This window comes from Cucumis sativus, chromosome 7 (assembly GCF_000004075.3).
Source record: "Cucumis sativus cultivar 9930 chromosome 7, Cucumber_9930_V3, whole genome shotgun sequence".
In the NCBI taxonomy this organism is placed as follows: Eukaryota; Viridiplantae; Streptophyta; class Magnoliopsida; order Cucurbitales; family Cucurbitaceae; genus Cucumis; species Cucumis sativus.
The window spans coordinates 6887-78975 of NC_026661.2; the positions used below are offsets into that span (position 1 = coordinate 6887).

The window sequence follows — 72089 nt, forward strand, 5'->3', positions numbered from 1 at the left end:
TGGGATGTGTACCTTGTAGGTGTCCACGGGATCACCAATTTATTTTGCACCTTCGGGAGCATTAGACTGATATGTGTTTCTGCAGAAGCACTAGACTTATATGTACGTCCCTCGGGGCGTTAGACTGAGATGTGTATCCTACGGGATCACAAGACTGTGACTGTACAGGGTGTCCCAATAGATCGTTAATAATTTATTTTCTCCTGACGGGACCAGTAGAGGGTCTCTTATTGAGTATTTAAAATACTCACCCTTCTTATGTTTAATTTTCAGGCAAAGGTAATAAAGGCGGCAAACAGACGAGGGCAGGAAGGAAGCATGATGCCATAGGAACGTGTTTTGCTCCGCTTATGGGTTTTGTGAGGTTTAAAATGAATTAAAATTTAGTTTACAAACGTTTGTTGTAAATAGTACTATTTTAATGTTTTCTTGAATGTTTAAAATCAGGCCTGACTTGAAGATGTTTTTTTTTTTTAATTGTTTACGTTTTGTTTTATATTAATCAAAGTCTTTATTTGTTAAAATTAACGATCTCGACTTACTTAGAAAAGTTGGGTCGTTACATATATATTCATTAATAATTAATATTTAAAATATATATTTATATAGTAAATACTACTAAAACAGTAAAATACAATTCTTAGTGTATATATAATATGCAGTGAGAATATCATACATACATATTCTCACTTCGTATAATTATATACTTCTATTTGTCATATATTTTTTAAATGAACAATATATACTATAATATACTCGTAAATTATAATATGTTTATGATGTGATTTAATATATAGATACACCTTATTTACACAACATAATATTTAGTGACATATAATTCTACATAATTTATAGTTGAATTTCAATATATATCACTACATAGACAGGTGATGTTATCAATACAACTTGTCATTTACGTTTGATTATGTCATTCTTCTCCTTTATAATTAATATTATTTCAAACATAATGTATTATTTACTACGTAAGATATGAATATTTAAATAAAATAAATAAATAAATTGATATAAGAACATTTCACTAATAAAATATACATTATATTATTCAATATATACTATAATTATATAAAATATATGAAAAATAATGCAAAAAAAAAAGGACAATTTTTTAGAAAAATCATAAAAAGCAAACTAAGGACAATTTTTATTATTAATATTACTTTAATAGAATTTAATCCATATTTTCATAGAATATTTAATAAATGAAAATCTTAAACGTGGTTCTCTTTTCTTTTTATTTTTAATATATTATTAAATAATAAAAAGAGTAAATTGGTCATTTTTACTCTATATTTGTATAAAATATTAGTCAATTTATAATATTTTTGAAAATTTTAAAAATTTATTGCAATTTTGTAACATGGTATACAATTTGAGTACACTTAGATAAAAATTCAAAGAAAAAAAAAATAATTTCACATTATATAAGATCAAGTCTGAACGGTATAAATTGAACCGCTTGTTAAAACCGAATCAAACCACACCATTTATGTACAAAACAAAAAACACAGTTTGTTGCTGTCTCAAATAGTCAAACCGAATTTAAAATGGTTCGGTCTATTTCAGCTTCAGTCTTCTGGAATTCAAGGAAATTTTGATCTTCCAAGTCTTCAATATTTCAGAAGATGATGATCTCGAAGTTGATAAGAACTTGCACGTCTTGAGAGCTCTATAGAAGTTTGAATCTTCAATTCTTCAAAGCTTCAGTACTTCAGAGCTTCATTTCTTCCTTCAACAAAAGATCTCTCGAATGAATGACAAAGGTCTCTACTTATAGAGAAAATTTGTGGACTTTATGTGGGCTTGGACCATTTGCTTGTTGAGTTGTTGAGCTTGGACTTGGGCTTGGGCCCATTTTCTTAGTGGCCTAGGCCCCTTTGTTTGCCTGATTTTTTATCAGGGGCTTGAATTGGGTTGGAAAACTTGACTACGCCAAATCCAATCAAATTATATCATCACAACTTGGGTGCGACGACGTGGTGTAATTTCATTGGTTGAAATTTCTTGCTCAACAATTACATTTATACTACTCCATAATACATATATATTATGTGATTTGTTACATATATACCTCATTATGTAATATTGCTTAGAGATATATACAATCAGACATATATAGTGACATACAATGATCGAAAATATTTTTCAATTCAATCTGTTCTTTATTTTTTTGTTTATCTTATAGTAATATTATGTTGTTAGTCATATAAACATTTATATCTTAAGTATGTTGTAACAACATGTAGTAAACTATATATTCATTAATAATTAATATTTAAAATATATATTTATATAGTAAATACTATTAAAACAGTAAAATACACATTCTTAGTGTATATATAATATGTAGTGAGAATATCATACATACATATTCTCACTTCGTATAATTATATACCTTCTATTTGTCATATATTTTTAAATAAACAATATATACTATAATATACTCGTAAATTATAATATGTTTATGATGTGATTTAATATATAGATACACCTTATTTACAACATAAATATTTAGTGACATATAGTTCTACATAATTTATAGTTGAATTTCAATATATATCTGTAACGACCCAACTTTTATAGGTAAGTCGAGGTCATTAATTTTTAACAAAAGACTTTGGTTGATACAAAATGAAACGTAAGTCAATTTAAAAACAATTTATGTCAGGCCTGATTTTCAAATATTCAAGAAAACTTAAAAATAACACTATTTACAAATAAAAGTTTGTAAACTAAGTTTTAGTACATCTTAAACCTCAAAAGAAACCATAAGCGGAAGCAAAATGACACATTTCCTATGGCAATCACGCTTCCTTCCTGCCCCTCGCCGTTTGCCACCTTTATATATATTTTACCTTTGGGACTTTACATTCTTCCCCTTAAGAAACTTTCGTCCTCGAAAGTTCTAATCCTGAAATAACTCTGAATAACGAGTCTCATCTCTTCTTCTCGCTCCCATGTCGCCTCTTCAATTCGATGATCCACAAAACCTTTACTAATGGAATGCTTCTATTACGAAGCATCTTTACCTCTCTAGCCAGAATCTCCACAGGTTGTTCTACATAGCTCAAATGCTCATCAATCTCCAAGGGTTCATAGTCTACTACATGAGATGTATCGGCCACATACTTCCTCACATCGAAACATGGAAAACATTATGAACTGCAGAGAGAGATGGTGGTAATGCCAAGCGATACGCCACAACACCAACCCTCTCTAAGATCTCAAATGGTCCAACAAACGAGGACTTAACTTTCCTTTCTTCTCAAAACGCATAACACCCTTCATAGGTGCTACCTTCAAGAATACCTTTTCTCCCACATCGAACTTAAGGTCTTTGCGCCGTACATCCGCATAAAACTCTTCTGTCTACTCTGCGCTGTTTGCATAAGTGCTCTAATCTTTTGAATAGCCTCATTAGTAGACCGAACTAATTCAGGTCCCATCAATCTATGTTCACCAACCTCACTCCAACAAAACAGGGGTTCTACAACATTTGCCATACAAAGCCTCAAATGGTGCTATACCGATGGTAGCCTGAAAACTGTTGTTATAAGCAAACTCCATCAAATGTAGATGAGAGTCCCAACTACCTGGAAACTCTATAACACAAGCTCGTAGCATATCCTCTAAAACTTGGTTCAAACGTTCAGTTTGACCATCAGTCTGTGGATGAAAAGCTGTACTGAAATCCAACCTCGTACCCATAGCAGTCTGAAGTCCCTTCCAAAACTTGGAAGTAAACCGTGCATCCCTATCAGAAACAATCGATACAGGCACTCCATGAAGTCTCACAATCTCAGTTAAATACAACTCTGCCACTTACTAGCAGTATAAGTGGATTTCCCTGGTACAAAATGTGCGATTTCGTAAGCCTGTCTATGACAACCAAAATCACTGTGAAACCCTTCAGGGTCTTAGGCAGCCCTGAAATAAAATTCATCGACACATTCTCCCACTTCCACTCTGGCACACTTAAGGGTTGTAAGAACCTGCTGGTTTCTGTCTAGGTGCCTTAACTTGCTGACATACTAGACACTTACTAACAAATTCCGCCACTTCCCTTTTCATATTCCGCCACCAATAAAATCGTTTTAGATCCTGATACATTTTCGTGCTACCAGAATGCATTGAAAATGGGGAATTATGGGCTTCATCTAGTAAGTCAATCTTAACTGTACTGTTCGCTGGCACACACAAACGTCTTTCAAACATCAACCCACCATCAGAGGATATGGAGAACTCATCAGTCTGCCCTGTTTCAACAAGGCGACGTCTCTCCATCAAATAAGGATCACTACTCTGAGCATCAACAATCTTCTGCCTCAGAGTCGGTTGCACTGTTAATTGAGCCAGCTGTGAGGTGACTCTCCCCACAGACACTGCAATCTCAGCTCTCTCCAAGTCTCGATGCAATGGTACCTGTCTAGTAATGAGTGCTGCCGAATGTGATACTTTTCTACTAAGAGCATCAGCCACCACATTCGCCTTACCAGGATGGTACAATATCTCACAGTCATAATCTTTACCAACTCGAGCCACCTTCGCTGTCTCATATTCAACTCCTTCTGAGTGAGGAAGTACTTTAGGCTCTTATGGTCAGTAAAGATTTGTATCTTTTCACCGTACAAGTAATGTCTCCATATCTTCAATGCAAAAACCACTGCTGCCAACTCCAAATCATGTGTGGGGTAGTTCTGCTCGTGACTCTTCAACTGACGAGAGGCATAAGCAACCACCTTACCTTTCTGCATCAAAACACAACCCAGTCCTTTCTTGGAAGCATCACTGTAAATCACAAAACTTCCAGATCCATCTGGTACAGTAAGGACCGGTGCAGTAACTAACCTTTGCTTTAAGTTCTGAAAATTGTCCTCGCAAGCTGGACTCCAAACAAAGAGTTCCCTTCCTTGTCAACTGAGCCAAGGAGTAGCCAAACATGAAAAATCCTCCACAAACCTCCGGTAGTACCCTGCTAAACCAGAAAACTACGAACTCACCAACTGTAGAGGGTCGAGACCAACTGGTAACCGCTTCTATCTTTGCAGGGTCTACTGAAACTCCCTCACTGGAAACCACATGACCAAGAAAGCCACCTGCTTCAACCAAAATTTGCACTTAGAGAACTTAGCATACAGTTTATTGACTCGAAGAGTCTCTAACACCTTATGTAGTGTTCCTCATGTTCGCTTCAGTCTTGGAATAAACCAAAATATCATCAATGAAGACTATCACAAAAGTATCCAAGAAATCCTTAAACACTATGTTCATCAAATCCATAAATACAGCAGGTGCATTAGTCAAACCAAAAGACATTACTATGAATTCATAATGTCCATACCTCGAACGAAAAGAAGTCTTAGGAATATCACGGTCTCTAATCCTCAACTGGTGATAACCTGACCGTAAGTCAATCTTAGAGAACACCGTGGCTCCCTGTAACTGATCGAACAAATCATCGATTCTGGGTAAAGGATATCTGTTCTTGACTGTTGCTTTATTCAACTCTCTATAGTCAATGCAAAGACGCATCAACCCATCCTTCTTCTTCACAAACAATACTGGTGCACCCCAAGGTGACACACTAGGTCGAATAAAGCCTTTGTCAAGCAATTCCTGTAACTGTACCTTCAGTTCTTTCAACTCAGCAGGAGCCATCCTATAAGGGGCTCTAGAAATAGGAGTAGTGTTTGGCTCCAACTCAATGGCAAAATCAACCTCTCTATGTGGCGGTAGTCCTGGAAGATCTTTTGGAAACACATCTGGGTATTCTCTGTTTGGCTTTTTGGCCCTTAATCTCAAATTAATTTATTTTAATTATTCAATTAATTTATGTTTTGATGATAACAAATCTGATTTTTTTATTGACAATTTTATTAATTTGAATAGACCATATCGTAGAGCTTGGAAAAATGATTCTAACGCCTCTTGAATCACCCAAATCGAAGTTCAAATGAAGAAAATATTGCTAAAAGAAGCTTAACGAAAAAATACCCGAGATGGTGACGTGGCGACCAAGCATTCAATTTGAACCAATTAGAGAAAGCCACTTGGAGCAATGAAGGAGTAACAAATGTGGCTTTTTGTTATGTTTTATTGGCTTTTATAAAGAAAATGAATTTAAAAGAAAATGATTTTAATATTATTATTTTTTCTTGTGTCTAACGGCTAGTTTTTTTAAAAGAGGGTGAAGTTGCTTTATTGATTTCTTTTTAAACAAAATATTTTGAAAAGACATATTATTATATTATTATTTGTATTGTGTCTAACGGCTAATTAAGTTTAAATCTCAACCATTCATTTTTCTTTTACTTATATCTAATGACCCAAATGATTTTGAATTTATCTTTCCTCTCTTTTTAAATACTTCACATTTACACAAGATCACAAATCTTTACAATCCTCAAGCAAAAAGCCAACATTGTTATTCTCTCTAAAGCTTCCAATTTTTATTCTTTTCATCTTATTCTTGAGAGCTTCTTATTGTATTGTGAGGATTAAATTTGTGAGCTTCAAATTGTATACTCACTCTTTTAGAGAGTTTTCTTTTGTGTGATTTAAAAATTTCAACATATTGTAACGGTTGGATCCTAACCCGTGGAAAGGATCGGGTTTGCTCTTGAACCCGAAAAAGGAGCAAGAATCGGTTCGGCTCAAATCCGTGGAAAGAGTCCAAAGAAGATTTTCAATCAAAATCCCAAGGGTGCTTGGGAAAGTGGATGTAGGTTGAGTTTAACCGAACCACTATAAAATTACGGTGTCTTCTTCTCTAACTCTTTTCTAATTATTTTTTAATTTAATTTTAGTTACATATTCTTATTGGTTGAGTTTGATTGCATACTTCCATTCATATCTTTTTATCAATCTTGTTATTTAACAAAGTTTACAAAGTTCTTTATTTAAATTTAGAAAATATCTAATTAGTTGATTTTACTTTTTATTTGTCAAAAAGTTTATTTAAACCCTATTCACCCCCCTCTAGGGTTGCCATACCGATCCAACAATTGGTATCAGAGCAGGTTGCTCATCTTGAAATTTTAATTTCTTGATAAACTTTATTGTTAGAGCATTATGGCAAACCTATTGGCAAATGGTATTGTTGAAGGTCAATCTACTTCTAGACCTCCTTATTTTGATGGTTCAAATTATGCATATTGGAAAGCTAGAATGAAAATTTATTTGCAATCTATTGACTATAATTTGTGGTTAATTGTTGCTAAAGGTCCTTATGTACCCATGAAAAATGTTGATAATGTTGATACGCCTAAATTAGAAGAAGAGTATGATGAAAATGAAATGAAAAAGTGTTCATTTAATGCTAAGGCTATTAATGTTTGTATTGTGCCTTGAGTAAAGATGAATTTAATAGAATATCCATGTGTTCTTCCGCTCAAGAAATTTGGAATACTCTTGAAATTACTCATGAAGGAACAAATCAAGTTAAAGAGTCTAAAATTAGCATGTTTGTTCATAATTATGAATTGTTTAAGATGGATGCTAATGAGACTATCACCGATATGTTTACTAGATTTACTAACATCATAAATGCTTTGAAGGGTCTTGGTAAAGTTTATACAACTTCCGAAAATGTTAGAAAAATTCTAAGGTCTCTACCTAAGACTTGGGAAGCTAAGGTAACGGCGATTCAAGAAGCAAAGGATCTCACCAAACTTCCACTAGAGGAGCTTATTGGCTCACTCATGACTCATGAGATCATCATGAAGGAGCACTTGGAGGATGAGTCCAAAAAGAAGAAGAGCATTGCATTAAAGACTATCTCCTTGGAAGTTGATCCCGAAGATGAGGATGGCCTTGATGAAGATGACATTGCTTATTTCTCACGTAAGTACAAAAATTTCATAAAAAGAAAGAAATATTTCAAGAAACACCTATCAACCCAAAAAGAGTCAAAAGGTGAGAAAAGCAAAAAGGATGAGGTGATTTGTTATGAATGCAAAAGATCGGGTCATATAAGAACGGATTGTCCTCTCCTCAAATCATCTAAGAAATCCAAGAAGAAGGCAATGAAGGCTACATGGGATGATAGTAGTGAAAGTGAAAGTGAAGTTGAAGAAATGGCAAATCTTGGTCTCATGGCTCATAGTGACAAAGATGATGAACATGATGATAAGGTAACTCTAGAACCTCTTTCTATTGATGAATTATTTGAAAATTTTGAAAGCATGCAAAATGACCTAGAAAAACTTAGTTCTAAGTATGTTGTGCTTAAGAAGAAATACAATGTTTTAATTAGTGAAAATAAGTCTTTACTTGATACAATTGCTTGCTTTAAAGAGAATGAAAATTTTGAGCAAATTGAAGAATTGAATGTCTCTAGTGATAAGCATGTTTGTATTGAGAAAGATGCTTTGCTTGATAAAGTTAGATTTCTTGAGCATGATAGTTGTGAAAAAGATAACTTGATTAAAGTGCTTAAAGAAAATGAACTAAGTGTTTTACAAGAACTTGATAAAGCTAAAGAAACTATTAAAAAGTTGACAATAGGTGCTCAAAGATTGGACAAAATTATTGAAGTAGGAAAATCTTATGGTGATAAGAGAGGTTTAGGCTATATTGATGAATCATCTACTCCTTCAAGTTCTAAAACTACATTCGTTAAAGCATCACCTATTGTGCCTAAGTTTAACATGTCTAATCATGTGTCTAATCATGTTAAATCTAGTTTTGTACCCATATGTCATAATTGTGGTGTTGAAGGTCACATTAGACCTAAATGCTTTAAATTGAAGTATGCTCAAAATACTTATTCAAGAAGAAATTTTTCGCAAAGAGCAAAGTTTTACATTGCTCCAAGGAAGAATTTCTCCAATAAAAGTAGAGTACATAAATTTGTTATGAAAAATAAATCTTTGCATAATGTTGTTTGTTTTTCTTGTGGCAAGTATGGACATAAAGCTTATTCTTGTTACCTATCTAGATCTAGTGCTTGTAATGTCTATGAAAAAATGAAATGGATCCCTAAATATGTAAATGCTAACATTCTAGGACCCAAACAAGTATGGGTACCAAAGGATCAAACTTGAAATTAGTTGTTTTTAGGTTTGTTTGAAAGCCTCCAAGAAAAACAAATGGTACTTGGATAGTGGTTGCTCAAGACACATGACGGGAGACCGATCCAAGCTTATCTCTTTCTCCAAAAAGAATGGAGGCATGGTAACCTTTGGTGACAACAAGAAAGGTAAAATAATTGGTAAGGGTAATATAGGAAATGATTCATCTACTTTGATTGAAAATGTTCATTTGGTTGATGGTTTAAAGCATGATTTGCTTAGTATTAGTCAATTGTGTGATAAAGGATTTAGAGTAATATTTGATAAAAAAATTGCATAATTGAAAATGTTAGTGATAGAAAAGTTTTGTTTGTTGGAAATAGGGATGAAAATGTGTACACTCTTGATTTGAATGATTATCCTATTATTGATAAATGTCTTTCGGTTTTGCATAATGATTCTTGGTTATGGCATAGAAGACTAGGACATGCTAGCATGCACTTAATTTCAAATATTTCTAAAAATTGTTTGGTTAGAGGTCTTCCTAGTTTTAAATTTGAAAAAGACAAAGTTTGTGATGCTTGTCAAATGGGTAAGCAAACTAAGTCCTCTTTCAAATCTAAAAATGTGATCTCTACTACTAGACCCTTACAACTATTACACATGGACTTATTTGGCCCTTCTAGAATTGCTAGCTATGGAGGAAATTATTATGCTTTTGTGATAGTTGATGATTTTTCTAGATTTACTTGGGTTTTGATGATAAAACATAAGGATGATGCTTTGAAAAGTTTTATTAGTTTTGCAAAAAGAGTACAAAATGAAAAAGGATTTTTTATTTCCAAAATTAGGAGTGATCACGGAGGAGAATTTGATAATGATGCTTTTAAAGCTTTTTGTGAAGAAAATGGTTTTTCCCATAATTTTTCCTCTCCAAGAACTCCTCAACAAAATGGTGTAGTTGAAAGGAAAAATCGTACTTTGCAAGAATTTGCTAGATCAATGTTGAATGAGTATGGTTTACCTAAATATTTTTGGGCGGAAGCCGTTAACACCGCTTGCTATGTTTCAAATAGAGTTTTAGTTAGACCATCTTTAGATAAAACTCCTTATGAACTTTGGCATGGAAAAATTCCAAATATTGGGTATTTCAAAGTTTTCGGTTGTAAATGTTTTATTTTGAATAACAAAGAAAAACTTGGAAAATTTGATTCTAAGACGGATGTTGGTATTTTTCTAGGATATTCCTCTACTAGTAAAGCTTATAGAGTTTTCAATAAGAAAACTTTAGTTATTGAGGAATCTATTCATGTTGTATTTGATGAATCTTGGAATAATGTTTCTAATGAGTCTATTTGTAGTGATGATTTAGAAAAAGATTTTGGAGATTTACTTGTTAATGACAAAGGCAAAGAAATTGTTCCAAGTATGCAAGATGTGAACATCATAGAGAAGAAAGAAGAGGGTTCTTCATCCTTGCCTAAAGAGTGGAGATATGCTCTATCCCATCCCAAGGATCTAATTCTTGGCAATCCCGAACAAGGTGTCAAAACTCGTTCTTCTCTTAATTTATTTAGTAATCTTGCTTTTGTGTCTCAAATTGAACCTAGAAGTTTTAAAGATGCCGAATGTGATGAGTTTTGGATTTTAGCTATGCAAGAAGAATTAAATCAATTTGAAAGAAACAAAGTTTGGAAATTAGTCCCTAGGCCTTCTAATGCATCTATAATCGGAACTAAATGGGTTTTTAGAAATAAGATGGATGAAAATGGAAATATCATTAGAAATAAAGCTAGACTTGTAGCTCAAGGTTATTGTCAAGAAGAAGGTATAGATTATGAAGAACTTTTGCACCGGTTGCTAGATTAGAAGCTATTAGAATGTTGCTTGCTTTTGCTTCTTATAAAAATTTCATTTTGTATCAAATGGATGTAAAAAGTGCTTTTTTAAACGGTTATATTGTGGAGGAAGTTTACGTAGAACAACCTCCGGGCTTTGAAAGTTTTGATTTACCTAATCATGTTTATAAGTTGAAAAAGGCTCTTTATGGCTTAAAACAAGCTCCAAGAGCTTGGTATGATAGACTTAGCAAGTTTTTACTTGAGAATGACTTTAAGATGGGAAAAATTGATAATACTCTATTTATTAAAGTTAAAAATAATGACATGCTTATAGTACAAATTTATGTGGATGATATTATATTTGGTTCTACTAATTCATCTTTGTGTGAAGAATTTTCCAAGTGTATGCATAATGAGTTTGAGATGAGTATGATGGGAGAACTTAGTTTCTTCCTTGGTCTTCAAATCAAACAACTCAAGGATGGCATCTTCATAAGTCAAGAAAAATACACAAGGGATTTGCTCAAGAAATTCAAATTAAATGAAGGTAAAGTTGCAAAAACTCCTATGAGCACTACCACTAAGCTTGACAAAGATGAAAAAGGTAAGTGTGTGGATATAAAGACTTATCGAGGTATGATTGGATCTTTACTTTATTTGACCGCTAGTAGACCCGATATCATGTTTAGTGTATGTCTTTGTGCTAGATTTCAATCTTGTCCTAAAGAATCACATTTCCATGCTGTTAAAAGGATACTTAAATATTTGCTTGGAACTATTGATGTTGGATTATGGTATCCTAGAAATGTTGAGTTTAATTTGGTAGGATATTCCGATGCGGACTTTGCCGGTAGTTTACTTGACCGTAAAAGTACTAGTGGGACTTGTCAATTTCTTGGTAGTTCCTTAGTATCTTGGTTTAGTAAAAAGCAAAATTCGGTTGCCTTATCCACTACCGAAGCGGAATATATTGCGGTTGCTAGTTGTTGTGCACAAATTCTTTGGATGAAACAAACTCTTTGTGATTTTGGATTAAAATTTGATAATGTGCCTATATTTTGTGATAATACTAGTGCCATAAATTTGACTAAGAATCCTATTCATCATTCTAGAACTAAGCATATAGATATTAGGCATCACTTTATTAGAGAGCATGTACAAAATGGTCATATTACTCTTGAGTTTGTAAGTTCCAATAATCAATTAGCGGATATATTTACCAAACCTTTGAGTGAAGAAAGCTTTTGTAAAAATAGGCTTGAGCTTGGAATTATTCGTTGTGGCATCTTGATTTTATATCTTACTTGATATTGTTACCGTAATGCATATTGATAGGGGGAGAATTAGACATTTTGTATGTGTTCATGTTTTTTTGGGAGCTAACTTCATTGGTATTGTTTTTGATGATTCCAAAGGGGGAGAAGTATAAGAAAAATATGTTTTTATCAATTTGTTGCATAATTGTTTCTATTGAATAATGCATATTTTTTTAGAGAAAAAAATTAATTAAGGACAAAAAGGTTCTCTTATCAATTGTTTTCAAGTATGTTCTTTGTGGTGAAATATATACATGAGCTTTATGGTTATACATCTTGATAATAGAATTACTTGTTGATCATGTGTGTTTCAAGTTATTTTTCTTCAAATGATTTGTCATCATCAAAAAGGGGGAGATTGTTGGCTTTTTGGCCCTTAATCTCAAATTAATTTATTTTTAATTATTCAATTAATTTATGTTTTGATGATAACAAATCTGACTTTTTTTATTGACAATTTTATTAATTTGAATAGACCATATCGTAGAGCTTGGAAAAATGATTCTAACGCCTCTTCAATCACCCAAATCGAAGTTCAAATGAAGAAAATATTGCTAAAAGAAGGTTAACGGAAAAATACCCGAGATGGTGACGTGGCGACCAAGCATTCAATTTGAACCAATTAGAGAAAGTCACTTGGAGCAATGAAGGAGTAACAAATGTGGCTTTTTGTTATGTTTTATTGGCTTTTATAAAGAAAATGAATTTAAAAGAAAAATGATTTTAATATTATTATTTTTTCTTGTGTCTAACGGCTAGTTTTTTTAAAAGAGGGTGAAGTTGCTTAATTGATTTCATTTTAAACAAATATTTTGAAAAGACATATTATTATATTATTATTTGTATTGTGTCTAACGGCTAATTAAGTTTAAATCTCAACCATTCATTTTTCTTTTACTTATATCTAATGACCCAAATGATTTTGAATTTATCTTTCCTCTCTTTTTAAATACTTCACATTTACACAAGATCACAACATCTTTACAATCCTCAAGCAAAAAGCCAACATTGTTATTCTCTCTAAAGCTTCCAATTTTTATTCTTTTCATCTTATTCTTGAGAGCTTCTTATTGTATTGTGAGGATTAAATTTGTGAGCTTCAAATTGTATACTCACTCTTTTATAGAGTTTTCTTTTGTGTGATTTAAAAATTTCATCATATTGTAACGGTTGATCCTAACCCGTGGAAAGGATCGGGTTTGCTCTTGAACCCGAAAAAGGAGCAAGAATCGGTTCGGCTCAAATCCGTGGAAAGAGTCCAAAGAAGATTTTTAATCAAAATCCCAAGGGGTGCTTGGGAAAGTGGATGTAGGTTGAGTTTAACCGAACCACTATAAAATTACGGTGTCTTCTTCTCTAACTCTTTTCTAATTATTTTTTAATTTAATTTTAGTTACATATTATTATTGGTTGAGTTTGATTGCATACTTCCATTCATATCTTTTTATCAATCTTGTTATTTAACAAAGTTTACAAAGTTCTTTATTTAAATTTTAGAAAATATCTAATTAGTTGATTTTACTTTTTATTTGTCAAAAAGTTTATTTAAACCCTATTCACCCCCTCTAGGGTTGCCATACCGATCCAACATTCTCTTACCACAGGTTCTGAAGTTAAAGAAGTCTCACCTTCCCTAGTATCCACCACACTTGCCAAAATACTCCAAGTACCTGGTTGAGTAGTTTACTAGCTTTCATAGCTGAGATTACTTTAGGCAGTACTACTGTTCCTACCCCCTTGAATTTAAAGCTAGATGCAGTAGGGGGACTGAACACAACTTCCTTACGAGAACAATCAATACTAGCATGATTAGTAGCTAGCCAATCCATACCTAAAATTACATCAAAGTCACGCATATCTAATACCAACAAGGTTACGTCCAGCACACGACCAGCTATCTCAATTTCACATGCTTTAATCTTTTCCTTAGACAACATAATTTCTCCAGACGGTGTAGACACTGACAAAACATAGTCTAAGGGTTCCACCTCTAAGCATGCATGCGTCACAAAAAGCGATGAAATAAATGAATGAGAAGATCCCGAGTCAAACAAGGTCAAGGCAAAATGCCCTAACACTGGTAATGTACCTGTCACTACTGTGCCGGCCTTCTCTGCCTCTGATCTATTAGTGGCAAAGATTGTACCCCGCTGTGGAGGTCTCTCTCCCTGACTGCTCGATCCAGCCCAGTAGATCTCAAGGGACACCTATCAGCCATGTGTCCCTCTTGCTTGCACTTATAACAGACTCTCGTTCCCATCAAACAACGACCCAGGTGGCGTTTCCCACACGTATTACATACTGGCCTCTCTCGAGTAGTGTCTCCTGCACCGCCAGAACTCTGCTGGAAACTGCGAAAAGGATCGCCTGGTCTCAAGTTCCTCTGAGGAACTCCTACAGTTCTCTGCTCTACTTTTCTCTTTTGACCCGACGACGATCCCTTATCAAGCTCCTTGGCTGTCTTCATCCTTCCCAATGCTCATATCCACTGCCAGACGCAGTGCTTCAGCTTGGGTAGTGGGCTTTAGTGCTCGCACAAAGCCCCTAATTTCATCTCTCAATCCCTTGACGAACCTATCAGCTCTAGCCTGCTCATTACTAACAAGCTCAGGGGCAAAACGTGACAGCATATCAAACTCCTGGTCGTACTCCTCGACTGTCATATATCCTTGCTTCAACTCCAAGAATTCCTGGCTTTTGGCGTCTCTAAGGTTAGCCGAGAAAAACTTGGTATAGAAGCAGTTCTTAAACTGATCCCAGGTAATCTGCCTCACATCTCCACCTAGCATGCGCATTGTAGTCCTCCACCAGATAATGCCTCTGTCCCTCAGTAGAAAAGCAGCACACTGAACTCTGTGCTCCTCGGGACATCTCATGTAATTAAATATGGTTTCCACAGAGGACAACCACATTTCAGCTTTAGTAGGATCCTCCAGTGACCCATCAAACGTCTGAGGGTCATACTTCCGAAAGTCCCTCAAATGTTTCGCCTCAGCAGAAAGTTGGTTAGGTAATTCTTGTGCAGGAGGGGCTGCTGGTGCAGGGGGAACTACAGGTGCAGGTGGAACCGCAGGTGCCTGCTGGTTTTGAGCTATACTGTCATAAGTTCTGTAAACCTCTGCTCCATGTGAGCAGACAGTGCATCAAACTCAACGTGAGTCACGGGTGCAGCAGGAATTGCTGTTCAGCTTGACCCTCAGTAGGCTGATTACGACCTGCTCCTCTACCTCGGCCTCCTGCTCTCTACCTCGGCCTCCTGCTCCTCTACCTACGACCTCCTCTACGTACTTCTTCCCTTGGCGGCATAATTCCTATTATCCACAACAACACTCTTTAACAAAATCTTAATCATAAACATAAGCAAGTCTTTATCGTCATGCAATCTAGTTTAATTTAGGCAAGGTCATGCAAATAAACCATACATATAAGCATCAAGCATACCTGACGAGAGACGAAGGGTCGCGTTAGCCATAGGAACACAAAAACATAGACTTACATCGTAAGTCAGTCTACAGAACCTAAAACTTAGGCTCTGATACCAACTGTAACGACCCAACTTTTCTAGGTAAGTCGAGGTCATTAATTTTTAACAAAAGACTTTGGTTGATACAAAATGAAACGTAAGTCAATTTAAAAACAATTTATGTCAGGCCTGATTTTCAAATATTCAAGAAAACTTAAAAATAACACTATTTAAAATAAAAGTTTGTAAACTAAGTTTTAGTACATCTTAAACCTCAAAAGAAACCATAAGCGGAAGCAAAATGACACATTTCCTATGCAATCACGCTTCCTTCCTGCCCCTCGCCGGTTTGCCACCTTTATTTCCTTTGCCTGAAAATTAAACATAAGAAGGGTGAGTATAACAATACTCAGTAAGAGACCCTCTACTGGTCTCGTCAGGGGAAAATAAATTGTTAAAGTTCTATTGGGACACCCTGTACAGTCGCAGTCTTGTGATCCCGTAGGATACACATCTCAGTCTAACGCCCCGAGGAACGTACATATCAGTCTAACGCCCCGAGGGACGTACATATCAGTCTAACGCCCCGAGGGACGTACATATCAGTCTAGTGTTCTGCAGAAACACATATCAGTCAAATGCTCCCGAAGGTGCAAAATAAATTGGTGATCCCGTGGGACACCTACAAGGTAAACATCCCAATACAATCTAACAATTTATCCCCTCATTCCATTCAATCCATCTTTCAGTTACTTCAAAACATAAAGTTCTTTCTCTCGACGTCCTAACAGTCAACTTATCTCACTTTAGTCATATGTCTGTCAATAATATACTAATACGTCAGTCAATCAAACTATACAGTCAATACACCCCTCAGTTCACCAGCACAAACCACAGTTCAGTATAATCCACATCCAACCGAAACAAATTCACTAGTTCACATCCAAATCTTTATACAGCACAATCTATTAATATCATCATGTACACATAAGCATAATTTCAGTCATTCACATGTATACTTTCGGCAATCCACATCAATTCACACATCAATGTATATATATATATGTTTCCAGTCAAATACAACATACACTAAACATTTAGTCTGCAACCAAACATGTACATCTTAATCATCATCCATACAGTCCAACACAACTCAAAAACTTTAGGTGAGTCCAGTAGAAAGTCCCTTACCTCAAAGTTGGGGAAGCTCCTTAATCAACTAACGTCCTCGAAACAATCCTAAGCACAACAACACAAAATTCAATTACTTTCACGATACATATCTCACTTACTTTCCTCAACGTAAGTTCCAACTCACCGATATATTGGCGAACTGAACCCTCAACAATTCACAAATTGGTTGTGAATTTAAGTGATCCAAAGTTACCTTTCACACCTTCAAGAATAATTTATCAAATTAGTCAATTAACCCATCCGTAACGTTTGAACACCTTGAAAACATAACAACCCATACTTAAATTGTTTTGGAAACGACTACAATTTCATGACTTCAATCTTACCAACAAAACTTCGACAGAGACAGAGACGATTAGGACGGGGCACGGCGACGCAGATCTGGGTAACGGCGCAGAGACAGAGGCTGCGCGGCGGTGCTGGGCAGAGGTCACGCAGCGGCTGACGCGTTGCAGCGGCAGTTTTTGGATCGAAGAAGAAAAGAAAGGGTGGCGGTTGGGTTCGGCTTCGGTGAACGGAGACAGAAATAGACGAAACCGGTGGACGGCTCGATCTAGCGGTGCAGAACTGGACAGAGGGTCACACGGCGGTGGGCGGAAGGTCACGCAGCGGCCTTGCTTCGCAACAAAGACGGCGGCCGACGGTTGCAGCTGCGGTTTGGCTTGGCCTGACCGTCGACGTCGAACGAAAGAGGAAGAAAAGAAAAGAAGGGGCGGCGGTTGGACTGCGGCTGCGCACGAACGAAAAGAGAATAGATGGGGCGGCGGTTGCTGCGAACGGGAAGGAGAACGCACGGGGAGGAAGGAGAAGAGAGAAAAAAAAGAAAAAGAAAATAAAAGAAAAAATATATATATATATATAAAAATTAAAAAAAATGTATATATATATATTTTTACCTTTGGACTTTACAATATCACTACATAGACAGGTGATGTTATCAATATATACATTTATATAAATATAATAACACGTATTTTGTGACACATATATAGTTCAGTTTTTTTCCTTCACGTTTTGTATCATTTTCTTTATATTTTTCTATATTCGATTAGTATTTTATTTGATTTGTTACATACATACTAATGCATATATTCAATGATACAGTAATTGAAGTTGACATCATCCCATTGAATGTAAAACGTTCAGTTGGTCAACAAAAAAATATTAGAATTCATTCTAAAATGAAGTTTTAAATGTGGTTGTCATAAACGAAAGAGATGCAAGCTTTCCTTATTGAACTAATTTTTCTTTCTTATTATTAAACTTTTAGTATGTTGATTTATACTTTTATTTGAAATATTCATATTTCAGTTTTTAATTTAGTTATTTTATTTCTATATTTTTTCATAAATTTTCATCTACGGTACCAATCAAAGTTTTTCAATTTATTATATTTAATATACTATCCTTCATACATAACCACTCTTGTTTCAATCACGAGTTATTATTTATTATGTATAGAACTTTTTTTAAAAAATAATGTAAATTTTGAAACATATGTCAAAAGTAGGTGAATGCAAAACTATTGACAAAAATAGGTGAGTTGAGGTGAAGTTTTGTACCCCTACACAATTTTCATGCAGTGGACCCTACATAGTTTATTTTTTACTTTATATATATATTACATTGGGCCAACATTTTTTATTTTCTCATTATTTATATACGTGGGTCCCACACACTCTTCTTTTTTTCATTAGGTGTGTATATATAAATAATGACGTATATACTAGTACATGATACATATATCTTATGTGATTTGTACATATATATACTACTTCATATTTTCAATAGTACATAAATGATGTCATCTTTGATGTACTCAATATATCATAGTATATTTCAAATACAAAATATAAAATTCTTACTAACCTTAAATGAACAATATATATTATGATATATCCTTATACTGCTGTTTCAAACATAACTTATTATTTATTACATATAAAATAAATATTTGAAATAAAATAAATAAACCAGTTTAACAAATTGATTGCATAACACTTCATTCAAAAATATATAATGTATTGTTTCATATACACTATTCATAAGTCAATTTAACATTCAACCATTTTTTTCGTAAATTTCCTGAATCTTCAATTCTTTCATCAAAGTCCCTACATTACAAACATATTCAGTTGATCTCAACATTACATATTAGTGGTGTTCGCGATTCGGTTTAAAGCTAAAACCGCATCGAACCGCAAAATGATAAAAAAAATCTTCATTGAAACCGAACCGAACCGCTCATCTATGCCAAACCGAATGAAAACCGAACACATATACATAAATAAAATCAAATCAAAAAAACCGAACGGCTTATACAAAGTTATAAACATAGAAATTTCAAAATTACAGACATAGATGTTTCAAACATTGAAATTTGAAAGTCCAACAACACATAGAATTTTAAAATCCACCTAAGATGAATAAAAGTCCTACAGTCATACAAACTTCGTCAAGACAACTTGTCATTTACGTTTTGATTATGTCATTCTTCTCCTTTTTGTTCCTCTCATTGATTTTTGCCTCTATACCCGTTTGAAGTCTAAAAAAGTCTTATTATTAACATATATATTTAGTTTTTAAAATAAAGCAATTCAGTTCGGTTTTAGAATCGGTTCTTAACATCTTAAACTGAACCGAACCAAATTTTATGTGGTTTTTTTGAAATAGAAATCGAATCGAACCGAACCATATGCATTCGATTTCGGTTCGATTAGTGATTCGATTCAGTTTTCAACTTCATTTTGAACACCCCTATTACATATACTAGAGAATAACAAATATTTTAATGACATATATTACATATACTCATCATAATTATTTCTCATTCATGTTCTTGTAAACATAAACAACTTTCATATATAATTAATATTATTTCAAACATAATGTATTATTTACTACGTAAGATATGAATATTTAAATAAAATAAATAAATAAATTGATATAAGAACATTTCACTAATAAAATATACATTATATTATTCAATATATACTATAATTATATAAAATATATGAAAAGAATGCAAAATAAAAAAGGACAATTTTTTAATAAAATCATAAAAAGCAAACTAAGGACAATTTTTATTATTAATATTACTTTAATAGAATTTAATCCATATTTTCATAGAATATTTAATAAATGAAAATCTTAAACGTGGTTCACTTTTCTTTTTATTTTTAATATATTATTAATAATAAAAAGAGTAAATTGGTCATTTTTACTCTATATTTGTATAAAATATTAGTCAATTTATGATATTTTTGAAAATTTTAAAAAATTTATTGCAATTTTGTAACATGGTATACAATTTGAGTACACTTAGATAAAAATTCAAAGAAAAAAAATAATTTCACATTATATAAGATCAAGTCTAAACGGTATAAATTGAACCGCTTGTTAAAACCGAATCAAACCACACCATTTATGTACAAAACAAAAAACACAGTTTGTTGCTGTCTCAAATAGTCCAAACGAATTTAAATGGTTCGGTCTATTTCAGCTTCAGTCTTCTGGAATTCAAGGAAATTTTGATCTTCCAAGTCTTCAATATTTCAGAAGACGATGATCTCGAAGTTGATAAGAACTTGCACGTCTTGAGAGCTCTATAGAAGTTTGAATCTTCAATTCTTCAAAGCTTCAGTACTTCAGAGCTTCATTTCTTCCTTCAACAAAAGATCTCTCGAATGAATGACAAAGGTCTCTACTTATAGAGAAAATTGTGGACTTTATGTGGGCTTGGACCCATTTGCTTGTTGAGTTGTTGAGCTTGGACTTGGGCTTGGGCCATTTTTTTAGTGGGCTTAGGCCCCTTTGTTTGGCCTGATTTTTTATCAGGGGCTTGAATTGGGTTGGAAAACTTGACTACCCAAATCCAATCAAATTATAATCATCACAACTTGGGTGCGACGACGTGGTGTAATTTCATTGGTTGAAATTTCTTGCTCAATAATTACATTTATACTACTCCATAATACATATATATTGTGATTTGTTACATATATACTACGTGTAATGCCCCAAAGGTATATATATTATATATATATATATATATATATATATATATATATATATATATATATATTTTGTAATTAATTTAAATAAAAAGAAAAGAAAAAGAAATATATATATTTTGTTTTTCTTTTCCTTTTTCTTTTCTTTCCCTATTTCTCTTCTCCTCCGTCGTGCGTCGTGCGACCCACCTTCCCCTTCTCTCCGTTCGCGCGCAACCGCCGCCGGCCATCTCCGTTCCTCTTCTCCTTCCGTTCGTGCCCAGTCCAGATCTGCGTCGCAGCCCAGCAACCGCCGCCCCTATTTCCTTCTCTCCGCCGTGCGCCGCGACTCCCACGATCCTTTCCCTTTCGTTTTCTTCCCGCCGCAGCCCAGCTGCAGCCCGCGCGCCGATCTGCCGTCTCCATCGTCGATTCTGTCTCCGTGGAAGCCGAACCCAACCGCCGTCTCTATCTCCGTCCGCGAGGCAAGTCGCACGCGCTCACGCCTCAGACGAACAGCCTCGCCGACGCAGGTCACGCCGCATCGCACGAGTTCGGCTACGTTGTCGGGCTACTCTCGTCCGCGCTAACTGATGTTGAACGTCCGAACCGTTCTGCCTTCGTCGATACCGCTGTCCCATTTACGAATCGCGGACCTGTTCACGTGCAGAAGTGTTTTGCACGATGTCTTTTGTGTAGATCCTGCGGCAACTTCTATTTAACGTCGATGGTCAAAGTCTTGTTACAAGATATTGGTAAGGATGAGATTGTTCGGTAAAAAGGTCTTACATTTGTAAATACATTAAGATGTGATGTTGTTTAATTGGTTGAATTGATCTTTGTTCTTGAAGGCGACATCGGTGATTTGGAGTTAGTGTCCTTGAGTTACGCCTTAAGCTTTGTTGGAGTTCGATTCTTTACTCTTGGGGTTTGTTTGTTGAAGTTAGTTCGACTAAGGAATTTTACATAAAGATCCAGGTAAGGGATTTTCTACTGGACTCAATTGTGATTGTGAACTGTGATTGTGAGCTGTATGTGTGTTGAATGTATACTGTGGGTTGACTGAAAATATATATGAATGTATATGAATTGAAGTAGACTTGACGTCGAATGTATGTCGTGATTGTCATGGAATCTATATATAAATGTGTGTATGTGGACAGGACGGAGATTGTAGATTGTGTTTGTATGAGATTCTCGTTTAGATTGGGTGTATGATTACGCTAAAGTATGACTGTGTGCTGGTGAACTGAGGGGTGCATTGACTGTATAGTGGATTGACTGATGTATTAGCATATTATTGACAGACATATGACTGTAGTAAAATAAGTTGACTGTTAGGATGTTGAAAGAAAGAACTTTGTGACTTGAAGTAACTGAAAGATGGGTTGAATGGAATGAGGGGAAAATTGTTAGATTGTATTGGATGTTTACCTTGTAGGTGTCCCACGGGATCACCAATTTATTGTGCACCTTCGGGAGCATTAGACTGATATGTGTTTCTGCAGAACACTAGACTGTATGTACGTCCCTCGGGGTGTTAGACTGATATGTACGTCCTCGGGGCGTTAGACTGAGATGTGTATCCTACGGGATCACAAGACTGCGACTGTACAAGGTGTCCCAATAGAACTTTAACAATTTATTTTCCCCTGACGAGACCAGTAGAGGGTCTCTTACTGAGTATTTAAATACTCACCCTCTTATGTTTAATTTTCAGGCAAAGGTAATAAAGGCGGCAAACAGGCGAGGGGCAGGAAGGAACGTGATGCCATAGGAAACGTGTTTTTTTCCGCTTAGGTTCTTGTGAGGTTTAAAATGAATTGAAATTTAGTTTACAAACGTTTGTTGTAAATAGTATTATTTTATGTTTTCTTGAATGTTTAAAAATCAGGCCTGACTTGAAATGTTTTTTTTAATTGTTTACGTTTTGTTTTATATTAATCAAAGTCTTTATTTGTTAAAATTTACGATCTCGACTTACTTAGAAAAGTTGGGTCGTTACACTACCTCATTATCTAATATTGCTTAGAGATATATACAATCAGACATATATAGTGACATACAATAATCGAAAATATTTTTCAATTCAATCTGTTCTTTATTTTTTTGTTTATCTTATAGTAATATTATGTTGTTAGTCATATAAACATTTATATCTTAAGTATGTTGTAACAACATGTAGTAAACTATATATTCTAATAATTAATATTTAAAATATATATTTATATAGTAAATACTACTAAAACAGTAAAATACACATTCTTAGTGTATATATAATATGCAGTGAGAATATCATACATACATATTCTCACTTCGTATAATTATATACCTTCTATTTGTCATATATTTTTAAATGAACAATATATACTATAATATACTCGTAAATTATAATATGTTTATGATGTGATTTAATATATAGATACACCTTATTTACAACATAAATATTTAGTGACATATAGTTCTACATAATTTATAGTTGAATTTCAATATATATCACTACATAGACAGGTGATGTTATCAATATATACATTTATATAAATATAATAACACGTATTTTGTGACACATATATAGTTCAGTTTTTTTCTTCACGTTTTGTATCATTTTCTTTATATTTTTCTATATTCGATTAGTATTTTATTTGATTTGTTACATACATACTAATGCATATATTCAATAATACAGTAGTTGAAGTTGACATCATCCCATTGAATGTCAAACGTTCAGTTGGTCAACAAAAAAATATTAGAATTCATTCTAAAATGAAGTTTTAAATGTGGTTGTCATAAACGAAAGAGATGCAAGCTTTCCTTATTGAACTAATTTTTCTTTCTTATTATTAAACTTTTAGTATGTTGATTTATACTTTTATTTGAAATATTCATATTTCAGTTTTAATTTAGTTATTTTATTTCTATATTTTTTCATAAATTTTCATCTACGGTACCAATCAAAGTTTTTCAATTTATTATATTTAATATACTATCCTTCATACATAACCACTCTTGTTTCAATCACGAGTTATTATTTATTATGTATAGAACTTTTTTTAAAAAATAATGTAAAGTTTGAAACATATGTCAAAAGTAGGTGAATGCAAAACTATTGACAAAAATAGATGAGTTGAGGTGAAGTTTTGTACCCCTACACAATTTTCATGCAGTGGACCCTACATAGTTTATTTTTTATTTATATATATATATTACATTGGGCCAACATTTTTTATTTTCTCATTATTTATATACGTGGGTCCCACACACTCTACTTTTTTTCATTAGGTGTGTATATATAAATAATGACGTATATACTAGTACATGATACATATATCTTATGTGATTTGTTACATATATATACTACTTCATATTTTCAATAGTACATAAATGATGTCATCTTTGATGTACTCAATATATCATATATATATTTCAAATACAAAATATAAAATTCTTACTAACCTTAAATGAACAATATATATTATGATATATCCTTATACTGCTGTTTCAAACATAACTTATTATTTATTACATATAAAATAAATATTTGAAATAAAATAAATAAACCAGTTTAACAAATTGATTGCATAACATTTCATTCATAAAATATATAATGTATTGTTTCATATACACTATTCATAAGTCAATTTAACATTCAACCATTTTTTTTCATACAATTTCCTGAATCTTCAATTCTTTCATCAAAGTCCCTACATTACAAACATATTCAGTTGTCTCAACATTACATATTAGTGGTGTTCGCGGTTCGGTTTGAAGCTAAAACCGCATCGAACCGCAAAATGATAAAAAAAATCTTCATTGAAACCGAACCGAACCGCTCATCTATGCCAAAGAAAATCGAACCACATATACATAAATAAAATCAAATCAAAACCGAACGGCTTATACAAAGTTACAGACATAGATGTTTCAAACATTGAAATTTGAAAGTCCAACAACACATAGAAGTTTTAAAATCCACCTAAGATGAATAAAAGTCCTACAGTCATGCAAACTTCGTCAAGACAACTTGTCATTTACGTTTTGATTATGTCATTCTTCTCCTTTTCGTTCCTCTCATTGATTTTTGCCTCTATACCCGCTTTGAAGTCTAAAAAAGTCTTATTATTAACACATATATATATATATATATATATATATATATATATTTAGTTTTTAAAATAAAGCAATTCAGTTCGGTTTGAGAATCGGTTCTTAACATCTTAAACTGAACCGAACCGAATTTTATGTGGTTTTTTTGAAATAGAAATCGAATCGAACCGAACCATATGCATTCGATTTCGGTTCGATTAGTGATTCGATTCAGTTTTCAACTTCATTTTGAACACCCCTATTACATATACTAGAGAATAACAAATATTTTAATGACATATATTACATATACTCATCATAATTATTTCTCATTCATGTTCTTGTAAACATAAACAACTTTCATATATAATTAATATTATTTCAAACATAATGTATTATTTACTACGTAAGATATGAATATTTAAATAAAATAAATAAATAAATTGATATAAGAACATTTCACTAATAAAATATACATTATATTATTCAATATATACTATAATTATATAAAATATATGAAAAAGAATGCAAAATAAAAAAGGACAATTTTTTAATAAAATCATAAAAGCAAACTAAGGACAATTTTTATTATTAATATTACTTTAATAAAATTTAATCCATATTTTCATAGAATATTTAATAAATGAAAATCTTAAACGTGGTTCACTTTTCTTTTTATTTTTAATATATTATTAATAATAAAAAGAGTAAATTGGTCATTTTTACTCTATATTTGTATAAAAATTAGTCAATTTATGATATTTTTGAAAATTTTAAAAAATTTATTGCAATTTTGTAACATGGTATACAATTTGAGTACACTTAGATAAAAATTCAAAGAAAAAAAAATAATTTCACATTATATAAGATCATGTCTAAACGGTATAAATTGAACCGCTTGTTAAAACCGAATCAAACCACACCATTTATGTACAAAACAAAAACACAGTTTGTTGCTGTCTCAAATAGTCCAAACCGAATTTAAATGGTTCGGTCTATTTCAGCTTCAGTCTTCTGGAATTCAAGGAAATTTTGATCTTCCAAGTCTTCAATATTTCAGAAGACGATGATCTCAAAGTTGATAATAACTTGCACGTCTTGAGAGCTCTATAGAAGTTTGAATCTTCAATTCTTCAAAGCTTCAGTACTTCAGAGCTTCATTTCTTCCTTAAACAAAAGATCTCTCGAATGAATGACAAAGGTCTCTACTTATAGAGAAAATTTGTTGACTTTATGTGGGCTTGGACCCATTTGCTTGTTGAGTTGTTGAGCTTGGACTTGGGCTTGGGCCCATTTTCTTAGTGGGCTTAGGCCCCTATGTTTGGCCTGATTTTTTATCAGGGGCTTGAATTGGGTTGGAAAACTTGACTACCCAAATCAATCAAATTATAATCATCACAACTTGGTGCGACGACGTGGTGTAATTTCATTGGTTGAAGTTTTTGCTCAACAATTACATTTATACTTCTCCATAATACATATATATTATGTGATTTGTTACATATATACTACCTCATTATGTAATATTTGTAACGACCCAACTTTTCTGGTAAGTCGAGGTCGTTAATTTTTAACAAAAGACTTTGGTTGATACAAAATGAAACGTAAGTCAATTTAAAAACAATTTATGTCAGGCCTGATTTTCAAATATTCAAGAAAACTTAAAATAACACTATTTACAAATAAAAGTTTGTAAAACTAAGTTTTAGTACATCTTAAACCTCAAAGAAACCATAAGCGGAAGCAAAATGACACATTTCCTATGGCAATCACGCTTCCTTCCTGCCCTCGCCGGTTTGCCACCTTTATTTCCTTTGCCTGAAAATTAAACATAAGAAGGGTGAGTATAACAATACTCAGTAAGAGACCCTCTACTGGTCTCGTCAGGGGAAAAAAATTGTTAAAGTTCTATTGGGACACCCTGTACAGTCGCAGTCTTGTGATCCCGTAGGATACACATTTCAGTCTAACGCCCCGAAGGACGTACATATCAGTCTAACGCCCGAGGGACGTGCATATCAGTCTAACGCCCGAGGGACGTACATATCAGTCTAGTGTTCTGCAGAAACACATATCAGTCAAATGCTCCTGAAGGTGCAAAATAAATTGGTGATCCGTGGGACACCTACAAGGTAAACATCCCAATACAATCTAACAATTTATCCCCTCATTCCATTCAATCCATCTTTCAGTTACTTCAAAACATAAAGTTCTTTCTCTCAACGTCCTAACAGTCAACTTATCTCACTTTAGTCATATGTCTGTCAATAATATACTAATATGTCAGTCAATCAACTATACAGTCAATACACCCCTCAGTTCACCAGCACAAACCACAGTTCAGTATAATCCACATCCAACCGAAATAAATTCACTAGTTTACATCCAAATCTTTATACAACACAATCTATTAATATCATCATGTACACATAAGCATAATTTCAGTCATTCACATGTATACTTTCGGCAATCCACATCAATTCACACATCAATGTATATATATATGTTTCCAGTCAAATACAACATACACTAAACATTTAGTCTGCAACCAAACATGTACATCTTAATCATCATCCATACAGTCCAACACAACTCAAAAACTTTAGGTGAGTCCAGTAGAAAGTCCCTTACCTCAAAGTTGGGGAAGCTTCTTAATCAACTAACGTCCTCGAAACAATCCTAAGCACAACAACACAAAACTTCAATTACTTTCACGATACATATCTCACTTACTTTCCTCAACGTAAGTTCCAACTCACCGAAATATTGGCGAACTGAACCCTCAACAATTCACAAACTGATTGTGAATGTAAGGGAGTCTAACGATACTCCCAACACCTCAACGCACGAATGTCGAACTCGCAGCAAAAATCCTAAATGTGGGTCGGTTAGCGGTCGCGCGACAGTGCTGAAAACAGAGGAGAAAGGAAAGGAATGGATGGCGGCTGGCTTGGCTTCGACGGAGACAGGTGTTGCGCGGCGGAACTGGGCAGAGGTCACGCGGCGGCCGACGGTTACAACGGCAGTTGTGGATCCGAGAAGAGAAGAAAACGACCGGAAAGAAAAATAGGGGCGGCGGCGGCGGTTGCTGGGCTGCGACGCAGATCTGGACCGGGCAGCGGCGGAAGAGCAACGGCGCGGTCCTGCTTTGCGAACGGAAATGGAGACGGCAGATCGGGCGTTCGGCTTCAGTAGGGAGACGCGACGGTGAGGCTGGGTCTGGAAGGAGCGGAGAGGAGAAGAAAAGATGGAGATGACCGGCGGCGGTTGCTGCGCTGCGAACGGGAGAAGGGGAAGGGCGCACGGGAGGAGAAGAGAAGAGAAAAGAAAAAAAGAAAAAGAAAAGAAAAAAAAGAAAAAAAATAATATATATACCTTTCCTTCTTTTCTCTTTTTTCTTCGCTCTCTTCTTGGGGCATTACAATATTGCTTAGAGATATATACAATCAGACATATATAGTGACATACAATAATCGAAAATATTTTTCAATTCAATCTGTTCTTTATTTTTTTGTTTATCTTATAGTAATATTATGTTGTTAGTCATATAAACATTTATATCTTAAGTATGTTGTAACAACATTAGTAAACTATATATTATTAATAATTAATATTTAAAATATATATTTATATGTAAATACTACTAAAACAGTAAAAACACATTCTTAGTGTATATATAATATGTAGTGAGAATATCATACATACATATTCTCACTTCGTATAATTATATACCTTCTATTTGTCATATATTTTTTAAATGAACAATATATACTATAATATACTCGTAAATTATAATATGTTATGATGTGATTTAATATATAAATACACCTTATTTACAACATAAATATTTAGTGACATATAGTTCTACATAATTTTATAGTTGAATTTCAATATATATCACTACATAGACAGGTTGATGTTATCAATATACATTTATATAAATATAATAACACGTATTTGTGACACATATATAGTTCAGTTTTTTTCCTCACGTTTTGTATCATTTTCTTTATATTTTTCTATATTCGATTAGTATTTTATTTGATTTGTTACATACATACTAATGCATATATTCAATAATACAGTAGTTGAAGTTGACATCATCCCATTGAATGTCAAACGTTCAGTTGGTCAACAAAAAATATTAGAATTCATTCTAAAATGAAGTTTTAAATGTGGTTGTCATAAACGAAAGAGATGCAAGCTTCCTTATTGAACTAATTTTTCTTTCTTATATTAAACTTTTAGTATGTTGATTTATACTTTATTTGAAATATTCATATTTCAGTTTTTAATTTAGTTATTTTATTTCTATATTTTTCATAAATTTTCATCTACGGTACCATACAATTTTTTTCAATTTATTATATTTAATATACTATTCATTCATACATAACCACTCTTGTTTCAATCACGAGTTATTATTTATTATGTATAGAATTTTTTAAAAAATAATGTAAATTTTGAAACATATGTCAAAAGTAGGTGAATGCAAAACTATTGACAAAAATAGGTGAGTTGAGGTGAAGTTTTGTACCCCTACACAATTTTCATGCAGTGGACCCTACATAGTTTATTTTTTACTTTATATATATATTACATTGGGCCAACATTTTTTATTTTCTCATTATTTATATACGTGGGTCCCACACACTCTACTTTTTTCATTAGGTGTGTATATATAATAATGACGTATATACTAGTACATGATACATATATCTTATGTGATTTGTTACATATATATACTACTTCATATTTTCAATAGTACATAAATGATGTCATCTTTGATGTACTCAATATATCATAGTATATTTCAAATACAAAATATAAAATTCTTACTAACCTTAAATGAACAATATATATTATGATATATCCTTATACTGCTGTTTCAAACATAACTTATTATTATTATTACATATAAAATAAATATTTGAAATAAAATAAATAAACCAGTTTAACAAATTGATTGCATAACATTTCATTCATAAAAATATATAATGTATTGTTTCATATACACTATTCATAAGTCAATTTAACATTCAACCATTTTTTTTCATACAATTTCCTGAATCTTCAATTCTTTCATCAAAGTCCTACATTACAAACATATTCAGTTGATCTCAACATTACATATTAGTGGTGTTCGCGTTCGGTTTGAAGCTAAAACCGCATCGAACGCAAAATGATAAAAAAAATCTTCATTGAAACCGAACCGAACCGCTCATCTATGCCAAACCGAATGAAACCGAACCACATATACATAAATAAAATCAAATCAAAACCGAACGGCTTATACAAAGTTATAAACATAGAAATTTCAAATTACAGACATAGATGTTTCAAACATTGAAATTTGAAAGTCCAACAACACATAGAAGTTTTAAAATCCCCCTAAGATGAATAAAAGTCCTACAGTCATGCAAACTTCGTCAAGACAACTTGTCATTTACGTTTTGATTATGTCATTCTTCTCCTTTTCGTTCCTCTCATTGATTTTTGCCTCTATACCCGCTTTGAAGTCTAAAAAAGTCTTATTATTAACACACACATATATATATATATATATATATATATATTTAGTTTTTAAAATAAAGCAATTCAGTTCGGTTTGAGAATCGGTTCTTAACATCTTAAACTGAACCGAACCGAATTTTATGTGGTTTTTTTGAAATAGAAATCGAATCGAACCGAACCATATGCATTCGATTTCGGTTCGATTAGTGATTCGATTCAGTTTTCAACTTCATTTTGAACACCCCTATTACATTACTAGAGAATAACAAATTTTTAATGACATATATTACATATACTCATCATAATTATTTCTCATTCATGTTCTTGTAAACATAAACAACTTTCATGTATAATTAATATTATTTCAAACATAATGTATTATTTACTATGTAAGATATGAATATTTAAATAAAATAAATAAATAAATTGATATAAGAACATTTCACTAATAAAATATACATTATATTATTCAATATATACTATAATTATATAAAATATATGAAAAAGAATGCAGAATAAAAAAGGACAATTTTTTAATAAAATCATAAAAAGCAAACTAAGGACAATTTTTATTATTAATATGTAACGACCCAACTTTTCTAAGTAAGTCGAGGTCGTTATTATTTTTACAAATAAAAGACTTTGATTAATATAAAAAAAACGTAAGCAATTTAAAAAAAAACATCTTCAAGTCAGGCCTGATTTTTAAACATTCAAGAAAACATAAAATAATACTATTTACAACAAACGTTTGTAAACTAAATTTCAATTCATTTTAAACCTCACAAGAACCCATAAGTGGAAGCAAAAACACGTTTCCTATGCATCACGCTTCCTTCCTGCCCTCGCCTGTTTGTCGCCTTTATTACCTTTGCCTGAAAATTAAACATATATAAGAAGGGTGGGTATTTAAATACTCAGTAAGAGACCCTCTACTGGTTTCGTCAGGGGAAAATAAATTGTTAAAGTTCTATTGGGACACCCTGTACAGTCGCAGTCTTGTGATCCGTAGGATACACATCTCAGTCTAATGCCCCGAGGGACGTACATATCAGTCTAACGCCCCAAGGACATACATATCTAGTCTAGTGTTCTGCAGAAACACATATCAGTCAAATGCTCCGAAGGTGCACAATAAATTGGTGATCCCGTGGGACACCTACAAGGTAAACATCCCAATACAATCTAACAATTTATCCCCTCATTCCATTCAACCCATCTTTCAGTTACTTCAAGTCACAAAGTTCTTTCTTTCAACATCCTAACAGTCAACTTATTTTACTACAGTCATATGTCTGTCAATAATATGCTAATACCGGCGAGGCTGTTCGTGACTAAGGCGTGCGATTTACCTCGCGAACGGAGATAAAGACGGCGGCTGGGTTGGCTTCGACGGAGACAGGTGTTGCGCGACAAAACTGGGCAGAGGCGGAAGAGCAATGGCAGTTACAGGTGGATGGGCGCGGCGGTTCGATCCGAAGGAGAAAGAAAACGACCGGAAAGAAAATAAGGGCGGCGGTTTCTGGGCTACGACGCAGATCTGGATCAGACAGTTACGCCGCGGCTGCTGCAAGGCTGCTTCGCGAACGGAGATGGAGAACGGAGAAGATGGATGGGGTCGGGTCGCAAGAAGATGGGAGAAAAGAAAAGAAAAAGAAAAAGAAGAAAAGAAGAAAAAAAAATAAAGAAATTTTTTAATATTAAAATAAAAATAATATATATATATATATATAAAAATATATATATATATTTACCTTTTGGGCATTACATTCTTCCCTCCTTAAGAAACTTTCGTCCTCGAAAGTTTAATCCTGAAATAACTCTGGATAACGAGTCCTCATTCTTCCTCTCGCTCCCATGTCGCCTCTTCAATTCGATGATTCCGCCACAAAACCTTTACTAATGGAATGCTTCTATTACGAAGCATCTTTACCTCTCTAGCCAGAATCTCCACAGGTTGTTCTACATAGCTCAAATGCTCATCAATCTCCAAGGGTTCATAGTCCACTACATGAGATGTATCGGCCACATACTTCCTCAACATCGAACATGGAAAACATTATGAACTGCAGAGAGTGATGGTGGTAATGCCAAGCGATACGCCACAACACCAACCCTCTCTAAGATCTCAAATGGTCCAACAAAACGAGGACTTAACTTCCCTTTCTTCTCAAAACGCATAACACCCTTCATAGGTGCTACCTTCAAGAATACCTTTTCTCCCACATCGAACTTAAGGTCTTTTCGCCGTACATCTGCATAACTCTTTGTCTACTCTGCGCTGTTTGCATACGCGTCTAATCTTTGAATAGCCTCATTAGTAGACCGAACTAATTCAGGTCCCATCAACCTATGTTCACCAACCTCACTCCAACAAACAGGGGTTCTACAACATTTGCATACAAAGCCTCAAATGGTGCCATACCGATGGTAGCCTGGAAACTGTTGTTATAAGCAAACTCCATCAAATGTAGATGAGAGTCCCAACTACCTGGAAACTCTATAACACAAGCTCGTAGCATATCCTCTAAAACTTGGTTCAAACGTTCAGTTTGACCATCAGTCTGTGGATGAAAGGCTGTACTGAAATCCAATCTCGTACCCATAGCAGTCTGAAGTCCCTTCCAAAACTTGGAAGTAAACCGTGCATCCCTATCAGAAACAATCGATACAGGCACTCCATGCAGTCTCACAATCTCAGTTAAATACAACTCTGCCCACTTACTAGCAGTATAAGTGGATTTTCCTGGTACAAAATGTGCCGATTTCGTAAGCCTGTCTATGACAACCAAAATCACTGTGAAACCCTTCAGGGTCTTAGGCAGCCCTGAAATAAAATCCATCGACACATTCTCCCACTTCCACTCTGGCACACTTAAGGTTGTAACAAACCTGCTGGTTTCTGTCTAGGTGCCTTAACTTGCTGACATACTAGACACTTACTAACAAATTCCGCCACTTCCCTTTTCATATTCCGCCACCAATAAAATCGTTTTAGATCCTGATACATTTTCGTGCTACCAGGATGCATGGAAAATGGGAATTATGGGCTTCATCTAGTAAGTCAATCTTAACTGTACTGTTCGCTGGCACACATAAACGTCTCTCAAACATCAACCCACCATCAGAGGATATGGAGAACTCATCAGTCTGCCCTGTTTCAACAAGGCGACGTCTCTCCATCAAATAAGGATCATTACTCTGAGCATCAACAATCTTCTGCCTCAGAGTCGGTTGCACCGTTAATTGAGCTAGCTGTGAGGTGACTCTCCCCACAGACACTGCAATCTCAGCTCTCTCCAAGTCTCGATGCAATGGTACCTGTCTAGTAATGAGTGCTGCCGAATGTGATACTTTTCTACTAAGAGCATCAGCCACCACATTCGCCTTACCAGGATGGTACAATATCTCACAGTCATAATCTTTTACCAACTCGAGCCACCTTCGCTGTCTCATATTCAACTCCTTCTGAGTGAAGAAGTACTTTAGGCTCTTATGGTCAGTAAAGATTTGTATCTTTTCACCGTACAAGTAATGTCTCCATATCTTCAATGCAAAAACCACTGCTGCCAACTCCAAATCATGTGTGGGGTAGTTCTGCTCGTGACTCTTCAACTGACGAGAGGCATAAGCAACCACCTTACCTTTCTGCATCAAAACACAACCCAGTCCTTTCTTGGAAGCATCACTGTAAATCACAAAACTTCCAGATCCATCTGGTACAGTAAGGACCGGTGCAGTAACTAACCTTTGCTTAAGGTTCTGAAAACTATCCTCACAAGCTGGACTCCAAACAAACGGAGTTCCCTTCCTTGTCAACTGAGTCAAGGAGTAGCCAAACGTGAAAAATCCTCCACAAACCTCCGGTAGTACCCTGCTAAACCCAGAAAACTACGAACCTCACTAACTGTAGAGGGTCGAGACCAACTGGTAACCGCTTCTATCTTTGCAGGGTCTACTGAAACTCCCTCACTGGAAACCACATGACCAAGAAAAGCCACCTGCTTCAACCAAAATTCGCACTTAGAGAACTTAGCATACAGTTTATTGACTCGAAGAGTCTCTAACACCTTATGTAAGTGTTCCTCATGTTCGGCTTCAGTCTTGGAATAAACCAAAATATCATCAATGAAGACTATCACAAAAGTGTCCAAGAAATCCTTAAACACCCTGTTCATCAAATCCATAAATACAGCAGGTGCATTAGTCAAACCAAAAGACATTACTATGAATTCATAATGTCCATACCTCGAACGAAAAGCAGTCTTAGGAATATCACGGTCTCTAATCCTCAACTGGTGATAACCTGACCGTAAGTCAATCTTAGAGAACACCGTGGCTCCCTGTAACTGATCGAACAAATCATCGATTCTGGGTAAAGGATATCTGTTCTTGACTGTTACTTTATTCAACTCTCTATAGTCAATGCAAAGACGCATCGACCCATCCTTCTTCTTCACAAACAATACTGGTGCACCCCAAGGTGACACACTAGGTCGAATAAAGCCTTTGTCAAGCAATTCCTGTAACTGTACCTTCAGTTCTTTCAACTCAGCAGGAGCCATCCTATAAGGGGCTCTAGAAATAGGAGTAGTGTTTGGCTCCAACTCAATGGCAAAATCAACCTCTCTATGTGGCGGTAGTCCTGGAAGATCTTTTGGAAATACATCTGGGTATTCTCTTACCACAGGTTCTGAAGTTAAAGAAGTCTCACCTTCCCTAGTATCCACCACACTTGCCAAAATACTCCAAGTACCCTGGTTGAGTAGTTTACTAGCTTTCATAGCTGAGATTACTTTAGGCAGTACTACTGTTCCTACCCCTTGAATTTAAAGCTAGATGCAGTAGGGGGACTGAACACAACTTCCTTACGAGAACAATCAATACTAGCATGATTAGTAGCTAGCCAATCCATACCTAAATTACATCAAAGTCACGCATATCTAATACCAACAAGGTTACGTCCAGCACACGACCAGCTATCTCAATTTCACATGCTTTAATCTTTTCCTTAGACAACATAATTTCTCCAGACGGTGTAGACACTGACAAAACATAGTCTAAGGGTTCCACCTCTAAGCATGCATGCGTCACAAAAAGCGATGAAATAAATGAATGAGAAGATCCCGAGTCAAACAAGGTCAAGGCAAAATGCCCTAACACTGGTAATGTACCTGTCACTACTGTGCCGGCCTTCTCTGCCTCTGATCTATTAGTGGCAAAGATTGTACCCCGCTGTGGAGGTCTCTCTCCCTGACTGCTCGATCCAGCCCCAGTAGATCTCAAGGGACACCTATCAGCCATGTGTCCCTCTTGCTTGCACTTATAACAGACTCTCGTTCCCATCAAACAACGACCCAGGTGGCGTTTCCCACACGTATTACATACTGGCCTCTCTGAGTAGTGTCTCCTGCACCGCCAGAACTCTGCTGGAAACTGCGAAAAGGAATCGCCTGGTCTCAAGTTCCTCTGAGGAACTCCTACAGTTCTCTGCTCTACTTTTCTCTTTTGACCCGACGACGATCCCTTATAAAGCTCCTTGGCTGTATTTCATCCTTCCCAACTCATATCCACTGCCAGACGCAGTGCTTCAGCTTGGGTAGTGGGCTTTAGTGCTCGCACAAACCCCTAATTTCATCTCTCAATCCCTTGACGAACCTATCAGCTCTAGCCTGCTCATTACTAACAAGCTCAGGGGCAAAACGTGACAGCATATCAAACTCCTGGTCGTACTCCTCGACTGTCATATATCCTTGCTTCAACTCCAAGAATTCCTGGCTTTTGGCGTCTCTAAGGTTAGCCGAGAAAAACTTGGTATAGAAGCAGTCCTTAAACTGATCCCAGGTAATTTGCCTCACATCTCCACCTAGCATGCGCATTGTAGTCCTCCACCAGATAATGCCTCTGTCCCTCAGTAGAAAAGCAGCACACTGAACTCTGTGCTCCTCGACATCTCATGTAATTAAATATGGTTTCCACAGAGGACAACCACATTTCAGCTTTAGTAGGATCCTCCAGTGACCCATCAAACGTCTGAGGGTCATACTTCCGAAAGTCCCTCAAATGTTTCGCCTCAGCAGAAAGTTGGTTGGTAATTCTTGTGCAGGAGGGGCTGCTGGTGCGGGAACTACAGGTGCAGTGGAACCGCAGGTGCCTGCTGGTTTTGAGCTATAGCTGTCATAAGTTCTGTAAACCTCTGCTCCATGTGAGCAGACAGTGCATCAAACTCAACGTGAGTCACGGGTGCAGCAGGAATTCGCTGTTCAGCTTGACCCTCAGTAGGCTGATTACGACCTGCTCCTCTACCTCGGCCTCCTACTCCTCTACCTCGGCCTCTACGACCTCCTCTACGTACCTTCCCTTGGCGGCATAATTCCTATTATCCACCAACAACACTCTTTAACAAAATCTTAATCATAACATAAGCAAGTCTTTATCGTCATGCAATCTAGTTTAATTTAGGCAAGGTCATGCAAATAAACCATACATATAAGCATCAAGCATACCTGACGAGAGACGAAGGGTCGCGTTAGCCATAGGAAACAAAAACATAGACTTACATCGTAAGTCAGTCTACAGAACCTAAAACTTAGGCTCTGATACCAACTGTAACGACCCAACTTTTCTAAGTAAGTCGAGGTCGTTATTAGTTTTTTACAAATAAAAGACTTTGATTAATATAAAACAAAACGTAAGCAATTTAAAAAAAACATCTTCAAGTCAGGCCTGATTTTTAAACATTCAAGAAAACATAAAATAATACTATTTACAACAAACGTTTGTAAACTAAATTTCAATTCATTTTAAACCTCACAAGAACATAAGGGAAGCAAAAACACGTTTCCTATGGCATCACGCTTCCTTCCTCCCCTCGCCTGTTTGCCGCCTTTATTACCTTTGCCTGAAAATTAAACATAAGAAGGGTGAGTATTTAAATACTCAGTAAGAGACCCTCTACTGGTCTCGTCAGGGGAAAATAAATTGTTAAAGTTCTATTGGGACACCCTGTACAGTCGCAGTCTTGTGATCCCGTAGGATACACATCTCAGTCTAACGCCGAGGGACGTACATATCAGTCTAGTGTTCTGTAGAAACACATATCAGTCAAATGCTCCCGAAGGTGCACAATAAATTGGTGATCCCGTGGGACACCTACCAGGTAAACATCCCAATACAATCTAACAATTTTCCCCTCATTCTATTCAACCCATCTTTCAGTTACTTCAAGTCACAAAGTTCTTTCTTTCAACATCCTAACAGTCAACTTATTTTACTACAGTCATATGTCTGTCAATAATATGCTAATACATCAGTCAATCCACTATACAGTCAATGCACCCCTTAGTTCACCAGCACACAGTCATACTTTAGCGTAATCATACACCCAATCTAAACGAGAATCTCATACAAACACAATCTACAATCTCCGTCCTGTCCACATACCCACATTTATACATAGATTCCATGACAATCACGACATACATTCAACGTCAAGTCTACTTCAATTCATATATATTTTCAGTCAACCCACAGTATACATTCAACACACATACAGTTCACAATCACAGTTCACAATCACAATTGAGTCCAGTAGAAAATCCTTACCTCGATTTTATGTAAAATTTCTTGGTCGAACTAATTCCAACAAACAAACCCCAAAGAGTAAAGAATCGAATTCCAACAAAGCTTAAGGCGTAACTCAAGGACACTAACTCCAAATAACCGATGTCGCCTTCAAGAACAAACATCAATTCAACCAATTAAACAAACATCACATCTTAATGTATTTACAAATGTAAAACCTTATTACCCAACAATCTCATCCTTACCAATAACTTATAACAAGACTTTGACAATCGACGTTAAAATAGAAGTTGCCGCAGCAGGATCTACACAAAAGAAATCGTGCAAACAAATCTGCACGCGAATCGGTCCACAATTCGTAAATGGACAGCGGGTATCGACGAAGGCAGAATGGTTCGGACGTTCAACAGCAGTTACGCGCAGACGGGAGTAGCCCGGTAACGTAGCCGAACTCGTGCGATGCGGCGTGACCTGCGTCGGCGAGGCTGTTTGTGACTGAGGCGTGCGATTTGCCTCGCGAACGGAGATAGAGACGGCGGCTGGATTGGCTTAGACGGAGACAGGTGTTGCGCGGCAAAACTGGGCAGAGGCGGAAGAGCAACGACAGTTACAGGTGGATGGGCGTGGCGGTTTCGATCCGAAGGAGAAAGAAAACGACCGGAAAGAAAATAAGGGCGGCGGTTTCTGGGCTGCGACGCAGATCTGGATCAGACAGTTACGCGGCGGCTGCTGCAAGGCTGCTTCGCGAACGGAGATGGAGAACGGAGTGGAGAAGATGGATACGGGTCGCGGTCGCACGGGGAAGAAGATGGGAGAAAAGAAAAGAAAAAGAAAAGAAGAAAAGAAGAGAAAAAAAATAAAGAAATTTTTTAATATTAAAATAAAAGTAATATATATATATATATATATATATTATATATATATTATATATATATTTACCTTTTCTTTGGGCATTACATAATATTACTTTAATAGAATTTAATCCATATTTTCATAGAATATTTAATAAATGAAAATCTTAAACGTGGTTCACTTTTCTTTTTATTTTTAATATATTATTAATAATAAAAAGAGTAAATTGGTCATTTTTACTCTATATTTGTATAAAATATTAGTCAATTTATGATATTTTTGAAAATTTTAAAAAATTTATTGCAATTAATTTGTAACATGGTATACAATTTGAGTACACTTAGATAAAAATTCAAAGAAAAAAAAATAATTTCACATTATATAAGATCAAGTCTAAACGGTATAAATTGAACCGCTTGTTAAAACCGAATCAAACCACACCATTTATGTACAAACAAAAAACACAGTTTGTTGCTGTCTCAAATAGTCCAAACCGAATTTAAATGGTTCGGTCTATTTCAGCTTCAGTCTTCTGGAATTCAAGGAAATTTTGATCTTCCAAGTCTTCAATATTTCAGAAGACGATGATCTCGAAGTTGATAAAAACTTGCACGTCTTGAGAGCTCTATAGAAGTTTGAATCTTCAATTCTTCAAAGCTTCAGTACTTCAGAGCTTCATTTCTTCCTTCAACAAAAGATCTCTCGAATGAATGACAAAGGTCTACTTATAGAGAAAATTTGTGGACTTTATGTGGGCTTTGGACCCATTTTCTTGTTGAGTTGTTGAGCTTGGACTTGGGCTTGGGCCCATTTTCTTAGTGGGCTTAGGCCCCTTTGTTTGGCCTGATTTTTTATCAGGGGCTTGAATTGGGTTGGAAAACTTGACTACCCAATCCAATCAAATTATAATCATCACAACTTGGGTGCGACGACGTGGTGTAATTTCATTGGTTGAAATTTCTTGCTCAACAATTACATTTATACTACTCCATAATACATATATATTATGTGATTTGTTTACATATATACTACCTCATTATGTAATATTGCTTAGAGATATATACAATCAGACATATATAGTGACATACAGTAATCGAAAATATTTTTCAATTCAATCTGTTCTTTATTTTTTTGTTTATCTTATAGTAATATTATGTTGTTAGTCATATAAACATTTATATCTTAAGTATGTTGTAACAACATGTAGTAAACTATATATTCATTTATAATTAATATTTTAAAATATATATTTATATAGTAAATACTACTAAAACAGTAAAATACACATTCTTAGTGTATATATATATATGCAGTGAGAATATCATACATACATATTCTCACTTCGTATAATTATATACCTTCTATTTGTCATATATTTTTTAAATGAACAATATATACTATAATATACTCGTAAATTATAATATGTTTATGATGTGATTTAATATATAGATACACCTTATTTACAACATAAATATTTAGTGACATATAGTTCTACATAATTTATAGTTGAATTTCAATATATATCTGTAACGACCCAACTTTTATAGGTAAGTCGAGGTCATTAATTTTTAACAAAAGACTTTGGTTGATACAAAATGAAACGTAAGTCAATTTAAAAACAATTTATGTAAGGCCTGATTTTCAAATATTCAAGAAAACTTAAAAATAACACTATTTACAAATAAAAGTTTGTAAACTAAGTTTTAGTACATCTTAAACCTCAAAAGAAACCATAAGCGGAAGCAAAATGACACATTTCCTATGGCAATCACGCTTCCTTCCTGCCCCTCGCCGGTTTGCCACCTTTATTTCCTTTGCCTGAAAATTAAACATAAGAAGGGTGAGTATAACAATACTCAGTAAGAGACCCTCTACTGGTCTCGTCAGGGGAAAATAAATTGTTAAAGTTCTATTGGGACACCCTGTACAGTCGCAGTCTTGTGATCCCGTAGGATACACATCTCAGTCTAACGCCCCGAGGAACGTACATATCAGTCTAACGCCCGAGGGACGTACATATCAGTCTAGTGTTCTGCAGAAACACATATCAGTCAAATGCTCCCGAAGGTGCAAAATAAATTGGTGATCCGTGGGACACCTACAAGGTAAACATCCCAATACAATCTAACAATTTATCCCTCATTCCATTCAATCCATCTTTCAGTTACTTCAAAACATAAAGTTCTTTCTCTCAACGTCCTAACAGTCAACTTAACTCACTTTAGTCATATGTCTGTCAATAATATACTAATACGTCAGTCAATCAAACTATACAGTCAATACACCCCTCAGTTCACCAGCACAAACCACAGTTCAGTATAATCCACATCCAACCGAAACAAATTCACTAGTTCACATCCAAATCTTTATACAACACAATCTATTAATATCATCATGTACACATAAGCATAATTTCAGTCATTCACATGTATACTTTCGGCAATCCACATCAATTCACACAACAATGTATATATATATGTTTCCAGTCAAATACAACATACACTAAACATTTAGTCTGCAACCAAACATGTACATCTTAATCATCATCCATACAGTCCAACACAACTCAAAAACTTTAGGTGAGTCCAGTAGAAAGTCCCTTACCTCAAAGTTGGGGAAGCTCCTTAATCAACTAACGTCCTCGAAACAATCCTAAGCACAACAACACAAAATTCAATTACTTTCACGATACATATCTCACTTACTTTCCTCAACGTAAGTTCCAACTCACCGATATATTGGCAAACTGAACCCTCAACAATTCACAAATTGGTTGTGAATTTAAGTGATCCAAAGTTACCTTTCACACCTTCAAGAATAATTTATCAAATTAGTCAATTAACCCATCCGTAACGTTTGAACACCTTGAAAACATCACAACCCATACTTAAATTGTTTTGTAAACGACTACAATTTCATAACTTCAATCTTACCAACAAAACTTCGACAGAGACAGAGACGATTAGGATGGGGCACGGCGACGCAGATCTGGGTAACGGCGCAGAGACAGAGGTCGCGCGGCGGTGCTGGGCAGAGGTCACGCGGCGGCTGACGGTTGCAGCGGCAGTTTTTGGATCGAAGAGAAAAAAAGGGTGGCGGTTGGGTTCGACTTCGGTGAACGGAGACAGAAACAGACGAAACCGGTGGACGGCTCGATCTAGCGGTGCAGATCTGGACAGAGGGTCACACGGCGGTGGGCGGAAGGTCACGCGGCGGCCTTGCTTCGCAACAGAGACGGCGGCCGACGGTTGCAGCGGCGGTTTGGCTTGGCCTGACCGTCGACGTCGAACGAAAGAGGAAGAAAGAAAAGAAGGGGTGGTTGGACTGCGGCTGCGCACGAACGGAAAGAGAATAGATGGGGCGGCGGTTGCTGCGAACGGGAAGGAGAACGCACGGGGAGGAAGGAGAAGAGAGAAAAGAAAAGAAAAAGAAAAGAAAAGAAATATATATATATATATATATATAAATTAAAAAAAATGTATATATATATATATTTTTTACCTTTGGGACTTTACATTCTTCCCCCCTTAAGAAACTTTCGTCCTCGAAAGTTCTAATCCTGAAATAACTCTGGATAACGAGTCCTCATCTCTTCTTCTCGCTCCCATGTCGCTTCTTCAATTCGATGATTCTGCCACAAAACTTTACTAATGGAATGCTTCTATTACGAAGCATCTTTACCTCTCTAGCCAGAATCTCCACAGGTTGTTCTACATAGCTCAAATGCTCATCAATCTCCAAGGGTTCATAGTCTACTACATGAGATGTATCCACACATACTTCCTCAACATCGAAACATGGAAAATATTATGAACTGCAGAGAGAGATGGTGGTAATGCCAAGCGATACGCCACAACACCAACCCTCTCTAAGATCTCAAATGGTCCAACAAAACGAGGACTTAACTTTCCTTTCTTCTCAAAACGCATAACACCCTTCATAGGTGCTACCTTCAAGAATACCTTTTCTCCCACATCGAACTTAAGGTCTTTTCGCTGTACATCCGCATAACTCTTCTGTCGACTCTGCGCTGTTTGCATAAGTGCTCTAATATTTTGAATAGCCTCATTAGTAGACCGAACTAATTCAGGTCCCATCAATCTATGTTCACCAACCTCACTCCAACAAACAGGGGTTCTACAACATTTGCCATACAAAGCCTCAAATGGTGCCATACCGATGGTAGCCTGAAAACTGTTGTTATAAGCAAACTCCATCAAATGTAGATGAAAGTCCCAACTACCTAGAAACTCTATAACACAAGCTCGTAGCATATCCTCTAAAACTTGGTTCAAACGTTCAGTTTGACCATCAGTCTGTGGATGAAAAGCTGTACTGAAATCCAACCTCGTACCCATAGCAGTCTGAAGTCCCTTCCAAAACTTGGAAGTAAACCGTGCATCCCTATCAGAAACAATCGATACAGGCACTCCATGCAGTCTCACAATCTCAGTTAAATACAACTCTGCCCACTTACTAGCAGTATAAGTGGATTTCCCTGGTACAAAATGTGCCGATTTCGTAAGTCTGTCTATGACAACCAAAATCACTGTGAAACCCTTCAGGGTCTTAGGCAGCCCTGAAATAAAATCCATCGACACATTCTCCCACTTCCACTCTGGCACACTTAAGGGTTGTAACAAACCTGCTGGTTTCTGTCTAGGTGCCTTAACTTGCTGACATACTAGACACTAACTAACAAATTCCGCCACTTCCTTTTCATATTCCGCCACCAATAAAATCGTTTTAGATCCTGATACATTTTCGTGCTACCAGGATGCATTGGAAATGGGGAATTATGGGCTTCATCTAGTAAGTCAATCTTAACTGTACTGTTCGCTGGCACACACAAACGTCTTTCAAACATCAACCCACCATCAGAGGATATGGAGAACTCATCAGTCTGCCCTGTTTCAACAAGGCGACATCTCTCCATCAAATAAGGATGACTACTCTGAGCATCAACAATCTTCTGCCTTAGAGTCGGTTGCACCGTTAATTGAGCCAACTGTGAGGTGACTCTCCCCACAGACACTGCAATCTCAGCTCTCTCCAAGTCTCGATGCAATGGTACCTGTCTAGTAATGAGTGCTGCCGAATGTGATACTTTTCTACTAAGAGCATCAGCCACCACATTCGCCTTACCAGGATGGTACAATATCTCACAGTCATAATCTTTTACCAACTCGAGCCACCTTCGTTGTCTCATATTCAACTCCTTCTAAGTGAAGAAGTACTTTAGGCTCTTATGGTCAGTAAAGATTTGTATCTTTTCACCGTACAAGTAATGTCTCCATATCTTCAATGCAAAAACCACTGCTGCCAACTCCAAATCATGTATGGGGTAGTTCTGCTCGTGACTCTTCAACTGACGAGAGGCATAAGCAACCACCTTACCTTTCTGCATCATAACACAACCCAGTCCTTTCTTGGAAGCATCACTGTAAATCACAAAACTTCCAGATCCATCTGGTACAGTAAGGACCGGTGCAGTAACTAACCTTTGCTTTAAGTTCTGAAAACTGTCCTCGCAAGCTGGACTCCAAACAAACGGAGTTCCCTTCCTTGTCAACTGAGTCAAAGGAGTAGCCAAACATGAAAAATCCTCCACAAACCTCCGGTAGTACCCTGCTAAACCCAGAAAACTACGAACCTCACCAACTGTAGAGGGTCGAGACCAACTGGTAACCGCTTCTATCTTTGCAGGGTCTACTGAAACTCCCTCACTGGAAACCACATGACCAAGAAAAGTGTCTAAGAAATCCTTAAACACCCTGTTCATCAAATCCATAAATACAGCAGGTGCATTAGTCAAACCAAAAGACATTACTATGAATTCATAATGTCCATACCTCGAACGAAAAGCAGTCTTAGGAATATCACGGTCTCTAATCCTCAACTGGTGATAACCTGACCATAATTCAATCTTAGAGAACACTGTGGCTCCCTGTAACTGATCGAACAAATCATCGATTCTGGGTAAAGGATATCTGTTCTTGACTGTTACTTTATTCAACTCTCTATAGTCAATGCAAAGACGCATCGACCCATCCTTCTTCTTCACAAACAATACTGGTGCACACCAAGATGACACACTAGGTCGAATAAAGCCTTTGTCAAGCAATTCCTGTAACTGTACCTTCAATTCTTTCAACTCAGCAGGAGCCATCCTATAAGGGGCTCTAGAAATAGGAGTAGTGTTTGGCTCCAACTCAATGGCAAAATCAACCTCTCTATGTGGCGGTAGTCCTGGAAGATCTTTTGGAAACACATCTGGGTATTCTCTTACCACAGGTTCTGAAGTTAAAGAAGTCTCACCTTCCCTAGTATCCACCACACTTGCCAAAATACTCCAAGTACCCTGGTTGAGTAGTTTACTAGCTTTCATAGCTGAGATTACTTTAGGCAGTACTACTGTTCCTACCCCCTTGAATTTAAAGCTAGATGCAGTAGGGGGACTGAACACAACTTCCTTACGAGAACAATCAATACTAGCATGATTAGTAGCTAGCCAATCCATACCTAAAATTACATCAAAGTCACACATATCTAATACCAACAAGGTTACGTCCAGCACACGACCAGCTATCTCAATTTCACATGCTTTAATCTTTTCCTTAGACAACATAATTTCTCCAGACGGTGTAGACACTGACAAAACATAGTCTAAGGGTTCCATCTAAGCATGCATGCATCACAAAAAGCGATGAAATAAATGAATGAGAAGATCCCGAGTCAAACAAGGTCAAGGCAAAATGCCCTAACACTGGTAATGTACCTGTCACTATTGTGCCGACCTTCTCTGCCTCTGATCTATTAGTGGCAAAGATTGTACCACGCTGTGGAGGTCTCTCTCCCTGACTGCTCGATCCAGCCCAGTAGATCTCAAGGGACACCTATCAGCCATGTGTCCCTCTTGCTTGCACTTATAACAGACTCTCGTTCCATCAAACAACGACCCAGGTGGCGTTTCCCACATGTATTACATACTGGCCTCTCTCGAGTAGTGTCTCCTGCACCGCCAGAACTCTGCTGGAAACTGCGAAAAGGATCGCCTGGTCTCAAGTTCCTCTGAGGAACTCCTACAGTTCTCTACTCTACTTTTCTCTTTTGACCCGACGACGATCCCTTATCAAAGCTCCTTGGCTGTATTTCATCATTCCCAATGCTCATATCCACTGTCAGACGCAGTGCTTCAGCTTGGGTAGTGGGCTTTAGTGCTCGCACAAAGCCCCTAATTTCATCTCTCAATCCCTTGACGAACCTATCAGCTCTAGCCTGCTCATTACTAACAAGCTCAGGGGCAAAACGTGACAGCATATCAAACTCCTGGTCGTACTCCTCGACTGTCATATATCCTTGCTTCAACTCCAAGAATTCCTGGCTTTTGGCGTCTCTAAGGTTAGCCGAGAAAAACTTGGTATAGAACAGTCCTTAAACTGATCCCAGGTAATTTGCCTCAATCTCCACCTAGCATGCGCATTGTAGTCCCCACCAGATAATGCCTCTGTCCCTCAGTAGAAAACAGCACACTGAACTCTGTGCTCCTCGGGACATCTCATGTAATTAAATATGGTTTCCACAGAGGACAACCACATTTCAGCTTTAGTAGGATCCTCCAGTGACCCATCAAACGTCTGAGGGTCATACTTCTGAAAGTCCCTCAAATGTTTCGCCTCAGCAGAAAGTTGGTTCGGTAATCCTTGTGCACGAGGGGCTGCAGTGCAGGGGGAACTACAGGTGCAGTGGAACCGCAGGTTCCTGCTGGTTTTGAGCTATAGCTGTCATAAGTTTTGTAAACCTCTGCTCCATGTGAGCAGACAGTGCATCAAACTCAACGTGAGTCACGGGTGCAGCAGGAATTCGCTGTTCAGCTTGACCCTCAGTAGGCTGATTACGACCTGCGCCTCTACCTCGACCTCCTACTCCTCTACCTCGCCTCTACGACCTCCTCTACGTACACCCTCCTTGGCGGCATAATTCCTATTATCCACCAACAACACTCTTTAACAAAATCTTAATCATAAGCATAAGCAAGTCTTTATCGTCATGCAATCTAGTTTAATTTAGGCAAGGTCATGCAAATAAACCATACATATAAGCATCAAGCATACCTGACGAGAGACGAAGGGTCGCGTTAGCCATAGGAACACAAAAACATAGACTTACATCGTAAGTCAGTCTACAGAACCTAAAACTTAGGCTCTGATACCAACTGTAACGACCAACTTTCTATGTAAGTCGAGGTCGTTATTATTTTTTTTACACCTCACAAGAACCCATAAGTGGAAGCAAAAACACGTTTCCTATAGCATCACGCTTCCTTCCTGCCCCTCGCCTGTTTGGCGCCTTTATTACCTTTGCCTGAAAATTAAACATAAGAAGGGTTAGTATTTAAATACTCAGTAAGAGACCCTCTACTGGTCTCGTCAGGGGAAAATAAATTGTTAAAGTTCTATTGGGACACCCTGTACAGTCGCAGTCTTGTGATCCCGTAGGATACACATCTCAGTCTAACGCCTCGAGGGACGTACATATCAGTCTAACGCCCCGAGGGACGTACATATCAGTCTAGTGTTCTGCAGAAACACATATCAGTCAAATGCTCCCGAAGGTGCACAATAAATTGGTGATCCCGTGGGACACCTACAAGGTAAACATCCCAATACAATCTAAAAATTTTCCCCTCATTCCATTCAACCCATCTTTCAGTTACTTCAAGTCACAAAGTTCTTTCTTTCAACATCCTAACAGTCAACTTATTTTACTACAGTCATATGTCTGTCAATAATATGCTAATACATCAGTCAATCCACTATACAGTCAATGCACCCCTCAGTTCACCAGCACACAGTCATACTTTAGCGTAATCATACACCCAATCTAAACGAGAATCTCATACAAACACAATCTACAATCTCCGTCCTGTCCATATACACACATTTATATATAGATTCCATGACAATCACGACATACATTCGACGTCAAGTCTACTTCAATTCATATACATTCATATATATTTTCAGTCAACCCACAGTATACATTCAACACACATACAGTTCACAATCACAGTTCACAATCACAATTGAGTCCAGTAGAAAATCCCTTACCTCGATTTTATGTAAAATTTCTTGGTCGAACTAATTCCAACAAACAAACCCCAAAGAGTAAAGAATCGAATTCCAACAAAGCTTAAGGCGTAACTCAAGGACAGTAACTCCAAATCACCGATGTCGCCTTCAAGAACAAACATCAATTCAACCAATTAAACAAACATCACATCTTAATGTATTTACAAATGTAAAACCTTATTACCCAACAATCTCATCCTTACCAATAACTTATAACAAGACTTTGACAATCAACGTTAAAATAGAAGTTGCCGCAGCAGGATCTACACAAAAGAAATCGTGCAAACAAATCTGCACGCGAATCGGTCCACAATTCGTAAATGGACAGCGAGTATCGACGAAGACAGAATGGTTCGGACGTTCAACAGCAGTTACGCGCGGACGGGAGTAGCCCGGCAACGTAGCCGAACTCGTACGATGCGGCGTGACCTGCGTCGGCGAGGCTGTTCGTGACTGAGGCGTGCGATTTGCCTCGCGAACGGAGATAGAGACGACGGCTGGGTTGGCTTCGACGGAGACAGGTGTTGCGCGGCAAAACTGGGCAGAGGCGGAAGAGCAACGGCAGTAACAGGTGGATGGTCGTGGCAGTTTCGATCCGAAGGAGAAAGAAAACGACCGGAAAGAAAATAAGGGCGGCGGTTCCCGGGCTGCGACGCAGATCTGGATCAGACAGTTACGCGGCGGCTGCTGCAAGGCTGCTTCGCGAACGGAGATGGAGAACGGAGTGGAGAAGATGGATAGGGGTCGCGGTCGCACGGGGAAGAAGAAGGGAGAAAAGAAAAGAAAAAGAAAAGAAGAAAAGAAGAGAAAAAAATAAAGAAATTTTTTAATATTAAAATAAAAATAATATATATATATATATATATATATATATATATATATTTACCTTTTCTTTGGGCATTACATAATATTACTTTAATAGAATTTAATCCATATTTTCATAGAATATTTAATAAATGAAAATCTTAAACGTGGTTCACTTTTCTTTTTATTTTTAATAATATTATTAATAATAAAAAGAGTAAATTGGTTTAGAGGATATGCTACGAGCTTGTGTTATAGAGAATATCATACATACATATTAACATATATATATATATATATATTTAGTTTTTAAAATAAAGCAATTCAGTTCGGTTTGAGAATCGGTTCTTAACATCTTAAACTGAACCGAACCGAATTTTTATGTGGTTTTTTTTAAATAGAAATCGAATCGAACCGAACCATATGCATTCGATTTCGGTTCGATTAGTGATTCGATTCAGTTTTCAACTTCATTTTGAACACCCCTATTACAGATACTAGAGAATAACAAATATTTTAATGACATATATTACATATACTCATCATAATTATTTCTCATTCATGTTCTTGTAAACATAAACAACTTTCATATATAATTAATATTATTTCAAACATAATGTATTATTTACTACGTAAGATATGAATACTTAAATAAAATAAATAAATAAATTGATATAAGAACATTTCACTAATAAAATATACATTATATTATTCAATATATACTATAATTATATAAAAATATATGAAAAAGAATGCAAAATAAAAAATGACAATTTTTTAATAAAATCATAAAAAGCAAACTAAGGACAATTTTTATTATTAATATTACTTTAATAGAATTAATCCATATTTTCATAGAATATTTAATAAATGAAAATCTTAAACGTGGTTCACTTTTCTTTTTATTTTTAATATATTATTAATAATAAAAAGAGTAAATTGGTCATTTTTACTCTATATTTGTATAAAATATTAGTCAATTTATGATATTTTTGAAAATTTTAAAAAATTTATTGCAATTAATTTTGTAACATGGTATACAATTTTGAGTACACTTAGATAAAAATTCAAAAGAAAAAAAATTTCACATTATATAAGATCAAGTCTAAACGGTATAAATTGAACCGCTGTTAAAACCGAATAAACAAACCACACCATTTATGTACAAAACAAAAAACACAGTTTGTTGCTGGCTCAAATAGTCCAAACCGAATTTAAATGGTTCGGCGTCTATTTCAGCTTCAGTCTTCTGGATTCAAGGAAATTTTGATCTTCCAAGTCTTCAATATTTCAGGAGATGATGATCTCGAAGTTGATAAAGAACTTGCACGTCTTGAGAGCTCTATAGAAGTTTGAATCTTCAATTCTTCAAAGCTTCTGTACTTCAGAGCTTCATTTCTTCCTTCAACAAAAGATCTCTCGAATGAATGACAAAGGTCTCTATTTATAGAGAAAATTTTGTGGACTTTATGTGGGCTTGGACCCATTTGCTTGTTGAGTTGTTGAGCTTGGACTTGGGCTTGGGCCCATTTTCTTAGTGGGCTTAGGCCCCTTTATTTGGCCTGATTTTTTTATCAGGGGCTTGAATTGGGTTGGAAAACTTGACTACCCAAATCCAATCAAATTATAATCATCACAACTTGGGTGTGACGACGTGGTGTAATTTCATTGGTTGAAATTTCTTGCTCAACAATTACATTTATACTACTCCATAATACATATATATGTTGTTAGTCATATAAAAACATTTACTGTAACGACCCAACTTTTCTAAGTAAGTCGAGGTCGTTATTTTTTTTTTTTCAAATAAAGACTTTGTTTAATATAAAACAAAACGTAAGCAATTTAAAAAAAACATCTTCAAGTCAGGCCTGATTTTTAAAACATTCATAAAATAATACTATTTACAACAAACGTTTGTAAACTAAATTTCAATCCATTTTAAACCTCTCAAGAACCCATAAGCAGAAGCAAAAACACGTTTCCTATGGCATCACGTTTCCTTCCTGCCCCTCGCCTGTTTGCCGCCTTTATTACCTTTGCCTGAAAATTAAACATAAGAAGGGTGAGTATTTTAAATACTCAGTAAGAGACCCTCTACTCGTCTCGTCAGGGGAAAATAAATTGTTAAGTTCTATTGGGTCATCCTGTACAGTCGCAGTCTTGTGATCCCGTAGGATACACATCTCAGTCTAACGCCCCAAGGACGTACATATCAGTCTAACGCCCCGAGGGACGTACATCTCAGTCTAACGCCCGAGGGACGTACATATCAGTCTAACGCCCGAGGGACGTACATATCAGTCTAGTGTTCTGCAGAAACACATATCAGTCAAATGCTCCGAAGGTGCACAATAAATTGGTGATCCCGTGGGACACCTACAAGGTAAACATCCCAATACAATCTAACAATTTATCCCTTCATTCCATTCAACCCATCTTTCAATTACTTCAAGTCACAAAGTTCTTTCTTTCAACATCCTAACAGTCAACTTATTTTACTACAGTCATATGTCTGTCAATAATATGCTAATACATCAGTCAATCCACTATACAGTCAATGCACCCCTCAGTTTCCAGCACACAGTCATACTTTAGCGTAATCATACACCCAATCTAAACGAGAATCACAAGTTCATATCTACATCTCATACCAACACAATCTAAAATCTTCGTCCTGTCCACATACACACACTTATATATATGTTCCATGACAATCACGATATACATTCGACGTTAAGTCTACTTCAATTCATATGCATTCATATATATTTTCAGTCAAACCACAGTATACATTCAACACACATACAGTTCACAATCACAATTGAGTCCAGTAGAAAATCCCTTACCTGGATCTTTATGTAAAATTCCTTAGTCGAACTAACTTCAACAAACAAACCCCAAGAGTAAAGAATCGAACTCCAACAAAGCTTAAGGCGTAACTCAAGGACACTAACTCCAAATCACCGATGTCGCCTTCAAGAACAAAGATCAATTCAACCAATTAAACAACATCACATCTTAATGTATTTACAAATGTAAGACCTTATTACCGAACAATCTCATCCTTACCAATATCTTGTAACAAGACTTTGACAATCGACGTTAAATAGAAGTTGCCGCAGGATCTACACAAAAGACATCGTGCAAAACACTTTTGCACGCGAACTGGTCCGCGACGGTGGGTATCGACGAAGGCAGAACGGTTCGGACGTTCAACAGCAGTTACGCGCGGATGGGAGTAGCCCGGCAACGTAGCCGAATTCGTGCGATACGGCGTGACCTGCGTCGGCGAGGCTGTTCGTGACTGAGGCGTGCGACTTGCCTCGCGGACGGAGATAGAGACGGCGGGAGACGGTTGCAGAACCGTGGCTTCGACAGAGACAGAACCGGCTGAGACGGTTGGGCAGCGGCGGAAGAGCAACGGCGCCGCAGATCTGGACTGGCAGCGGCGTGGTCTTGCTTCGCGGCAGGGCTGCGGACGGAAGAAGAAAATGGAAGGAAAGGATCGGCGGCTGGCTGCAGTTGGCTGCGGCGCGGACGGGAAGAAGAAGATAGAGGTGGTGATTGCGGCTGGGCTGCGGCTGGGCACGAACGGAAGGAGAAGAGGACGGTTAGGGCGGTTGCTGCACGAACGGAGAGAAGGGGAAGGAGGTCGCGGCGCACGGGAGGAAGAAGAAAAGGGAAAAAAAGAAATTTTCATTTTCTTTTTCTTTTTATTTAAAAAATATATAAAATAATTATAATAAAAAATATATAAATATATATATATATATATATATATATATTATATATTAAATTTTCATTTTCTTTTCTTTTATTTAATAAAATGTAGAATAAATATAATAATAAAAATATAATTAAATACATATATATTTAATTATATTAATACATTTTCAAATCTTCTTTCTCCCCTTCAACATATTTAAAAAAAAAATCTTGAACAAATCGAAATAATTCTCTCAAAATAATTTACCTTCAAGTTTGGGGCGTTACATTCTTCCCTCCTTAAGAAACTTTCGTCCTCGAAAGTTCTAATCCTGAAATAACTCTGGATAACGAGTCCTCATCTCTTCCTCTCGCTCCCATGTCGCCTCTTTAATTCGATGATTCCGCCACAAAACCTTTACTAATGGAATGCTTCTATTACAAAGCATCTTTACCTCTCTAGCCAGAATCTCCACAGGTTGTTCTACATAGCTCAAATGATCATCAATCTCCAAGGGTTCATAGTCCACTACATGAGATGTATCGGCCACATACTTCCTCAACATCGAAACATGGAAAACATTATGAACTGCAGAGAGTGATGGTGGTAATGCCAAGCGATACGCCACAACACCAACCCTCTCTAAGATCTCAAATGGTCCAACAAAACGAGGACTTAACTTCCCTTTCTTCTCAAAAATCATAACACCCTTCATAGGTGCTACCTTCAAGAATACCTTTTCTCCCACATCGAACTTAAGGTCTTTTCGCCGTACATCTGCATAACTCTTCTGTCTACTCTGCGCTGTTTGCATACGTGCTCTAATCTTTTGAATAGCCTCATTAGTAGACCGAACTAATTCAGGTCCCATCAACCTATGTTCACCAACCTCACTCCAACAAACAGGGGTTCTACAACATTTGCCATACAAAGCCTCAAATGGTGCCATACCGATGGTAGCCTTGAAACTGTTGTTATAAGCAAACTCCATCAAATGTAGATGAGAGTCCCAACTACCTGGAAACTCTATAACACAAGCTCGTAGCATATCCTCTAAAACTTGGTTCAAACGTTCAGTTTGACCATCAGTCTGTGGATGAAAGGCTGTACTAAAATCCAATCTCGTACCCATAGCAGTCTGAAGTCCCTTCCAAAACTTGGAAGTAAACCGTGCACCCTATCAGAAACAATCGATACAGGCACTCCATGCAGTCTCACAATCTCAGTTAAATACAACTCTGCCCACTTACTAGCAGTATAAGTGGATTTTCCTGGTACAAAATGTGTCGATTTCGTAAGCCTGTCTATGACAACCAAAATCACTGTGAAACCCTTCAGGGTCTTAGGCAGCCCTGAAATAAAATCCATCAACACATTCTCTCCCACTTCCACTCTTGCACACTTAAGGGTTGTAACAAACCTGCTGGTTTCTGTCTAGGTGCCTTAACTTGCTGACATACTAGACACTTACTAACAAATTCCGCCACTTCCCTTTTCATATTCCGCCACCAATAAAATCGTTTTAGATCCTGATACATTTTTGTGCTACTTGGATGCATGAGAAATGGGAAACTATGAGTCTCAACCAATAACCTTGTCTTAATTGCATTTTCTGTTGGCTCACATAATTCTCTCTCAAACATAAGTTCATCATCAAAGGATATGGAAAACTCCTTAACTTGCCCTACTTCTACTAGGCAATGCTTCTCAATCAAATAAGGATCAATGAATTGAACCACAAGAATTCTTTGTCTCAAGATCGGATGTACTGACAACTGAGCTAACTTTGAGGTGACTTCCCCCACTAAAACTACAATCTCAGCTCTCTCGTGGTTTTTGTCTAATGAAACCTGTCTGGTAATAAGTGCTGTCAAAATGTGATACTTTTCTACGAAGAGCACCAACTTCCACATTCGCCTTACCTAGATGGTACAAAATCTCACAATCATAGTCATTTACTAACTGAAACCATCTTTGCTATCTCATACTCAACTTCTTTTGAGTGAAAAAGTATTTTATACTCTTTTGGTTAGAAAATATCTATATCTTTTCATCATACATATAGTGTCTTCAAATCATTAATGTAAAAACCACAACTGTCAATTCCATATCATAAGTTGGACAATTTTCCTCATGACTCTTCAACTGACGAGGAGTACAAGCAACTACTTTAACTTGTTGAATCATAATACCTTTTAAACTTTCCTAAAAGCATCACTATAAATTACGAAACTTTCTGAACCATCATGTACGGTAAGCACGAGAGTTGTACAAGCTTCTGCTTAAGATCCTAAACACTATCCTCATAGGCTTTGTCCCAAACAAACAGAGTCCCTTTTCTTAGTTAACTGAGTCAAAGGAGTAGCTATACGAGAAAATTCTTATACAAACCGTTAGTAATAACCTGCTGAACCCAAAAAGACTACGAACCTCACTGACTATGAAAGGTTGAGGCCAACTGGTAACGACTTCAATCTTTTATGAGATCCACATAAATGTCATCTCTAGATACCACATGGCTTGGAAAGATACTTGGCCTCATCCGAAACTCACATTTTGAAAACTTTGCATACAATTTGTTGACTCGAAGAGCCTCTAAAACCATGTTAAATGCTCCTCATGCGCGCTGTCTCTATTTTGGAATAAATTAAGATATCGTCAATAGATACAATCACGAAAGTGTCTAAGAGATCGTTAAACACTTTGTTCATCAAGTCGTAAACATTGTTTGAGCATTTGCCAACTCAAAAGACATCATAATGAACTCATGATGTCCATATCACGAACGAAAATCTGCCATAGGAATGTCACTGTTCTCTAATCCTCAACAAGCCATAACCTGAATGTAATTCAATCTTAAAGAACACGGACTTATTGCAGTTGATCAAACAAATCCTCATTCATTGGTAAAAAATATTTATTCTTAACTGACACCTTATTCAACTTTCTACAATCAAAACATAAGTGCATCGACCATCTTTCTTCTTAATAAACAAAAATTGGTGCACCCCAAGATAACATACTTCGTCGAATGTAGTCCTTGTCAAACATTTCTTTCAATTGCACCTTCAAATCTTTCAACTCTGTTGGGGCCATTTTGTATGAAGCTTTAGATATAGGAACGAGTCTAACTCTATCTCAATAGCAAGACCAATTTCTGTTTAGCGCGGTAATCTTAGAAACTCTTCTAGAAAAATATCATAATACTTTTTCACCACTGATTCAAATAACAAAGAAACATCGACTTCTCTGGTGTCTACCACACTAGTCAAATACAACAGGTACCCTGGTCAAGCAACTTACTAACCTTCATAGCTGGGATAACTTTTAGCGAAACGATAATTCCAACCTCTTTGTACTTGAAACTAGCCCATGGTTAAACTACATTCCAATTTTCAAACTCCAAACTAGTAACTTTTCATTCACGAGAAACTCAAAATTCTTTCTTAAAGTCACATCAAGACAACCATGCTCATCTTCCTTGTTTCTTTTCCAATACCTCCATTCTAAAACTATTTAATGTGTTTCGTATAAACTTGACCGTGTATTTAGTCCTCGTTAAAACCACCTACATAACTTATTTTTCTTAGATTTCCAATCACAAAACAGACAATTTCGCTAACAACGTCTTACTTTTCTACTACTCGACAACTCCTTTGAACACCTCTACATGGCAACATTTTTCCTAAATTTCACCATTAAATCCTTCACCATTAAATCATAACATTCATGTAATTCTAGTTTAACTTAGGCAAGGTCATATACATAAACCATACATATAAGCATAAAGCATACCTGACGAGAGACGAAGGGTCGCGTTAGCCATAGGGACACAAAAACATAGACTTACATCGTAAGTCAGTCTACAGAACCTAAAACTTAGGCTCTGATACCAACTGTAACGACCCAACTTTTCTAAGTAAGTCTTATTTTTTTTTTTCAAATAAAAGCTTTGTTTAATATAAAACAAAACGTAAGCAATTTAAAAAAAACATCTTCAAGTCAGGCCTGATTTTTAAACATTCAAGAAAACATAAAATAATACTATTTACAACAAACGTTTGTAAACTAAATTTCAATCCATTTTAAACCTCACAAGAACCCATAAGCGGAAGCAAAAACACGTTTCCTATGGCATCACGTTTCCTTCCTGCCCCTCGCCTGTTTGCCGCCTTTATTACCTTTGCCTGAAAATTAAACATAAGAAGGGTGAGTATTTTAAATACTCAGTAAGAGACCCTCTACTGGTCTCGTCAGGGGAAAATAAATTGTTAAAGTTCTATTGGGACACCCTGTACAGTCGAAGTCTTGTGATCCCTTAGGATACACATCTCAGTCTAACGCCCCGAGGGACGTACATATCAGTCTAACGCCCCGAGGGACGTACATATCAGTCTAACGCCCCGAGGGACGTACATATCAGTCTAGTGTTCTGCAGAAACACATATCAGTCAAATGCTCCCGAAGGTGCACAATAAATTGGTGATCCCGTGGGACACCTACAAGGTAAACATCCCAATACAATCTAACAATTTATCCCCTCATTCCATTCAACCCATCCTTCAGTTACTTCAAGTCACAAAGTTCTTTCTTTCAACATCCTAACAGTCAACTTATTTTACTACAGTCATATGTCTGTCAATAGTATGCTAATACATCAGTCAATCCACTATACAGTCAATGCACCCCTCAGTTCTCCAGCACACAGTCATACTTTAGCGTAATCATACACCCAATCTAAACGAGAATCACAAGTTCATATCTACATCTCATACCAACACAATCTACAATCTTCTTCCTGTCCACATACACACACTTATATATATGTTCCATGACAATCACGATATACATTCGACGTTAAGTCTACTTCAATTCATATGCATTCATATATATTTTCAGTCAAACCACAGTATACATTCAACACACATACAGTTCACAATCACAATTGAGTCCAGTAGAAAATCCCTTACCTGGATCTTTATGTAAAATTCCTTAGTCGAACTAACTTCAACAAACAAACCCCAAGAGTAAAGAATCGAACTCCAACAAAGCTTAAGGCGTAACTCAAGGACACTAACTCCAAATCACCGATGTCGCCTTCAAGAACAAAGATCAATTCAACCAATTAAACAACATCACATCTTAATGTATTTACAAATGTAAGACCTTATTACCGAACAATCTCATCCTTACCAATATCTTGTAACAAGACTTTGACAATCGACGTTAAATAGAAGTTGCCGTAGGATCTACACAAAAGACATCGTGCAAAACACTTTTGCACGCGAACTGGTCCGCGACGGTGGGTATCGACGAAGGCAGAACGGTTCGGACGTTCAACAGCAGTTACGCGCGGACGGGAGTAGCCCGGCAACGTAGCCGAATTCGTGCGATACGGCGTGACCTGCGTCGGCGAGGCTGTTTGTGATTGAGGCGTGCGACTTGCCTCGCGGACGGAGATAGAGACGGCTGAGACGGTTGCAGAACCGTGGCTTCGACAGAGATAGAACCGGCTGAGACGGTTGGGCGCGGCGGAAGAGCAACGGCTCCGCAGATCTGGACTGGCAGCGGCGCGGTCTTGCTTCGCGGCGGGGCTGCGGACGGAAGAAGAAAATGGAAGGAAAGGATCGGCGGCTGGCTGCGGTTGGCTGCGGCGGGACGGGAAGAAGAAGATAGAGGTGGTGATTGCGGCTGGGCTGCAGCTGGGCACGAACGGACGGAGAAGAGGACGGTTGGGGCGGTTGCTGCACGAACGGAGAGAAGGGGAAGGAGGTCGCGGCGCACGGGAGGAAGAAGAAAAGGGAAAAAAAGAAATTTTCATTTTCTTTTTCTTTTTATTTAAAAAATATATAAAAAATTATAATAAAAATATAAATATATATATATTTAAAATTTCATTTTCTTTTCTTTTATTTAATAAAATGTAGAATAAATATAATAATAAAAATATAATTAAATACATATATATTTAATTATATTAATACATTTTCAAATCTTCTTTCTCCCCTTCAACATATTTAAAAAAAAATCTTGTACAAATCGAAATAATTCTCTCAAAATAATTTACCTTCAAGTTTGGGGCGTTACATTCTTCCCTCCTTAAGAAACTTTCGTCCTCGAAAGTTCTAATCCTGAAATAACTCTGGATAACGAGTCCTCATCTCTTCTCTCGCTCCCATGTCGCCTCTTCAATTCGATGATTCCGCCACAAAACCTTTACTAATGGAATGCTTCTATTACGAAGCATCTTTACCTCTCTAGCCAGAATCTCCACAGGTTGTTCTACATAGCTCAAATGCTCATCAATCTCCAAGGGTTCATAGTCCACTACATGAGATGTATCGGCCACATACTTCCTCAACATCGAAACATGGAAAACATTATGAACTGCAGAGAGTGATGGTGGTAATGCCAAGCGATACGCCACAACACCAACCCTCTCTAAGATCTCAAATGGTCCAACAAAACGAGGACTTAACTTCCTTTCTTCTCAAAACGCATAACACCCTTCATAGGTGCTACCTTCAAGAATACCTTTTCTCCCACATCGAACTTAAGGTCTTTTCGCCGTACATCGCATAACTCTTCTGTCTACTCTGCGCTGTTTGCATACGTGCTCTAATCTTTTGAATAGCCTCATTAGTAGACCGAACTAATTCAGGTCCCATCAATCTATGTTCACCAACCTCACTCCAACAAACAGGGGTTCTACAACATTTGCCATACAAAGCCTCAAATGGTGCCATACCGATGGTAGCCTGGAAACTGTTGTTATAAGCAAACTCCATCAAATGTAGATGAGAGTCCCAACTACCTGGAAACTCTATAACACAAGCTCGTAGCATATCCTCTAAAACTTGGTTCAAACGTTCAGTTTGACCATCAGTCTGTGGATGAAAGGCTGTACTGAAATCCAATCTCGTACCCATAGCAGTCTGAAGTCCCTTCCAAAACTTGGAAGTAAACCGTGCATCCCTATCAGAAACAATCGATACAGGCACTCCATGCAGTCTCACAATCTCAGTTAAATACAACTCTGCCCACTTACTAGCAGTATAAGTGGATTTTCCTGGTACAAAATGTGCCGATTTCGTAAGCCTGTCTATGACAACCAAATCACTGTGAAACCCTTCAGGGTCTTAGGCAGCCCTGAAATAAAATCCATCGACACATTCTCCCACTTCCACTCTGGCACACTTAAGGTTGTAACAAACCTGCTGGTTTCTGTCTAGGTGCCTTAACTTGCTGACATACTAGACACTTACTAACAAATTCCGCCACTTCCCTTTTCATATTCCGCCACCCAATAAAATCGTTTTAGATCCTGATACATTTTCGTGCTACCAGGATGCATGGAAAATGGGGAATTATGGGCTTCATCTAGTAAGTCAATCTTAACTGTACTGTTCGCTGGCACACATAAACGTCTCTCAAACATCAACCCACCATCAGAGGATATGGAGAACTCATCAGTCTGCCCTGTTTCAACAAGGCGACGTCTCTCCATCAAATAAGGATCATTACTCTGAGCATCAACAATCTTGTGCCTCAGAGTCGGTTGCACCGTTAATTGAGCTAGCTGTGAGGTGACTCTCCCCACAGACACTGCAATCTCAGCTCTCTCCAAGTCTCGATGCAATGGTACCTGTCTAGTAATGAGTGCTGCCGAATGTGATACTTTTCTACTAAGAGCATCAGCCACCACATTCGCCTTACCAGGATGGTACAATATCTCACAGTCATAATCTTTTACCAACTCGAGCCACCTTCGCTGTCTCATATTCAACTCCTTCTGAGTGAAGAAGTACTTTAGGCTCTTATGGTCAGTAAAGATTTGTATCTTTTCACCGTACAAGTAATGTCTCCATATCTTCAATGCAAAAACCACTGCTGCCAACTCCAAATCATGTGTGGGGTAGTTCTGCTCGTGACTCTTCAACTGACGAGAGGCATAAGCAACCACCTTACCTTTCTGCATCAAAACACAACCCAGTCCTTTCTTGGAAGCATCACTGTAAATCACAAACTTCCAGATCCATCTGGTACAGTAAGGACCGGTGCAGTAACTAACCTTTGCTTTAAGTTCTGAAAACTATCCTCACAAGCTGGACTCCAAACAAACGGAGTTCCCTTCCTTGTCAACTGAGTCAAAGGAGTAGCCAAACGTGAAAAATCCTCCACAAACCTCCGGTAGTACCCTGCTAAACCCAGAAAACTACGAACCTCACTAACTGTAGAGGGTCGAGACCAACTGGTAACCGCTTCTATCTTTGCAGGGTCTACTGAAACTCCCTCACTGGAAACCACATGACCAAGAAAAGCCACCTGCTTCAACCAAAATTCGCACTTAGAGAACTTAGCATACAGTTTATTGACTCGAAGAGTCTCTAACACCTTATGTAAGTGTTCCTCATGTTCGGCTTCAGTCTTGGAATAAACCAAAATATCATCAATGAAGACTATCACAAAAGTGTCCAAGAAATCCTTAAACACCCTGTTCATCAAATCCATAAATACAGCAGGTGCATTAGTCAAACCAAAAGACATTACTATGAATTCATAATGTCCATACCTCGAACGAAAAGCAGTCTTAGGAATATCACGGTCTCTAATCCTCAACTGGTGATAACCTGACCGTAAGTCAATCTTAGAGAACACCGTGGCTCCCTGTAACTGATCGAACAAATCATCGATTCTGGGTAAAGGATATCTGTTCTTGACTGTTACTTTATTCAACTCTCTATAGTCAATGCAAAGACGCATCGACCCATCCTTCTTCTTCACAAACAATACTGGTGCACCCCAAGGTGACACACTAGGTCGAATAAAGCCTTTGTCAAGCAATTCCTGTAACTGTACCTTCAGTTCTTTCAACTCAGCAGGAGCCATCCTATAAGGGGCTCTAGAAATAGGAGTAGTGTTTGGCTCCAACTCAATGGCAAAATCAACCTCTCTATGTGGCGGTAGTCCTGGAAGATCTTTTGGAAATACATCTGGGTAGTCTCTTACCACAGGTTCTGAAGTTAAAGAAGTCTCACCTTCCCTAGTATCCACCACACTTGCCAAAATACTCCAAGTACCCTGGTTGAGTAGTTTACTAGCTTTCATAGCTGAGATTACTTTAGGCAGTACTACTGTTCCTACCCCTTGAATTTAAAGCTAGATGCAGTAGGGGGACTGAACACAACTTCCTTACGAGAACAATCAATACTAGCATGATTAGTAGCTAGCCAATCCATACCTAAAATTACATCAAAGTCACGCATATCTAATACCAACAAGGTTACGTCCAGCACACGACCAGCTATCTCAATTTCACATGCTTTAATCTTTTCCTTAGACAACATAATTTCTCCAGACGGTGTAGACACTGACAAAACATAGTCTAAGGGTTCCACCTCTAAGCATGCATGCGTCACAAAAAGCGATGAAATAAATGAATGAGAAGATCCCGAGTCAAACAAGGTCAAGGCAAAATGCCCTAATACTGGTAATGTACCTGTCACTACTGTGCCGGCCTTCTCTGCCTCTGATCTATTAGTGGCAAAGATTGTACCCCGCTGTGGAGGTCTCTCTCCCTGACTGCTCGATCCAGCCCCAGTAGATCTCAAGGGACACCTATCAGCCATGTGTCCCTCTTGCTTGCACTTATAACAGACTCTCGTTCCCATCAAACAACGACCCAGGTGGCGTTTCCCACACGTATTACATACTGGCCTCTCTGAGTAGTGTCTCCTGCACCGCCAGAACTCTGCTGGAAACTGCGAAAAGATCGCCTGGTCTCAAGTTCCTCTGAGGAACTCCTACAGTTCTCTGCTCTACTTTTCTCTTTTGACCCGACGACGATCCCTTATAAAGCTCCTTGGCTGTCTTTCATCCTTCCCAATGCTCATATCCACTGCCAGACGCAGTGCTTCAGCTTGGGTAGTGGGCTTTAGTGCTCGCACAAACCCCTAATTTCATCTCTCAATCCCTTGACGAACCTATCAGCTCTAGCCTGCTCATTACTAACAAGCTCAGGGGCAAAACGTGACAGCATATCAAACTCCTGGTCGTACTCCTCGACTGTCATATATCCTTGCTTCAACTCCAAGAATTCCTGGCTTTTGGCGTCTCTAAGGTTAGCCGAGAAAAACTTGGTATAGAAGCAGTTCTTAAACTGATCCCAGGTAATCTGCCTCACATCTCCACCTAGCATGCGCATTGTAGTCCTCCACCAGATAATGCCTCTGTCCCTCAGTAGAAAAGCAGCACACTGAACTCTGTGCTCCTCGGACATCTCATGTAATTAAATATGGTTTCCACAGAGGACAACCACATTTCAGCTTTAGTAGGATCCTCCAGTGACCCATCAAACGTCTGAGGGTCATACTTCCGAAAGTCCCTCAAATGTTTCGCCTCAGCAGAAAGTTGGTTAGGTAATTCTTGTGCAGGAGGGGCTGCTGGTGCAGGGGGAACTACAGGTGCAGGTGGACGCAGGTGCCTGCTGGTTTTGAGCTATAGCGTGTCATAAGTTCTGTAAACCTCTGCTCCATGTGAGCAGACAGTGCATCAAACTCAACGTGAGTCACGGGTGCAGCAGGAATTCGCTGTTCAGCTTGACCCTCAGTAGGCTGATTACGACCTGCTCCTCTACCTCGGCCTCCTGCTCCTCTACCTCGGCCTCTACGACCTCCTCTACGTACTTCTTCCCTTGGCGGCATAATTCCTATTATCCACCAACAACACTCTTTAACAAAATCTTAATCATAAACATAAGCAAGTCTTTATCGTCATGCAATCTAGTTTAATTTAGGCAAGGTCATGCAAATAAACCATACATATAAGCATCAAGCATACCTGACGAGAGACGAAGGGTCGCGTTAGCCATAGGAACACAAAAACATAGACTTACATCGTAAGTCAGTCTACAGAACCTAAAACTTAGGCTCTGATACCAACTGTAACGACCCAACTTTTCTAGTAAGTCGAGGTCGTTAATTTTTAACAAAAGACTTTGGTTGATACAAAAGAAATGTAAAAAAAAACATTTCAAGTCAGGCCTGATTTTTAAACATTCAAGAAACAAAAAAATAATACTATTTACAACAAACGTTTGTAAACTAAATTTCAATTCATTTTAAACCTCACAAGAACCCATAAGCGGAAGCAAAAACAATTTCCTATGGCATCACGCTTCCTTCCTGCCCCTCGCCGGTTTGCCGCCTTTATTACCTTTGCTGAAAATTAAATATAAGAAGGGTGAGTATTTTAAATACTCAGTAAGAGACCCTCTACTGGTCTCGTCAGGGGAAAATAAATTGTTAAAGTTCTATTGGGACACCCTGTACAGTCGCAGTCTTGTGATTCCGTAGGATACACATCTCAGTCTAACGCCCCGAGGGACGTACATATCAGTCTAGTGTCCTGCTTGAAAGAAAGTTTAAGCAGAAGCAATATTGAAAGAAAGTTTTGTCTCCTGCTTGTCCCTTGTTGGTCTGCCTCTAGTATTACCTTTGCCTATAAAAGTTAAACAATAAAGGGTAAGTATAAATATATCTAGTAGGAGACCTACTAGTGGTCCCGCTAGGGGTAAAATTATTAACTTCCTATTGGGAGGTACCATGCCTCGTAATAGTCTTGTGATCTCATAGGATGCACATAATCAGTCTAATGCTCCTAAAGAATGCACATGTCATTCTAGTGCTCCTGAAGGATGCACCTATCAATTTAGTGCTCTCGAATGATGCACCTATCAGTCTAGTGCTCCACAGGATGCACAATAGGTGGTGATCCTGTGAGACACCTGCAAGGCACACTACCCCATAAATAAAGCTAATAATTCCCCTTAGTCTAGTCTCACATAAAACAATCAACTCAATTTACAATTTAAACTACCATCATGTCATTCTTTCAGTTCAACACATATACAGTCAATTAACCAGTACATCATGAAACATTAGCATAACAGTTCCTCATATAGTTACACTTATACATAAGCGTCACCCACCTAACTTCAGTTAATTCAACCTACGGTACACTACCTATATATTAACATAACAATGAACCCTCAAATCATTCAGTTCAAAGCTCTTAGTTCAGTCATTATATCTAAATTCACATATCAGCCACTCCATCTCAGTTCAGTCTGTTCAACATTCTCAATTCAGTCAATATACTTTACCACTTTCGTATAGGGATCAGTAGTACAAAATCTCTTATCTTAACTATAATTAAGCTTCTTTATCCCACTAAGGTTCAACAAAGCAACATAAACATAAGTAAACAAAAAGCCAAATTAATTTTCCAAATAACTTCATCTATTCAATTCACCCCAAATGTGATTTTGACAACTTACCCAAGCAGATGGAGAATCGAACTCCACCCTAAACCTTTTGAAAACACAAGGATTCCCTTGCTGATTCAATTTATACCTTCAAGAATTAAGTATTTCGTCAATAATTAAATCCAACAGTAGCATTCAACAATAGCCAAGAAACCAAGAAACCCCACAATTTGTTTTTACCCAAGCAGAACCGAATAGTTCACGACAAGGTGAAGGGACAGCGACGTTCGAGAATAACACGAAGGAAAGCGTGCAATAGATTCGAGCAGCCAACTTAGAGAAGAAGATCGGTGTGTGCAGCTCACAAAGGAAGCTTACATGGAGACCAAACGACGTGGATCTGGTGGATGACTCGGTCAGATGAGGAAACGTGACAGAGACTCGACAACTGACGCTCCAAGGTCGGTGACTAACGGACGTGAGGAAAGAAAATGGTACGCGATGACTTAGCTATCGATGAACTGCTTCGGCTTGGGCTTGGGTGTCGACAACATGACGTACGCGGCAGTCGACGGAGGAGGTTGAACAGAGAAGAAGAGAAAAAAGGGGCCGCGGCTTCACGAAGAGGAGAAAATATGAGGGATAAGGAATAATGCATGCACGCAAAACGAGAAAGGTTTAAAAATAATATATATATTTATAATTATTATAATTATTATAATTATTATTACTTTATTTAAGTAATACTATTATATTGTTTTTTTTTCCATACTCAAATTCCTTTCCCTATTCACTTCTTTATTTTTCCCTCAAATTAAATTCTCTTCCACACCAAACTATAATAATATAACACCCAAAATTCTTAAAATTTAATAAATAAATCGACAATTATGCTATGAGAAAATACCTAAAAAATTGGGGTGTTACATTCTTCCCTCCTTAGGGAACTTTTTCGTCCTTGAAAGTTCTAATCCTCGAATAACTATGGGTAATGAGCTCTTATAACATCCTCTCTCTCTCGTTGTTGCCTCTTCAACTCGGTGATTTTACTCTTTATGTGCACATAATAGTTAGCTCAATAATAAAAACCAAGACTAAAGGTTTAAACACAATTTCATATATTCATTGAAATACAAAAACTTTACTTGAACTCAAGACATATGCTTTCATTCCAAATAATCATTTACCAAATATTCTGAAATTCAAAAGAAAGCTTTTAAATACCTAAACATTTTTTAGACAATTCACTCACAAAAATTTGGTTTTCTTTGGTTGGCTCCCAACTTCTTTTATCACTTAATGACTCTTATTCTTAGTAGAGTTACACTTTACTTATCTTCACAAATTCTCATAGCAAACTCCTTACCATTCTGCTATCTTCCTTTATTTATACTACCATAAGAAATGATTAGTCATCACTAATCTCATAATAGCTTGTCGGCTCCTTCTACAAGTGGTATAGGTGTATGCTTAACCTTTCTCATAAACATGCTGAAACTTAAACTTGACACGTAACCCACCAGCTAATTACCAATAGGAAATGTCTAAGAAAAATATTCCTATCTCTCATCACATAGTTTCAGCCTGCGATGAGTTCCAATCGCCTAATTTTTCTTGCTCGCATCACTCTTCTTTCAGCGAAGAACTTCAAAACGCCTATTGTTATCGCATAGCTTCATAATACTTTTCCTTCATCAAAATGCGTAGACAATGTGATTAAAAACAAATACTTATTTTCAAAATTTGACCTTTCTAGTCAAGCTCGAGTCTCACAATCAGATTGTAAGTCATCCCGTCGAACAACTCATAAACATGGCATAACAGACTAATGGTTCCGTCGAACGCATGCAATTATATAAATCCGTGAAAGAATGGTGATCCCGAGGGACAACGAACATATAGGTACAACCCTAATGACAAAAGTTAATAGAACACCACAATATCCATAACATGTAGCATATCACAACACCATAATCATGACACGAATATTAATCATAAAATCCTTAACTATGTGATTAATATGTCATGAATAAACATCATCATAAACATACATATAGGTCACCAACTGCAGCATGCTGTGCATCTTAGTTACATTAATGCATAACAAAAAATACATGCAAGATCTTAATTTCGCTAGCATTTGAGGTCTACTAGTAGAATCCCTTACCTCAAAATTAGCTAAAATTCTTGTCGACAGTAAAAATTGAAAGAACTCAATCCTAAATATAGACAAAATTAAATTAATAATTTTGTCAACCAATATCATCAAAATAACTATATAGGATTTTCAAACTTACCCCAAAGTTGAGTTGAGAAATCAACCTTAGTTGGGAGAATGCTCCAATTTGCTCCAAATATTTGTCAATTACCTTCAACAAAATAATCGAACTTTAAATATCAAAATGATCAATTTACTTTAAACCAATAATTAATACTTGATGGGTATACCTAAACTCAATCAACAGTCACCAAAAGTACCAAATGGCTCTAACGACTTAAGAAAGGTACCAAATGGCTCCAATGGCTTAAGGTATACCTATTTGAATGGATCAAACAACTTCTAGCGTTACAAAAGCATATATTAGTCACTTGGTCCAATCTAAGGAATCAACCAACTTTATCAAGACTTGATAATTTTTATACAGCTCACATTGAAAAATATTTTTTCTACTCACTACTCTAGAACTCTTTCAAGAGTCACCTCTAATCAATTTCCCATCGTCTTGGACACTAAAAACATGAGATGGGGTCCATCGCTCTTCAGATTCACAAAAAAAAATTCTCCAAGAAGTTGAATTCAAGAATCATATTGAATTTTGATGGAATAAACCAGTAGGGGCACCTAGGATATGCTTTATGAGAAGGTTGAAACAACTCAAAAGCTCCCATGGGGCAAGAGCAAATAGGCATGGATCAAGGAGATAGACTCAATTCATAACCTTAGTTATGGTAGTTTTTTTTGTACCTTGTGTTCGTAGATTGAAGGCGCTCTGCATATTGTGCAAGAATGACGCCATTATGCCTTTGAGCTTTTTGGACAAGGGTTGTTGTGCTGTCTTCAAGGGCAATATTGTAGGGTAGCACATTTTGATGCTATCAGTATGGATCTACGAGATATAATTGTCTCCATCTTCACACAAAAGAACCTAAAATCAAGAAAAAACTAAGCTCAAATAAAAATAACTTACAGGAAACCTATACGAAGAAAGCAGTAAAGATAGATCCTGACTGCCTCAAGTAACACAAATTTTCATGTTAATGATTCCAGACGAACAAGATGTCCATGCAAAAGTGTATGACTAACTTAACGCCGAAGTCATTAGAGGGTGTCACTACAAAACTTTTCGTATTTGCCAATGCAGAAAAACGTGGACAAGTTTTAAGAAAAATGTGGGTAGAGCTTCTAATGACGTTTTTTTTTTTTTTTTTTTTTTTTTTTTGCGTGGGCATGTTTCGTGGTCGAAATCTCGCTGTCTGTTCCTTTGTCCATGTTGTTGACATTGTGTCGGCAGAACTACCAATGCCAATTAAAATCTTGGGCAGAAAAGACTTTTATGGCCACACAAAAAACGTCGACAAAAAGATCATTTGTTCACGATCATCATTACGTTGGTAAAAATAGACTTTCTAGCCATGTTTGCTTCGTGGACATACAAAAATTATTTCTGCCAACAAAAAGAAAATTTCAAATTAGGCTTTTCTATTAAAAATACACCCTAGTATAATCACTAAAGCATAATGTGGTTAATGGATAAAGATTATGATGTTTATCATCTAATTAAATTGTCTAATTCGATCATTGGTTAACTTTTCTAATAAGTTGTGTTAGGCTTAGGTAAGATGTTAAACTCATGCTTTGATAATCCGATTATCGAAATTACATTGGGTAAATTATATTTCTCCAAGGTAGAATGTTCCGTTTGATTACTTTTCGATCTTGTTTACTTTCATATCTTTACTTTTATACACATGCATATTTAAATCTCAAACGACGTCATACAACCCTCATTTATTGCTTTAACTAAATAATTAATTAACTTTGAGAAACTAATCTTCATGTTTCCTAGCAGATCAATCTGGTCTTGCCATTTTAATATAGGCCATAAAATTGATCGATGTAATATAAATTTCAGTTGATTGACAAGTGATTGACTAAGGTAAAAGATTATAACTTTATTGGTGTGTTCGCTCCACGTCTCTCTTACATTAATTTTGGCATAATGTAGCCGCTATCGATGTGACAACCTAGTTAGTTGCATTGTTCGGGTGCGTTCTAATACTTATTTTTCCAATAACTTATTTTTTAAGAAAACCAAATGATTATCAAACAAGGTAAGAATTAATTTTTGCATTCTATTAATTTTCGGATCGTAAATATATACTTGTTGGAATATATAGGCAAGCCTAGGGGAACAAAGGCATCCGTATCTTAGGCTACCACTTGGGCTACACCAAGACTTGTCACACTTGACTTTATTCTTCTATTGGAAGAAAAAGGAGGATTCACTTCAACATCGAATCCATAAATTTTGTTTCAACATATTTAGTATATTGAAGAAACGTTGGAGAGGGTTAGAATCTAAAATTTATTGGTTAGTATAATAATAGTCTTGATTATAAAACAATATTTTGTAATTAATTAAGACCTAACAACTAGCTCATGGATTTGATTACGTTTATTGAATTAGCTACATTTATTTCATATTCTTATTTGGATTCACTTGATAAGGTTTTCAATTACTATTTTTGCTTTTATTTGTTTAGTAACTAGCTAAATTATTAGGTTAACAAGTTCTATCAAATAAATTAAAATTATTAGTATTAATTTGATTCGAAATAGAAGCATATATATTTTAAAAATTTACACATATACACCAAATTTAACAAAGTTTTTATAAATAATAGAAGTACGTCTATCCTTAGTAAACCATATAGCAAATGTTGATTTATTGGTCTATTAATGATAGATCTATCCATTGTTGATAGAAGTATAAGAATCTATCGATAAATTTTACTATATTTACAACTTTTTTAAAATGTTGATATATATTATGTTATTATTTTTAAAATTGCTACCAATTAATGTTAATAACATGATCTAATTTAAATAATATATATTATTTAAATTATATATATATATATATATATATGATTTGTATGCATAACCTTCCAACTTATACTTCAAGAAATCGGATTGTTTTCTTTTATAGAAGAATATATTGTTGGTTTTTTTTTTTTGGATTTACACATTTTTTTTTAGAACTTAGAAAACTCTTCTCATTCCTAACCTTTTATAAAAATTACTAACATAATTAGTTTTTAAATTTATAATAATTGATTAGAACATTAAGTTAAATTTATAATAATTGATTAGTGTTTGAACTTTAACCAATAAAAAATTTAGCGTTTGAACATTAGTAAGTAATAATTTAATCAAATTTTAAAACATGTTATAATTTAGTTCTTATCGAGTAAAAAATATTATTAAACTTTAATTTATTGGAATTTCTTAATCATGTAAATTGATAAAGGTATAGGAAACAAGTCGCATCAAAACAAAAATTGACCACTAATAAGAGTTTTTAAGATAGAGACTAAATTGTTATAAATTTTAAAAACAATCCCCGAATAATTATTAAAGTTTAAAGAACTGAATTACTTTCACAGTACTATAGTCTTAAAAGAACTAATTCCTTCAAAATATTAAAGCTACAAAGACTATATCACCACTGACTAAAATTGAAATTTTCAAGAAGTTGAGTGACAAAAGTGTATTAACTTCTGTGTGCCTTGAATTTTTCTAATCACTTTATAATGAACAAAAAATTAGGAGCGAGAGCTTAAATATATATATCCGAGTAGAGATATATATGCTGACAAAATTTATGCGTCAACATCGATGTTAGCATTGATATAACACTCGGAGAAGATTCTTTCCACATTGTTACCAATCCGACCAAAGTCCTCCAGCCAACTAAACAAAAGAATGATCATAAATATATTAAGCATTTAATTATAAAAATATTTGAAGTGTTCGTTGTACTAACACACATGACTGAAAACGTTAAAAGAATTACACTTTCGAACTTTAGAGTTTGACGTTGGGATAGTCTTTTCTCCCCGTGTTCATGGACCAAAGTGCACTTTCTTTCACATATATATTTTGATAGTCATTCATGGTATGAGTAAATACAACTGTTCAATACTAAATATGTCCCAACAAATTTTGAGGGTTCAATGTTGAAAAGAATAGAACAAACTCAAGTGTTAGGAAGAGATATTCCCTTGTAGGCTTGGGAGTGTCCTTAGAGGCAAGTTGCAAGAGTAAAATAGTAGAAGGACAACATTGCTTTTGCGATTCTTATGCCTTTATTTCCCCCCTAAGGCCTATTTCATATTCCAAAAGATATTTAGACTACCCTACACCACCTCATGGAATTGTTTCCTTTTATTTTCAATGTAAGAGAATATAGTGTGAGTATGATATTAAATTCCCTCAATCATATACAACCCAAAATGTGGGCCATATATAAATCATTAAATTATAGATTCCCAAATTCAATAAGTTTATTTATATTCTCATGTGTGACTATAGCTTCATTGATATCATAATTTATCTTTAGGTTTTCTATGAACTAATTATATTACCACACCTAACCTTTTTCAAGTATCTCATTCTCCCTTGACATTCTTCTTAATAATTATAAATTTACCTTTTAGATTGGACCCTCCTTTTTTCTTTTTCCTTTTCCCTTTGTGCTTTGTCAATCTTTTATTCCCTATGCATCCTACAATTATATTTAATATATTTTAATTCCTAATTATTATTGTTATGTGTTTTTTCAAAACACTTCGTTGTCGAGAGATTGACGGTAAGAAGAAAAAAATCAAGAGACCACACAAAGCATATAAACGAGTTACTCTTCTTTTTACTAATTAGTTTTTTAGAAAAATTCTCATATGTTATCTCATATGATATCAATGTCCATGAAACCTAAACGATTTTTTAACGTAAATAAATTGGGGACTAATCCAAGTAAAATGAAACCGAATTAAAGAGGCACCATGTTTATGTTTCATGGGTATCAGAGTCCATTAAACCTAAACAAGTTTTTGACGTAAATAAATTAGGGTCTAATCCAAGAAAAATGAAACCAAATTAAAGAGGTACCATGTTAAGGGTATCATCTCGAAAAATTAAGATATGTTAACAAATTAACAGTTGAAGACACAATAAAATAGAAAATGTAAATAACAGAGAATCAACACAAGGATTTGCTATGATCTAACCAGCGTGTTAACTACATCAAAA

General features: G+C 36.3%; 2 protein-coding genes and 7 long non-coding RNA genes across 11 annotated transcripts in view; 2 read left to right on the forward strand and 7 right to left on the reverse strand.

Moving 5' to 3' along the window:
- The window catches only part of LOC116404991, a 7061-nt gene extending 6755 nt beyond the window's left edge, over positions 1–306 (forward strand). For both annotated transcript variants that reach the window (XR_004218031.1, XR_004218032.1), the window contains exon 4: positions 274–306. This is a non-coding gene — a long non-coding RNA (uncharacterized LOC116404991). The remainder of the gene's footprint in view (positions 1–273) is intronic.
- A 13493-nt stretch (positions 307–13799) lies between these two features.
- Positions 13800–15098, reverse strand: LOC116405099. The gene is made up of 3 exons (XM_031888763.1): positions 14761–15098; positions 14489–14654; positions 13800–14393 (listed from the first exon to the last, which is right to left on the reverse strand). The coding sequence occupies exons 1-3, from the start codon at positions 15096–15098 to the stop codon at positions 13800–13802; spliced, it is 1098 nt and encodes a 365-aa protein (XP_031744623.1).
- Positions 15099–16529: 1431 nt separating this feature from the next.
- LOC116405094 lies at positions 16530–17249 on the reverse strand. The gene is made up of 3 exons (XR_004218176.1): positions 17170–17249; positions 16968–17045; positions 16530–16888 (listed from the first exon to the last, which is right to left on the reverse strand). It is a non-coding gene; the product is annotated as an uncharacterized LOC116405094 (long non-coding RNA).
- A 4249-nt stretch (positions 17250–21498) lies between these two features.
- LOC116405093 lies at positions 21499–22599 on the forward strand. The gene is made up of 3 exons (XR_004218175.1): positions 21499–21590; positions 21687–21813; positions 22556–22599. It is a non-coding gene; the product is annotated as an uncharacterized LOC116405093 (long non-coding RNA).
- A 4815-nt stretch (positions 22600–27414) lies between these two features.
- LOC116405095 lies at positions 27415–27947 on the reverse strand. Its single transcript, XR_004218177.1, has 2 exons — positions 27678–27947; positions 27415–27597 (listed from the first exon to the last, which is right to left on the reverse strand). It is a non-coding gene; the product is annotated as an uncharacterized LOC116405095 (long non-coding RNA).
- A 22715-nt stretch (positions 27948–50662) lies between these two features.
- LOC116405091 lies at positions 50663–52149 on the reverse strand. The gene is made up of 3 exons (XR_004218173.1): positions 51876–52149; positions 51653–51779; positions 50663–50846 (listed from the first exon to the last, which is right to left on the reverse strand). It is a non-coding gene; the product is annotated as an uncharacterized LOC116405091 (long non-coding RNA).
- Positions 52150–56634: 4485 nt separating this feature from the next.
- On the reverse strand, positions 56635–57885 carry LOC116405092. The gene is made up of 3 exons (XR_004218174.1): positions 57706–57885; positions 57483–57609; positions 56635–56699 (listed from the first exon to the last, which is right to left on the reverse strand). It is a non-coding gene; the product is annotated as an uncharacterized LOC116405092 (long non-coding RNA).
- Positions 57886–61652: 3767 nt separating this feature from the next.
- LOC116405101 lies at positions 61653–62141 on the reverse strand. The gene has a single exon (XM_031888770.1). It carries the CDS (start codon positions 62139–62141, stop codon positions 61653–61655), a length of 489 nt encoding a protein of 162 aa, XP_031744630.1.
- A 1699-nt stretch (positions 62142–63840) lies between these two features.
- Positions 63841–65424, reverse strand: LOC116405096. Of its 2 annotated transcripts, XR_004218179.1 has the most exons (4): positions 65018–65424; positions 64850–64925; positions 64115–64297; positions 63841–64011 (listed from the first exon to the last, which is right to left on the reverse strand). It is a non-coding gene; the product is annotated as an uncharacterized LOC116405096 (long non-coding RNA). The 2 variants fall into 2 exon arrangements; XR_004218178.1 differs by lacking the exon at positions 64115–64297.
- Between the last annotated feature and the right edge of the window lie 6665 nt (positions 65425–72089).

Excerpts from the sequence above, each read along its gene's own strand:
- LOC116405099 (XM_031888763.1), bottom strand. The coding sequence starts at position 15,098 with ATGTGGTTGTCCTCTGTGGAAACCATATTTAATTACATGAGATGTCCC. Across the intron at positions 14,655-14,760 it reads GAGCAGGCTAGAGCTGATAG|GATGAAGACAGCCAAGGAGC; the intron begins GTTCGTCAAGGG and ends AGCATTGGGAAG. Across the intron at positions 14,394-14,488 it reads ACACTACTCGAGAGAGGCCA|GTGTCCCTTGAGATCTACTG; the intron begins GTATGTAATACG and ends CATGGCTGATAG.
- LOC116405101 (XM_031888770.1), bottom strand. The coding sequence starts at position 62,141 with ATGGCTGATAGGTGTCCCTTGAGATCTACTGGGGCTGGATCGAGCAGT.